General features: G+C 47.8%; 2 protein-coding genes and 1 long non-coding RNA gene across 3 annotated transcripts; 2 read left to right on the top strand and 1 right to left on the bottom strand.

Annotated features, from left to right (window-relative positions):
- Nucleotides 1-11,638: 11,638 nt before the first annotated feature.
- On the bottom strand, nt 11,639-27,425 carry LOC133356759 (dynein regulatory complex subunit 2-like). Its single transcript, XM_061574421.1, has 11 exons — nt 27,351-27,425; nt 26,313-26,374; nt 25,331-25,453; nt 24,687-24,854; nt 23,164-23,240; nt 19,004-19,096; nt 18,179-18,317; nt 17,326-17,523; nt 16,269-16,487; nt 15,444-15,596; nt 11,639-12,948 (listed from the first exon to the last, which is right to left on the bottom strand). The coding sequence occupies exons 3-11, from the start codon at nt 25,451-25,453 to the stop codon at nt 12,661-12,663; spliced, it is 1,458 nt and encodes a 485-aa protein (XP_061430405.1). The 5' UTR covers nt 26,313-26,374; nt 27,351-27,425; the 3' UTR covers nt 11,639-12,660.
- Nucleotides 27,426-29,775: 2,350 nt separating this feature from the next.
- LOC133356777 (uncharacterized) lies at nt 29,776-46,858 on the top strand. Its single transcript, XR_009756892.1, has 8 exons — nt 29,776-30,067; nt 34,610-34,689; nt 35,412-35,625; nt 37,734-37,834; nt 39,518-39,677; nt 41,783-41,833; nt 42,576-42,695; nt 44,948-46,858. It is a non-coding gene; the product is annotated as an uncharacterized LOC133356777 (long non-coding RNA).
- Nucleotides 46,859-49,379: 2,521 nt separating this feature from the next.
- LOC133356761 (tektin-4-like) lies at nt 49,380-64,815 on the top strand. Its single transcript, XM_061574423.1, has 8 exons — nt 49,380-49,661; nt 52,544-52,724; nt 54,110-54,274; nt 57,368-57,438; nt 58,757-58,900; nt 60,303-60,525; nt 60,919-61,073; nt 63,949-64,815. Exons 1-8 carry the CDS (start codon nt 49,483-49,485, stop codon nt 64,160-64,162), a joined length of 1,332 nt encoding a protein of 443 aa, XP_061430407.1. The 5' UTR covers nt 49,380-49,482; the 3' UTR covers nt 64,163-64,815.
- The last annotated feature ends 7,274 nt before the right edge of the window (nt 64,816-72,089 follow it).

Raw genomic sequence — 72,089 nt, 5'->3', positions numbered from 1 at the left:
AAATCTTAACGAAAGTAATATTTCAGTGGACTGGGAGAAATTGTATTAACACATTAGTGAAAAAAATTCATTTACTACATTAATATACAATATTCCATTCTATAATCTGTGCCTATAATTTGCAGCCATATATTTCAATAATGCCTAGACTTGGCAGCCTAGCAAACTATACTGTCATTATTTGCAAATAATTCTGAAAATTAGAATACAAATCCCTGAAAAACTCCAAATGTGCCTCTTTTAAAATAACCACAATTCCAGAAGTTTGCCAAATAAATGTACAGAAACGTGTTTGTCCATTAAGGCGAGTGCAGGGCCACAGAATTATGAGATGCGCCTTATGGTGTGGTCACTCAAATTATTGTAAAGGGGGCATATATTCCTCCTACTACCATTCCTTCTTGGCCAACGGATGCTTCCTGGCCTTTATATATAGAGTACGTAAAAAAAATAGCAACTGCACAAATTCCATGGCTCAGAGGAAGAGTGTCTAGAATACAGACAATAGGAAATTAAGCAATAAGACATTGACTGGGACAAGAGGTAACAGAAAATATCTGAGACGACTCTGGTGGTCTGGACATGTTTCTAGAATGGATCCGGAAAGAATCCCATGAATGGTATTCCAAACTAGAGTACACGATACAAGAAATAGAGGAAGAGTAAAGATGTGCTGGATTGAGTCGGTGAAGAATGACCTTGAACAAAAAGGGTGACAAGTTTTGGAAGCCCTGAGGCCGGTGCAAGACAGAAACATGGGAAGAGTCCTCATTTGGCCCCATCTCTGCTACTTGAAGATTAAGGGAAAAAAAGCAGAAGATATCTATTTATGGCCTCTTAGTTTGAACATTTTCTTAAGTTAATGTTTCAACAATTTTAAATCCCCTATTTAGTGTTATTGGTGCTGAATCTGATCATTTTAAAAAGGTTATTTTTAAAGAGCTGCAGACCTCCAATGATAATAATCTAAAAATGCTGTCACGATAAAAATGTTAAACCTCCATATGTCAAAGTGTCCTTTTTTGACATATGCACGTCCTCTATTTTTAGTGAAATCATTATTGTCAGAGTTTAATTTAAAATCCATGATAAAGCCTATGTGTTAAACTTAATTTAAATGTCCATCTTATAACGTTTATAATATCATATGGAGGTTTTTTTTCTTTGCACGTTCACAAAATTACCCCCGCTTACCAGCGCTCACGTCGTTGAGCTCCTTGGAGATTCCATGGGGCTCACTTTTGAATGTGACATTGACGAGCGTCTCATTGCCAGGCCCAGGTAGGAGTGAGAAGCCCATGTTGAGGTCCGATTCCATCCATTGGGAAGAAGGGTAAGTGAGAAGGTAGGTGGTGCTGGTGTGTGAGAACATCAAAAATTGTTACTCTGTGGTACAGCACATTTCATTAATAAAAACCTTGTTGTGTGTTACTGTTTGCTTTTGATGGAAATTCATGACGAAGTTGGTATGAAAACTGTAACATAATTTGAAATTTTTCAGAAGCAACCTGGCCACCAAATGACAGATCAACAAAGTGGTTTATAGTGTGGACATTTATAGCTGCCCGAATAATGTGAATGCTGGGGGGGGGGGGGGCTGAGGTAGATGCAAGGTTAGTTGGTGTGAGTATTAGTTGGTAGATTGTTGAGAACGGGTCGTATAGATGTTTAGCTTGGCGGGAGCTAGGTGAGGCTATTTGAGGTTAATTCTAGATTTGGTAAAGTCTAGATTCGGTAAAGTCACGTAGGTAAAACATGAAAATTAATTAAAATAAAATAAAAATCACGACGTTTCGGAGGCAACACAAGCTTCCGTCTTCAGGTGGAACCGTCACAGCACGATAGCTGTATCACGATAGCTGTATCACTTGATACAGCTATCGTGCTGTGACGGTTCCACCTGAAGACGGAAGCTTGTGTTGCCTCCGAAACGTCGTGATTTTTATTAATTTTAATGTTTTACCTACGTGACTTTACCGAAAAAACCTAAGAATATTTGAGGTTAGTTGAGTGACTGGATTAGTTGGATAGGGTCGAGTTAGTCTGGGTTCACTCTATTTGATGATTCGTGTGTGTGTGTGTGATTACAGTACTTCAATAGAGTGTTTGTGCATGACCCCATGTCGTCCCTGCGTGTTAAGAGGCGAGATCTCGGCCCGGCCCGATCGCGAAACGTCGCGACCTCGCCACAGCAGACGCGGGGGAGCGAATGCCCGCGAAATCGGAATCGAATTTAAGAACAAATCGGAATCGATCCGGAATCTACAGTTTAACGAGCGGCTATCAACATAGATTCGATCCGCTCAGGTTCAAAGCCATGGGAGTCGATCCGAATCGATCCAAAGCCACAGCAGCCTGGAGGGCCGAGAGGTTACGGCAGTTTCTCGATAATGTTCAGAAGGGGGCCCAACTTTCGTCGACAAGACATCAACTCACATAATCTGTCAACCCACACGGTTTACCCCGTATTATTGTGCAGGGACATTGAGTTTGCAGGTCCATACGGCGTTACAGACGTTTCAATACGGGCACAACTTTGTTGTGTGTCTTTGTGTTTCTCCCTCGTGATGGGACTTTGTAGGATGAACGTTGAGATTTATAAGGGGCACCACGGGGTGACCAATAAAGTCTGAATTTGTAACAAGTTGGGGCACTGATCAGGGGTTCAAGTTTCATTTATTAGGTGTAGCCCTGTGAGCCATGCGGCTCTTGAGTCGGGTGCAACCGCAACAAACAAAATATGAACAACAGCTGCCATAATCAGCATGAGGGGGCCGCCACACGTTTGACACCATTGGGGGTTGACAGCACGACGATGATGATGATAATAATGGGGTGGTGTTCACCTTCGTGTATTGTCGGGCATGGGGGTGGGAGGTCAGATCGCGAGTCAGGGGCCGCACTAAAGGGCCACCAGGGGCTGCGTTAGGGGTCGCTCCGGGCCACTCACCATGGCCTCGATTAATGGGATCAGCAGGTTCCAGTAGCCGGCTGGGGGTTAGAGGGGTGGTCCTAAGGGAGGGGATCTCATTATTTAAGATTTCGTTGCTATCAATTACAACTTGTTATTTTATTTTACCAAGTAAGGCCCACTGAGAAATATCGCTCTTTTAAATTTTCACACGATAGGCCGCTTTGTTGAGCGATCATTTGTGGCCAGGTCGTTTCTTAAAAAGAAGTTAATAGCTCGGTGGGTTTTGCCTGGTGAGATAAAAAAAATAGTTCAGATTTTATTTTATGTTTACCTTTCCTATACTTTGCACTCCTATTGTGTTTCTGTAATGTGTGTTGTAACGTTCTGACCCACCCCTACTGGACATCTATGAAAAAGAGCTTCATAGCTCATCGGATTACTTCAGGATAAATATTCTGATCAGCGGAGCCTCAGGGTGTGACACGGCATAAGTAGCAGCATACTGTATGAAGGAGAGGAAAACTCCTGGACCAGATGTTGTAACTGTCCACATCAAAGAAGCGGGACCATTTGCTGGAACGATTAAATGCGGTGAAAATACAACATTTCCACCATCGAAAATATTTACAACACCAGCCATGGTCTATGGCCACTCAAATTCTGCGGGGGCAAAAATAAACACATTCCTGCGGAGGGAGTTGGTAGGAACGTTGGGTTGCTCGGTCAATGGCCAGGGTCAACGGTGTAATATTTAATAATTCAATATTTACAACACATTTGTCAATTCACTTTGAAATGAAGGCCTCAAATCGCATGCTATTCAAAGGGGTTGACTATACTTCACCACCCTGGTCTATGAGGTTGATTAAAGTGGGCCCAAGACCAGTTCAGATATGACTCATCACATGTTAACTGACTACGAATTTAACTCAGGTGAGCGTGTTAATTGTGCAGTAAGATAACCACCGCACCACTGCTTCCCCACCAATCATGTACTGTGTTGCGCAGTTAATAAATCTAAAAACTTTGCTTATTTAAAAAAATTAAGTTACGAGTGTTATATTTAAGCTCATATTTTGGTATTTCATGTTTTTAATTGGATTCGTTGTTAGGGTTACACTGAACACAAACTTTAAAAAAAGTGTTTCCTTTTTTATAACGTGTCAATTAATCTGCTCAGCGTACATGCATTCACAAGACTTCTTACCTTTGAGCAACCGTGGCCGTTATGAGGAGGATAAACAGTCGCATCTTGAGTGAGATGCTGAAAATATTAACAACAAACGTAACTAGACCATTTGCTCGATGTAAATCATGTGCAAGGTAATACATATCTCAAAAACAAACAATTCAAAAATTCTTAGTTCATTGCAGCAGGGTCCAGATTGGGATTATGTAGTTTTATTTTTATGTACAGCGCTTTGAGATACTTCAATATGAAAGGCGCTTTATAAAATACAGGTTATAATTCTAGGCTGCAGATTCCACCGCTGAATACATCTCTTGTGTTTAATGATAAACAGCTTCAGCGGCAAATGAACGTGGACACTAAAAAGGAAAATGAAACAAAAGCTAAAAAGGGGGCGAAACAGTTTGGAGAGGTGCATGTTTAAAATGACACTTGACATGTGAATAGAAACACATGGATTAGCGAACATCACATTGAGACATCATATTGTCCGTGAAGAAACGTGGGTTTGGAAAGAACAGGTCACTTCGAGGGGACGATGCCCATTGGTCGAGACTAACGATGAATTGGAAGTCAAAGGAGGGAATTCATCAGTCAGAGCGTCCACCGTGGAGATGTGGAGTCGCTGGTAGATGAATATATCTCAAGGTTGTGAGAGACTCCGATGGCTTGAGGAGGCCTTCATCAAGCAGTATTTACATTATGGCTACTGATGAGCTTAAAGCGGCAATACCTTCATATACGACTGCTATGTCCGGAACTGTTGCCCATTCGTAACAATAGATGCATGGTATGGCTTTTTTGTGTATTGCTCCTGGTGTACTACTTTTTGTTCTCAGTTGCAAGCAGAATGGCAACGTATTTATAGAATACTGTACTTTCAGTGATAATAGCACTGTGTTAATGAGAAGGGTGGACAAATATTTCCATTGCGTCGTAACAAAAGCATCAGAATTTAGCATTGTCCTCGTAGCACGTACGATAAGCTGCATTTCAATGGTGAATATTACAATCTTTCGACTGTTAGAATTGGAACACAGCTGGCCATTCCAAATGGTAACTTTGGACACCGACACCTCAGATTCCACTCACCTGAGCACCGCCGCTTTGCTTCGTGGACCCACTTCACTGCTGACGAGGAAGATTCAATATCTCACCGCCTGTAGTGTTGCTAGGTGTCTGTGCGGCAATATATAGTGGATGTGAAAACAAGTAGCACACGGGTTAACCATCCCCCAGAGTGTTTGTTAAAATTTATAAGTGCTCATATATTTTACAACTAGGCCTCGTAAAGTACTTTTCACAGAACATATGACCAAATACATTCAATGTAACATGTTGTCACGTCTCAAAGCTAAGCAGAATGAGCTTGGATAATGCTTGATTGGGCAACCATCATGCTTAAAACGGCATCTTAGGCTGCTATCGCAAATAAACTCCAGCTTGGATCGTTACCAACAAGACGATCACTCAAAAATGCTCTAGAGGAGTCGTACAACCATAGCTGCCACTGCTATCCTCTGGCCTGAAATAAAAACTATAGCTATAGATGACCGACGTATGAACTTATTATGTATTTTGATTATAGTGCGCTGCTACTGCTATTGTTAATCCGGCTGTTATAGATTGACTTATGCAGCTCGCGAAGGACGCTAGGTTTAGTGATGTGTGTTGTGTGTGTCGCTATTGTAAACTTTTAATCACATTTGTTGGGAAAACTGTTACGTTGTTTATAATAGCATTGTTTTAGTAAGTTTTAGAGGGGCTTGGTTTGGCCCGATTTGTTGATTTAGTATAGATTTATACTTATTTTTTTTTAATCTGTATTGTATTATGATTGTTATTGCGATCAACCATCGAAATTTATTTTTTTGCACTATCTGTACGCAGCATGGACGGGTTGTGCTTTTTCTGTAGGATTTTATTGTTTACGTATGTGATGTTCAGATTTGTGTACAATTAATTTAGGTGTATCTTGAAATTGTATTGTTTGTTGCGGTTGAACCCCAATCAAGAGCCGAATGGCTCACAGGTTAATTCCTAATAAATAAAACTCAAACTGAAACAGTGAGTAGTGCAGCAGGTAAATCGTGGGCGACTGCCCCGGGCCCCGTGCTTTCGGGGGCCCCACGCTTCGACATTAAGGTGTCAGATGTAATACTTTCGGTTTAGTTCAAAGGCTTCGTGGGGCCCAAATTTGGATTTTCCCTCGGCCTCGCACCCCTCTGTGGAGAGCTCTGGCCATGCGGTCACATTTATACCCTTAAAAAAACATGTGTTCTATGTACATGCAAGCAACCCCTAACGATTGGCAGCTAGTCGTGATATTTTAAACATTCAGATTACATTTTAAAATTAACCACACTTAAGATTTACAGCATCGGTGATAAACTAGAACACAACCGTTTACTGTCATTCGCATCCTAGCAACTGCCCCTTTGGCTGTTTGTTATACAATGATCATATAATATAGCACATCGTAAATGTATTTTTAGCCCTATATATGTTTATCATTGTACGTACCAAAGTAACATTTTACGTTTACTGTCATTGGCATTCTCACAACCGGCTGTTTGGCTGTTTAATTTACAACAATTATACCATACGTCACATTGTAAATGTATTTTTTTCCCCTAAAATAGTTAATTATCATACGTAACAAAGTATGATTTTACGTTTCTATGCAAATTCAGAGTCTGACCGTCAGAACTTCTTTCCGCTATATCTGTAAGCTATTTCCAGAGTCGCATGCGGCTCTTTGAGGACTGCTGCTTCGTGACATTATTTATTAACGACCACTGTCTCTACTCTTTGGTTTTTTCGGTAAAGTCACGTAGGTGAAAACAAAACAAAATAAAACGACTAAATACAAATTTGATTTAAAGCTTTCGTGACTGCAGGGATTCATATTCTTGGTTCTTTCGGTAAAGTCACGTAGAAGGGAAATAATAAAATTAAATATATATAAAACAATACAAATTCTCACGACGTTTCGACTGCAACACAAGCAATCATCATCAGGTGTGAAAACCACAGCAACGCGAGCATCCGTCATTAGACGGATGCTTGTGTCATCAGACGGATGCTTGTTTTGCTTCTGAAACGTCGTGATTTAATTTAGTTGTTTTATTTTTTTTTCACCTACGTGACTTTGATTTAAAAAAAAGGCTTTTCTGTTATATTGGTTGCCATGGTTTAGCCATACAGTATCCCACTCTGCTGGCTTGAAGTCTTCCCTTTGGGCTGTGACCTCTGGGTGCCACTCCGATGTCCACCTCAGCAGCCTGCCCTCCTGCTGATCCCATATTTGTGGAGGCGATTATCGCTGGTGCCACTGGAAGAATGTCCTCATTCCTCCAACAGTTGCTGGTATCTGCTTACGGTGGGATGCAAACGTTGAAATCCCACCAGGTGGTGCCTCACAGGTGGTACCCATTTCATCAACCATGGAACGACCGAGTTCTATTGACTGCGGCCAAGATTGACCTCATAGGGGCCTAATCTATTGTTGTAGAAACATTAATTTGAAGGAAAAAAAAAACATTGAATTTTCATTCAAAACACTAAAACATAATGCCCTGGACTGCACAATAAAAGGTTTGTGGTATTTTAACTTGGTACTTTCTTCAAATCTCCAAATGGCAGATTGGATTTTTTAAATTTCTACCTAGAATAGCATTCTGAGTTTTTATCTGGGTGTAGAAGCATACGCTATACATTAACAATCTGGACAAGGATGAAGAGACATTACTGGTCACAAATAGCAGATTACAGTGGAGGCATCAGTTATTTTTGACATTAAATTAATATACTTCCAACTTGCAGTTGTCACTGGCACTGGTTTAAAATGAAAAATATATAATAGGGTACATTTCTGACAATGGCCCTTCACCATAGCAGATGTAATAGATAAATAAACTAAGATCTTTGGGGGGAAATGGTTTTCATTTGTTTATAAGACTTGTACTTTTTAACGCAAATTGTATTGTTCTAGACGTGACTGTTTTTTTGACATATTTGTAATTTTACCCAATTTCATAATTCTCATCTGACTATGTTATCTCCTCGTTTGTTAGCCTAAAAATGGAAATATATTCGTGGCATAATACCATATATATGTAAAAATGATGATTACAATCATGCTTCGCAGGTATTTTCAAAACAATTATGAGGTTTCTATCATACCTGATATCAATGGGTACTATTCAACAACAAGTGTTGAAGGAACGGATGAGATGAGAAGGATGAAAATGTGGTCTGAATAAGAAATCTACAGGCACGGTAATACGCGTTTATATAGCGTCATTCATGCAAACTGCATCTCACGACGCTACACAACTTGCAACATATTGAGGTGCACATGTATTATGGTGTTTTCAACCAATTAATGATGTGCGTGTATACATGTTGGAGGAAATCGGAGCATGTGAAGTTCTCAATAAGTCTGCTAAAAGGCTATTTTAGGGATATTTTTCTTTGTATATGTGTGGGGAGAGTTTAAGTGAGTGTGCATGTGTGCATTTATCTTTTGATGTGTTTGCCAGGCCTTACCATCAGCACAACCAAAAACTAAGCACCTGCCTGGGTATTTTGTGTTATCAAAACTCCACTCCCCAACTACCCATGAGTGACGGGGCAGTTGTTGAGTGGAGAAATTTCCATCCCTGGGTAGTGTGCTTATGACCAGCTTTGATTTTGCAGCAGAAGTCTCACCCTGAATCAGTCGAGCAGAATTATCTTTTCATCAGCTGCATAATGCTCTTTGGAAGCTACCTGGTCTGGCGCTCCACACAAATCTGCAGGTCTTCTCGGCCAGTTATGCCCTCCCTTCTCTATGCTTGCTAAACGTGGACCCCTCTAAAGGAAGCTCTTCGGCAGTTTGAAACATTCAGGCTGGCCTGCCTACAATCCATACTGGGTTTAACCAGGCTGGATCGTGTAAGAAGCTCACAAATTCTTGAAAGATCTGGACACATTCCCATTGGAGAACTCCTGCAACAAGGCTGTGTTGTACAAGCAACTTCTGTTTGGCCAGTTGGAGGGGGCTAAATAGGCGCGGCATGGGTTAGATAAGAGATGGGCTAATGCGGTATAGAAGGGTGTGGAGCTGAGTAGACTTGCCAAAGACTGGTACCAGCAGTGTCAAGATCGGCCTCGCTAGAGAAGGCTTGTGAAGGACACTACTGGGCAGATGGTGTATTTCTCTTTGTATGTGATCGTGTGTCTGAGTGTGTGTTTGTGATAGTGTGTTTCTGCGTGTTTATTTGTGATAATGTATATTTCTGCTTCCTTGACACCAGGACCTACTGTGGAGCTCATCTGTCCACTGATCATTGGCTTGTCATCTGTGAGATAAGCCTGCCATTCTTTCACTGCGGTGGTGGACATCCATATAGGACCTCATTCCAACCCACAGCAGCCTGGCCTCGGCTAGCTGTTGAAAGTTGCAAGCGAGAATGTCATCATCGCTTGCAACTGGTGTTGGCATCGTCCTCCTGATCCCGAGGGGAAATGGTTGATGTTCAGGACTGTGACTCATGCGCTACAATAGCTGCATTGGATACGCAGTCCAGACCTTCCCAGCGATCCTCGCTGACGGAGGTGTTGCGGTCAACGGAGAGAAAGCGACAGGCTCATTGCCACCGTCCACAACATCCCACGTTGTAGAATTAGAGCGGCTGCGCCTCAAATATTGGAAGTAGCCTCCCCCTGAGAGTGGCTGGCTAATGTGCCATCTGTTGAGGAAGTACAAGGATTGATACAGAGTCTGAGACGAGGAATAATGCCGGGCAGAGGTGATCTCCCTAGCGAACTACTGAGGGAGGGTGGCGTTTGTGTGCAGACTGCCCTCCTCTAAGCAAGGCTGTTTGTGGGGTCATGTAAATTCCGTAAGGACTCGGAAATAGTGTATATTTTGGCCTGCGCAATTTGCATACTCGGGCTCAAGGTCCTGCCCATCAATCATTATGAAACATAAACTTTATTCTTTTAAAAGTTTGCTAATTATTGTGGGGACTGGAGAGGGCCTAAATGTTGCCACGTATGTATGTGTTGAACTTATTTCGCACCGTACTAGCCAACCGTGCTTATCGGAGGTGCGGGGGAAGGACACAAAAAGCAGCTATAAATAAATTAGTTTTCACTCTAGATGATAATTTATAAGTGCATAGCCCCAGTGGCGTCTTAATATCGGACGGAAGAGCATTCCAGACTGCCGCAGAAGCGCATCTGAAAACGCGCGATGCATTGACCGTCTTTGTTCGAGATAAAAAAAAGCATAATCAACGTTTTTGGGTTTAAAAAAAAAAGCGGCTGTCTTTCAAAACAAGCCCAACCGAAATGTATTTGTGTGCACTTACATGGTGAAAAAAAAAATCCTCGCTCTTCTCCATTCTCTGTGGTGCCTGTTGCCTCAATGAGGTGCATCTCAGTGTTGAAATGTTGAAGTATATCCCAGCTTGGGACAAAACGCCTTGTGGCCAATCTTATTAAACCATGGCAAAGAAGGCCAAATAAAAAACGCAACCCGCGACTCTCAAAACATGAAAAATACTTTTTAAACAAGCCCAATTCTACTTTTTTTAATAAGCAGACTTGGCGATAATCTAGGGCCTATCAAGTAGGGGTATGGCGCAGTGTGGAGACAGAATAACTCATGCGCAATTTTTAAAGGACCAATGCCATTTATGGCAATTTTCTGCCAGCAACAGTCGCTAGCAATGAATTAACCATGAGCGACTGTGGCAACTTGGCAGGCAATAGATTTCACTGGCAAGAGTTCTCTCTAGCCACTCGTTTACATTATACTTCATGCATTTACTTATTTATCCAGGAACACCACACTGAGACACAGGACTCATTTGTTTATTTTATGTTTTCAGCCAATCAGTATTTATACGTCTGGGAGGAAACCGGAGCACCTTGAAAAACCCACGTGAGAGGGGTAACATTCTATCCCCGTACAGATAGAAACAGATGGCGATTAGTCCACTTTCTGTCCTGCCTTCACCTGGCGAGCCAGAGTATGGCACCTCGACACCCAAGGGAAGGGATTTCGCAACATTTGTGTGATTCACCAAACCTCGCCTCCACAGTGCTGGATTAGATGCATGTGATCGAAAAGCAAGCATTTGTGTACCAAATAAAGACTCTCAACTATATTTAACGAAGGTCCTGCCAAGTTGTTTGCAGTAAGGGCCAACGACTCCTATGTATAATCATAATTGAGTGATTTTCATTTGGAAAATTTGGAACATGACGCCGGCGCACAATTGGCCATTTTTGTGAATAACACGAGGGGGCCTTCGCTGGCCACTGTGAATCAGATGGCACGATTTTAAAAGTTAATACACCCACAGTCCTTTAACCAGGGCAGACGCTGGATTCGAACCGCAAACTTCAGCAACAAGCTGCGAACGCACTGCCACTAGGCCAAGTTCAGAACTTTGGAAACATGCACGCTTACCAATGAAATGGAACGATAGCTAAAAAGTGTGCAAAGAAGCAAGACGAATCGAATTACACTGACAGTCAGGAAGCAGAACATATGGGTTTATTGATGATAATAGATTGTTATGCTTGCAATGTAAGTATTGAAATTATTTGCGTGAGATAGTATGTACAATTTACTCAAATTTTATACAAATGTCCTTCAAGGGAAGGGAATTTACTGACGCACTCAACTATGCTCTCAATTAACTGCATTCTCAACCCCTAGCCCACTCAGCTGCACTGTCAGCTCCGAGCCCAAGCGTCGAGAACCTTTTGTTTCCTGAGGGCCGAATGGGACTTTCAAATATCCTTGGTGGGCCACGAATTATTTAACACAACATTTTTACTTCATGCATCGATTGTGTGCTCAGATCCACTAGACAACAGGTGACTGAGCATGGTCAAATTAGAAATACAGTGTTGACAGGGTTGAAGATATTCCTCTCTAATACCCGATTAGTCTGGCAGAGATGCCTGCAGTGATGGATAAATATTGTTTGCAGACCGATTCGAAGCAGGAGGCCTCATGTAACCATGAGCCATATGAATCTATTTCACAGGTTGTATCCAGACCGTGGGCCTTAGATTCCCCATCCCTGCCTTTAGGACCACATATGTATGTTGAACTTGTTTTGCACCATACGTAGCCAACCGTGCTAATCGGAGGTGCGGTTTAAAGTGCACATTATGTGACGGAGATTTACAATGTTGGGCCGTGAGGTGACCATCGGATTGCAGCTTAACGAATTGGTCACTCACCAGTCTGTAAAGTTTTGTAGTGTCAACTGCTTGTATGCTTGGATTGCCTCTGGCTACTCCATTTTTCTCCAACATATAAACAAGGAATTGGCTACCCATTCCAATGCAGGAACATCCTAAAAATTATACTCAATGAGACGTATGGATAAAGAACTATCATTTGTATAGTTATTATTTAAAGGTTAATATTATAAATGCACTTTAAAATGGTATTTGTCTTGCCGATCTCAGTGTGGCAAAGTCACGCTCCACCCACACTCCTTCCTACCGCGCAAGAACTCCCATCGCGCGCCAGCGCGCCCATAGCTCAAGACGGCACGAGGTGCTTCACGACGTGCGCCGCTTCGATGACGACCATGTGGCTGGGCCGTCGCACACGCGCGTCACCGACGGGCACAGTCGGGGTGGTGGCGGTGGCGAGGGCTGGCGCATCTCCTCCGAGCGACAGTCCCTCCAGGTAGAGCTGCAGCGCACGGCGCAGGCGCCCGTTCTCCCGCTGCAGGGCATCGCGCTCGTGCTCGAGCGCCAGCTGCTCCAGCAGTACCTTGTTGTAGCGACGCCAGAAGCGCTCCATCGAGCTGTACTGCGCTGCGACCTGCGGCAGCGAGACCACCCCATGCGTTGCTTGAATAAAAAGGTCCGGTCAAAACGTACGCAGAATTTTATACACCCATAATAGTTTAGCAATAAGTTTGTAATCTGCTTTCATGACACCAAAATGTTTCTTATTTAATCAAAACAACACTGCTTTGCTCTCATGTGCACAAGAAGGCTGTTGAGTGAAGCACAACACAATTTTGCACGGAGCATATTTATCGCTGGAATCCAGAGCCAGGCCTCGGACTACTGTGAATTATTTAATCTTCGGCTGCTCTTATTGTGTGCTCTGTGCCAGGTTGTGATGCACGCACAGACCGTGCCTCAACACATTGGCATGGAGCATTCGCCTGCAGCGCCCAGGATAACATTCTCAATACAGTAGTTGTAGGCCTCCTCTGCCTACTACATTGGACGCGCACTATACTATTTTAGAGTACGGCGCTCTTTGATGCATTCTTTTTAAATCATTATTTGCTGTATGGTAAAGCTGTAGCAGAATGCCACCCCTGTGTTCACACCGACTGTGCTCCACCTCCTGTTTTAATTGCACTCACCTGCTGGGCTGTAAAGTGTTTTATAGGGCCACGAGCGGCAAGTAACCGGCGTTGCCCGGGCAAAAAAGGCAGACACACACATGCAGTTACACACACAAATCGACTGACACACACACATACACATATCGACTCACACATACATACATAGACTGAACAACAACAACCGCCATTCGCCAGTAAGTGGCGGTGACGTCACGACAACACTTGTGGCAGGCCATGTGCACCTTGTGGCCACGTGAAGTGTCGAACGCCCGCTGGCAGGAGGTCACGGGGCAGACCCAGATGGCACAGGTCGACTGACTGAGATGACTGGCTGATGCACCGCCTGTGCCCCCTACTGTGACAACTTGCTGTGCTTTAGCCACCCGGCGCTCCGCTCATTGTTGTGAGCTTGTTAGCGTAAGAAGCAAGGAAATAAGTACTTACTATAGCCGTGTTGAGGCCTTGTGCCATGCATAACCCCCGTCCTGGCCTACATTGGCGAGGCGGCGAAGTTGGCACGTTGCCAGGCTAGGGGCTGGGCCGCTACCCCCACACCCCCAGCATTCCCCGCCCGTGCAAGAATAATGGTATGTAAGCACTAAAATGATTATGTAGGGAGTTTGTAGTATAAACTGGACGCATTGTGTTGGGGGGGGTTAAGAGGACATGACACTGTGAAGAAATATCCGCAGCGTTATGTGTGTATGTGTTGCCTGTAAAACGCGTATAAGGAAATATCCCCCGGTGAGCTCGAACGAATGCGCAGCACTTGGTAGGGTTCGCGCCCCCCCACGCAATTGGCGTCAGTTGGTACGGTGGACGGCGCACAATAAGTAAATAATAATTTTTAAAAATGGCACAAATGTGTTAATTAAACTACATTAAAGTATACGGATGGGAAAACGGAATAGCCTATTCCCACTGCGGGGCTTATGGCGTGCTGCCTGCCAATTTTTTTTCGATGAAAAGCCCACCGTTTGAGAGGCAAATCCCCCGCAAGCGCGAGCACGCGGAGACTTTTATATATAAGAAGAAGAAAAAGAAAGAAAAAGAAAGAAGATACATAACTTCCTTCTATTTATCTGTAAGACAGTCAGGTTCCCACTGTACAACCATTCTACAAACGTGTTAATTGGACCTGATATATAGTATTCATAATCAACGTTTTTGGGTTAGATCGCGTTATTTATAAATGTGTCGTAACCCTCCACCACCCGACACGGCTAATCAGTAAAAAAGTGTCACGTTGACAAAAGACAAATAGTTCACTACCTTAGCCCACCGGTTTGTTGAAGAGTGAATCCACAACATTTACAATTTTTTAGTACGAATTTCGCTCAACGTGACACATTTTTTACTGATTGGCCGTGTCGGGTGGTGGAGGGTTGTGACACATTTATAAATAACGCGATCTAACCCAAAACCTTTTATTATGAATATTTTTTTCTCATGAAGAAATTTACAACTTGTGCCATTCTGGGACACACAGCTTTGGTAGATTTATGTAAGAAGGCAGAAATTCGCTTTTTGGATTGTGTTTCCTTTGGGGCCAAATGAACATCTTGACGAAAGTGTTGAAATGCTTTGCGTTGGTAAAATGTTGCTAAATAACTGGATGAAAATACATTTTTTCTAAAGCCTGAATGATCCGGTCAGGAAGACCAGCACTCGGCAGACGAAGGCACCCAGGTATTCTCTCCGTAGAGGCAAGTGTTCCATCATCAGTGTGAGGGCCGCCACACATTTGAAACCTTTGGGGTTTGACAGCACGATGATGATGGGGTAATGTCACATTTTGTGTATTGTCGGGGGCCGCCAGTGGCCCCCGCGGGCCTTGCAATGAATAACACGGTTTCATTTATTTTCATTTATTAGGTATAGCCCTGTGAGCCATGCGGCTCTTGAACACCGGCATGGAGGGATGCTCGATGGCACGTGGCTGGCTGTGCAGTACCTGCGAGAGCTGCTGGGTGGGCGTCTGGGCCAGCTGGGTGTCCACGTCGCGCTGCTCCTCGGGGGTCAGGGCGCCGGGCGGGAAGGGCAGCACCTTCTCTTGCTCGGTCTCCATACGACGGCAAATCTCCCCCATCTTCAGTACCTGCTCAGCCTGCATCGAGATATCATGAATCGGCCACCTGCACGAGCCTCCTCAAGCTCGGAAACCTGACACTGGACTTGGAGACGCATCGACAAAGACGATCTTGAGTTTGATTCTCGAATATGACCAACATCGGTGACAAATAACTAAACTCGTCATGAACACCCGAGTTTTGCACTTAGCCTTAAATGAGTACCTGGTGCAGTGTGTAAACATCATCACTGGGTAGTCAAAGGCGGATGGAAGTGATGTTGGCCACAAAACCCTCTCAGCTTTAGTAGATGCTTACTAATGGCACCTGCCCCGACAGCCTATTAGGCTACACGAGAGAGTTTTTGTCCGAGTGCATGTGCGTTGCTGTACATGTGTATTTGAATGAGCATTTGGAGGCAGTCGCCCTCCAACACCAGCAGAGGGCAGAGGACCGACGCTCACAGCAACGAGCGGAGCACCGGGCGGCCAAACCACAGCGAAATGGCACAGGTGGTGCCAGTCATCTCAGTCAGTCAACCCATGCATTTGGGTCTGTCCTGTGACCTCCTGCCAACGAGCATTCGACACTTCACGTGGCCTCAAACTGCGTACAGCCTGGCGCAAGCGCCGTGGTGACATCACTGCCACTCAGTGGTGAACGGCAGTCGTCGTTGTGTTTGTTGTTGTGCATGAGTGTGCAGGGCCTGCCTTCCGCAGCACCGTGTCGAGGACGGCGTTGGTGCGGTGGCTGTGCTCGGCCAGGACCGCGAGGCGCTTGCGCTCCCGCGAGCGCTGCTCCCCCAGCGCCCCCTTGCCCTGCAGGGCGTGCAGCCGCGCCGCCGCTCGCTCCTCGCGCAGACGCTGGTTCCGCTCCTCGCACTCGCGCGCCAGCGCCGACGTGCGTGTGCGCACGGACGCCATCGAGTCCTAGGCCAGCATGCGCGGCGCGAGCAAAGGAACGGACGCATGAACCCAGTGAAAACAGCCGCAGGGTTCGAAAGGAGTGCAGCGCATGAGGAATATCAAGGGAATGCGTACACCAGGTCAGTGAAATCACTGTGACGGAATTACTAATTACGTGGATGTTCGAAGAGGATTAAAAGTGGAAATTTAGTACAACAAACTTACATTTCTTTGCATTTAGACCCCTAGAAATTACAGCTCATAGTCTCATTGTTTTAATCTACAGATGGGGGCCAGCCTAAAGTCCTGTATTGCTTTAGGTTAAGTGATGGACACATAAAATATACACAATCGACATTATCAGTGAACCAAGTCATTATCCTCCAAATGAGTTTGACATGAAAGCCAGCAAGTTAAGCCCACTACTGGTTATTTGTGCAACATACCTTTGTAGAATATCAGAAAGTGTAAAATCTAAACACTATATTAAGGTAGTTGGCTAAGACGGTTTACACAAATTCACTGGATGCCAAAGACTACCTGTAGCGTTATTTTATCGCGAGTATAATCGTCTACTGTAACGTGTTTTGCTAAAGCCTTGTGACTGAGCCTTGGCACGCGCAGCGCCAAGACCACGGAATGCCCCCCCACCAGTGGTTCGATAGGTGAGCTCGCACAACCAGTTTAAGTCTTCTCTAAAGACTCACCTTTTTCACCTGCAGACCTACACTTCCCATGTATTACCAGAGGACTTTGGACTTTGTAGTATTTATATTTTTTTACTTCGATCATGGCACACTGAGATCCTTGGATGAATTGCGCCTGATAAATGTAAATTAATATGAGTATTATTCATGTGCACCTGTAGACGCTGCAACCTGCGCGCCTGAGCTTCAATCTCACGAGCACTCTTCTCGTCGCGCGTCTTCAGGGCATCGAAGGCGATGCGCCGCTCCTCCGTGGCATCCGTGTACTGCTGCAGCGCCACCTGGAACTGGCGCCACAGTGCCTCCACAGCACCTTCCAGCTGCATGCGCAGCGCCTGCTTCTCCTCGAGAACCTGCACCAGATCGACAACGGACCGTGATACGTCCGCCAGCACGCAATCAACACAGCACCCAGTGAACAATGAACCCAGCAATCAACTCATCAACACAAGACATTGGTACTATGACCAGCACACAATCTAAAACTCGGTGGATAATCAATAAAATATAAGCACCCAGTGGTTCAACACAGTAGCAAATTAACCCATTCAACCCAAAACCCAAACCAACCCAGGAACTGATACATTATCAATCGGAACACCCAATTAACCAAGCACTCAATAACATCATAAATCAAGTCATTACCCAAACAACTCAATACGAAGTCAACCAAATACCCAATAAACTCACCGCCCAATTCAATTAACTCAGCACTCAAGTTTTAGAGCCAAATACCCAATAAACCCAGGTGCATATGTACAACCATTCTGTCTATCCACTGTTGGATGAGGACTTTTCCATGCCTCATACTTAGCACCAAATCATCCCAGCACCCAGATACAGCCGATTCATATTTTTGAAAAACGATTATCCTTTTACGTGAAAAGGGTGAACTTCGGGGCTGATTTAGCCACTGGTTTGGATTTAAAGTATGGCTCAGTTTCCACCGCAGCTGTTTCTGCACCTCCGGCTGTAACTGCACTGCGTGTGTGAGTGAATCAAACCCACGTCGTTCTTGATCTCATCCATTGAGTTGTGGAACTCTTGCAGTGCCTCCTTCTCCTTCTCTGCAAAATTCTCCTCCATTGCGAACAGGATGTCCCCGATGTCCGATATCTCGTGGGCGTGCTGCTGAACAATGAGCTCCCTGCAGCACACGGCGCGCACACACACGCTCACCACCGCGCATGCTGACACCACGTGCCGCTGCTGCCACTCACACAGCCAACCACTGACACCTCACTCACGAACACCACATGCTGACATAGACAACCACTAACACCTCACTCACTAACACCACATGCTGACACAGCCAACCACTGACACCTCACTCACTAACACCACATGCTGAAACAGACAACCACTAACACCTCACTCACTAACACCACATGCTAACACAGCCAACCACTGACACCTCACTCACGAACGCCACATGCTGACACAGGCACCCACTGATACCCAAGTCATTGAAAATGCATTCACTGGCACCCGTATCTGAAATTGAACTCAATGAGACTATAATTACTGACAGCACTCTCTGATATTGCTACTAATGACACCACCACCACTGTCATTATCACTCACTGGAATACCGACACTTTTATTTTTAAATCCTATCCCACTCCACTTGTGGCCCTGTCCGCTACAGGAGGTGTCAACAAGCCTCCTGTATGACAAATCCCAGACAATATTAGACCTCTGAATGTTCAGACCAAATGTTTGTCACCATCACACCATCAGTATCGTCGCCATATCAATAATAAGAGGTGGAGGTTAGCTCTTGTCTCAGAGCTCCCTGTGTGGGTTTAGTTTGTTTCCCCATAGCCCACTCACCTCTCAGTGTCAAACTCCTCCTTGAGGGCAGACACCTCCAGCTGGTATTCTTCCCTGAGACGTTTCACACGCGCTGCTTGCAAACCCAGCAACCTGTATTCCGAGCGAGAGCAGACAGCACAGCATCCACTTTACCCTGCTGCATGCACCTAATCCACTAAACCATCAATCATCCGACTAACTCAATGAGTAAGATAGCATCCACTTACCCCACTGCACCACACAGCATCCATCTACCCCAATAAACCATGCAGCATTTACCTACCCCAATGATCCACACAGTACCTAATGCGAATGGGACAAATACAAATTGATTCCATTTGGTTTCGGAACTTTCATCAGATTGACAAATGTGAATCTGTGGAACCAAATTCACCCCATGATTTGTGCAGCCTTTGTCTGCGGGTGCATGTGGTGCGCATGTGACAGCACTTCCCATCAAAGCGAGGTGCAATGCCTGCATATTGGTGAGCCAAGTTTGATCTTTTTCAGTCGGAAAGGTTAGCGAGAGAGGGCAGTGAGTTAGGTGAGAGAGGGTCGTGAATTGACATTCTATACGTTACGCAACATTAAATAATACATATTATTTGGTTCTTTCGGAAAGTCACGTAGATAGAAAAATAAAAGTAAGTAATATAATAATAAAGTTATATAATAAAGTAATATAGTTTTTATATTATTTTATTAACTTTTATTTGTCTATCTACGTGACTTTACCGAATGAACCAAATAATATGAATTCCTGCAGTCACGAAAGTTTTAAGTAAAAATTATATGATACAGTCACTCCACATTTTACTAGACCACCACAGAACATTAAACAATGCAATCAATCGTCATCAAAACATTAACTAAAATAACCACACCACGCATTAATCTATGTCAATATACCACATCACACTAACCTACCTAATGAACCACACAGCCCGTACAACTTGCAGGGTGCTGATATAGTCCAGCAGCCTGTACACTTCAAATAGCTAAAGCGCCAGCTCAAAGGAAACACAGCTCACCACCTTCACTACAGCACAACACAGCACCACCTCAACCACAGCACCACCACAACCACAACACAGCACCACCACAACCACAACACAGCACCACTACAACAACACAACACAGCACCACTACAACAACACAACACAGCACCACCACTACAACACCACCTCAACCACAGCACCACTACAACCACAGCACCACCTCAACCACAGCACCACTACAACTACACAGCACCACCACAACCACAACACAGCACCACCTCAACCACAGCACCACTACAACTACACAGCACCACCAAAACCACGACACAGCACCACCACAACCACAACACAGCACCACCACAACCACAACACAGCACCACTACAACATCACAGCACCACAACACAGCACCACCACAACCACAACACAGCACCACTACAACATCACAGCACCACAACACAGCACCACCACAACAACAACACAGCACCACCTCAACAACAACACAACACCACCACTACAACAACACAGCACCACCACTACAACAACACAGCACAACCACTACAACAACACAGCACCACCACTACAACAACACAGCACCACCACTACAACAACACAGCACCACCACTACAACAACACAGCACCACCACTACAACAACACAGCACCACCACAACAACAACACAGCACCACCACAACAACAACACAGCACAACCACTACAACTACACAGCACCACCAAAACCACGACACAGCACCACCACAACCACAACACAGCACCACCACAACCACAACACAGCACCACCACAACCACAACACAGCACCACCACTACAACAACACAGCACCACTACAACTACACAGCACCACCAAAACCACGACACAGCACCACCACAACCACAACACAGCACCACCACAACCACAACACAGCACCACCACAACCACAACACAGCACCACCACTACAACAACACAGCACAACCACTACAACAACACAGCACAACCACAACACAGCACCACCTCAACCACAACACAGCACAACCACAACACAGCACCACCACAACAACACAGCACCACCTCAACCACAACACAGCACCACCACAACACAGCACCACCACAACAACAACACAGCACCACCTCAACCACAACACAGCACAACCACAACACAGCACCACCACAACCACGACACAGCACCACCAAAACCACGACACAGCACCACCACAACCACAACACAGCACCACCACAACCACAACACAGCACCACCACAACAACAACACAGCACCACTACAACATCACAGCACCACCACAACCACAACACAGCACCACCTCAACCACAACACAGCACCACCACAACCACAACACAACACCACCACAACAACAACACAGCACCACCACAACCACAACACAGCACCACCTCAACCACAACACAGCACCACTACAACATCACAGCACCACCACAACCACAACACAGCACCACCACTACAACAACACAGCACCACCACTACAACAACACAGCACCACCGCAACAACAACACAGCACCACCTCAACCACAACACAGCACCACCATAACAACAACACAGCACCACCACAACCACAACACAGCACCACAACCACAACAGCACCACCTCAACAACACAAACTCAACCACAACAACACCACCTCAACCAAAATACAGAACTACCTCAACCACCACACAATACAGCATCACCATAACAACAGCAACAACCCGACCACAGCACAACGTAGCAACAGCTTAACCACAACAAAGAATCAGATGAAACGCAGCACAAGAATACACCTCAATCACAACACCACAATGCAACACTTCAAACACAGGGCCGCATATTAACACTTTATAGAAAACAGCAACAACAACCACAGTTTACCACTACGTGGCGGTGACATCACCACGGCGCTTGTGCCAAGCTAGGTGCACCCACAGCACCACCACCACAGCAGAGTACAAGTGTAGTGATGGCACAACAGCATTACCTCAACCACAATACAGCACAACATTGTAACGGTAGCACAAATATACTCATTCTAACCACACGATACAGCAACACCACCTCAAACACAAAGGGCACAAACCTCAACCAACACAAAGCAGCACCTCAACCAGCGCACAAGACCGCCACAATCACAACACAACACTGCTTTGAAACAGCAACACAACGGCATCTCAAGCATGGCACCAACACGAGTTTAACCACACCACCTCAATCTCAACAACGTTCTAAACGACATCAACAACACAGCATTACCTCAACCACAGCACAGCACACATCGACGAGTGTTTACATTTTGGTTGTTCAGAGATGCTGCATAAGTGGTTCTGGTTATTGCATTTTGTTTCCATATCCATATTAATAATAATACGACAGCAATAACGGCATGTAGCTTGCGTGGTGGAAGATTTTTCCAAATGAGTGATTCATAAAGGCTTTAAACAGTTCTGTAGACAGTACTGTATATGTGTATATATACTAGCACTGCCCGGGATATAACTTGCAAGCACTCATTAATCATTACATCGATTTGTATGTATGTTAAACTTCTTTCGTACGGTACATAGCCAACCGTGCTAATCGGAGGTACAAGAGATGGACAACAAAGCCAAGTTTGAGCAATGAAGCGCACGGCGCGTTCCGTTAACATCGTCGTTTTCAAACGGCGGGCTATTGGATATTCCAAGGTGTTTAATCGAATTTCCGGGGAGAATTTTTTTTCGTAAATTCGTAAAGGTGACAATTTTGCAGTAATGTCATCGGCAAGAGGAACATTTTTGATTGTATTCAAGTTTCCCCTCGACGTGCCATTTGGGAGATAGAGCGTGACAAGCAGACAGACACTTGTGAATTATATATCTTCATGTTTAAAATATAAACCACAGACTAACAATGTACATTTGTAAGGCGCATTTCATCTGTACATCCCAATGCACTTGCCATGCATTCTCTTTTTTGTTCACCTATTTCAACCCACCCACTGAAAATGTTGACAAATTACCCCCTGCGCAGGACCACAAGGCATGGGGAGGCCTTCATCGAGCAATAGACAATGGTCACAGTTGATGATGATGAGTCTACCTAAGGCTTAGACATGGCCACTGAAATGAACGGTCTATGCGACACCTCATGACATCGAGATGCCTGTAACCGGAGCGGCCGCGCGATGCAATGTCTCACTCGCCTCTGCACATTCTCCATGTGGCTGCGAAACGCCATGCAGTGCTGCTCTTCCGCCTCCTCCAGGTCCTTGGTGAGGCACTGCGTGGACCGAGAGGGGACGGAGACACTCTCTAGCGACGGCACGCGACAATCTCATCTCAAAGCGCTCTCACACACACAGCGGCGGGATTGGCCACACAACCCCTACTTCAGAACAGGGACACATTTTCAAGGAAAATATTATAATACTATTACAACTTGAGTACTTTAAAATCTACGTAGCTGTTGTGTAGAGTTTATGTACATCACTGTGTTGAAAACTCATTTATTTAGAACTGCTTTTTGTGTGTAGTTTGTTGTCCATTCCCCACACCTCCTGTTAACAAAATTGGCTACATTTCGATTCAAAGCTTTCGTGACTACAGGGATTCATATTCTTGGTTCTTTCGGTAAAGTCACGTAGAAGGGAAATAATAAAATAATACAAATAAAACTATAACATTCTCACGACGTTTCGATTGCAACACAAGCAATCATCATCAGGTGTGAAAACCACAGCAAGAAATTTTGAAAGGTTGGCTCCATAAGGTGAAAAAGTTCAACATACGTACATACAAAATAAACCCAAAATCAAACGACCCATAGCTTGTCATTATGTACTGTTCGATTTATGTCACGTGTTGTTATTATATAGAAACTTCACGAGTAACAGAATAAATACATTTACTACCAAGCCCATTATAGCACTCTAACAAAGTAAATGAAAAGTCACTACCATATATTTGTTTGCCTTTATCTGCAATTTTATCCTAATTCAGCTGTCGGCATCATGTTCTTTCGCAGAGCAGTTCAAACCTTTCGTGTTTGGGTGAATGGCCCACAAAAGCAAAGACCACAGAGCTACCTCTGAATTCCCTTCATGTGACCTCTGTGTCACACAGTAAGGAGGAAGCAATTACCCACCCACTCTGCCACCACTGAGGGTAATGTTTGTTTCGTCGACAGTCAAGTAATATATTTTGAATTCTCAGAGCTGAAAATTAGCCAAATTAAGTCCAAGTGCAGAGCCGAACTAAAGTAACTTTTTTCAAATTTTCTTGCTGTGGAATTCACACCTGATGATGATTGTTTGTGTTGCAGTCGAAACGTTGTGAGAATTTAATTGTTTAATATTTTTTTAGCATTTGTTTAGTATTTTTTTACTTCCCTTCTACGTGACTTTACCGAAAGAACCAAGAATATAAAGTAATTTTGTGTGTGTGCAGTTATTGATGACCGCATTGTTACCAATAACTTACTCCACTTGAGAACCAAGTTTAATCAAAGGTAGTGGCTTGTATTTGAAACAAGGATCTCACTTAAGCTTAATATAACGGTGTGGTTGACCATAGCTTTAAAGCATTTTTTCCTCTCGTTAAAGCATTTTCAAGCTTGCGTCAGACAGGACAGGGCACGCAGGCCAATGTAGATGTATACTGGGTGAGCAATGCTGGTTCCTATAACACAGACCCTCAGAGGCCAGCCCGCGTTGATAAGAACCCTTGCCTTGATAACACTGTCCTTGCGATCAACTACACGCTCAAACGTCTGGCTCAGGATCTCGAGGTCACGGCAAAGCTCCTGGCTCTTGGCCTGGCGCATCATGGCGCGCCATTGCTGAGTCAGCTTGGTAGAGTTGAGCCGCGTGTTGTTCTCCTCCTTGGCCAGCTTCTCCTGCACGGGCGAGCAAGCGACAAAACACTCGGAGCATTCGGTCGGCCGTTAAATGCATTTAAACGGGACATTTTTATTCAACTGCAGAATCTGAGTTTCTTAACAAGGTCCACAATAATTTAGGGCATAGTCCACTTAGGGAACAGTGCACATTCGACTACCAGTTTGGTCACATTACTAGCATGAATCTTTATTGACATTTGCTTTCAAATATTAATTTAAAGCCTTGATAAGTCTCAAATGGAAGGTTTAGCCAATTTCTTTGTACAGCCACTGGACGAGAAAGTGGCCAGAAAATGGATTATTAAATCTAATATAGAGCTGTGTTATCTCCTTGTATGCGTGGGTTTTCTCTGGATAATACAGTTTCCTCCCGCGTGTCAAGCACTGGTTAGTGATACTCATTAATGACCAACGTCCTTTACTGGCTAAATCATCTCAGGGGGCTCCATGCAGACAAACACGCTTCTGCACACCTTAAGGTACTGCATTAGCATGTCCTCCTTTTTCCGACGGGAATCTTCCTCCGCCAGAAGCTTCTGTTGAGCTTGCAGCAGCTGCTCCTCCTCCGTCAAAAACTTTTTCCGCTTAGCCGGCATCTGTTCAAGATTCGCACAAGACACGTGGAAGTCGCGTAAACGTGCAGCGCTTGCGAAAGACAGTGACGCACGCGATGCAGGAGCGATGCGTCTGTCACACGCTCAAGTGACTTCACCTAGACACAGACTCTCGCGCACATTATCCCTCCTATAAGCCTCCGCGGGAAAGACAAAAACTCCATGAGGGTCCACATCATTGTAGAACAGAGAAAGACAGGCTTTTTGGTGGCAGCATGCATCACGAATGCAATGTCAAATATGACATTCAGAAGCACACAATGTCACGTAAAGTCGGAAGACTTAAAAAAAGAATTATCCTATTATATTTCAACTGTGCTGTTTGCATTATACCATGAGACAAATACATTTCCATTTGAACCTCTCACAGTGAACAGGGCACCACCATCTTGTATCAGAAGAGCCCTGAGAGTTGATGTAAGTTAAAATATATTTTTGGAGTAAATTCAGTGGGCATCTTGATCAACACTGAGCACACCTTGTATTTGTATCAAGGCTGAGGCCATCTGTTTGAGAGCCCAGCTATGAAAACATATTGATCAGAAACATGGACACTGGCGAGAAAAATGTAATAAAATATGAACAGTGCATGCTTCGGTGGACTTGCACAGACCCATAATAGGAACACACGATTCGACACATACAGTACTACTATTAAACAGCGGGCTTGAGCAGAACATAACGCAAGTAGGGATGATGGTAGATATATGGAAATGGTGACAAAATAGCAGGCAAAAGGGAGAACACACCACCACCATGGATTGGTCACCCTCTTAGTCACTACCACCAACGATAACGATGTTAACCTCGTGGCAACTGAAACACACCAATCGCCCATTACCTTGGAGTCTTTGGATGTGTGACCGAGCAGTTGCGGGTAGCGCGGGTAATGCCCGGGTAACGCTGGTGAAGAGAGGAATTAGTACAGGGGGTTAACACGTGTAAGCGGCAATGCAGGTAAATAGGTTAACAAGAGTAACCATGCAACTCAAGGTGAAATGTAAAGAGGTTGATAATAGTTGGAGGTTATAGGGGTAACGAGGGCACGCCGGTGAGTGGGCTAACGCGGGTAGGGGGCCGAGGCGACACGGGGTAAGGGGGTAACGTTGGTAGAGGAGGTCGCGCGGGTAACGCAAGCGAGGATGTTAACGCGGGGGTAACGAGAGTAACGCAGGTTAACATGGGTAACGAGAGTAACGCAGGTTAACAGGGGTAACGAGAGTAACGCAGGTTACATGGGGTAACGAGAGTAACGCAGGTTAACATGGGGTAACGAGGGTAACGCAGGTTACATGGGGTAACGAGAGTAACGCAGGTTAACATGGGGTAACGAGGGTAACGCAGGTTACATGGGGTAACGAGGGTAACGTAAGTTACCAGGGGTAACGAGAGTAACGTAGGTTACCAGGGGTAACGAGGGTAACGTAGGTTACCAGGGGTAACGAGAGTAACGTAGATTACCAGGGGCAACGAGAGTAACAGGAGTAACGCGAGTAACGCAGGTTACCAGGGGTAACGAGGGTAACACAGGTTACCAGGGGTAACGAGAGTAACGTAATCACCAGGGGTAACGAGAGTAACAGGAGTAACGTGAGTAACGCAGGTTACCAGGGGTAACTAGGGTAACGCAGGTTACCAGGGGTAACGAGGGTAACACAGGTTACCAGGGGTAACGAGGGTAACGCAGGTTACCAGGGGTAACGAGAGTAACGTAGATTACCAGGGGTAACGAGAGTAACAGGAGTAACGCGAGTAACGCGGGTTACCAGGGGTAACTAGGGTAACGCAGGTTACCAGGGGTAACGCGAGTAACGCAGGTTGCCAGGGGTAACGAGGGTAACGCGGGTTACCAGGGGTAACGAGGGTAACGAGGCCTCACCTTTGTATCCGCCTGCGGCCGCCTGGCGCTCAGGGCGTCCTGCGTCTCCTAGCAACGCGAACTCTCGCGAGATCTCAGCGATCGCGTGGGGAGGGGTCGGAGGGAGCCCCGCCCCTCCCCACGCAATCCCTGAGAGGGGGGCGGGGCCAGGGTGGCGGGGAGGGGTAATCGGAAATCAAATCGTTGTCGAGCGCCTCAACGTGAACGTGGCAACAAGGGGTCAACATCCTCTTGGTTCTTTCGGTAAAGTCACGTCTTTCCGACAGACCTGAGGACGGCTGCTTGCGTTGTGGCCAAAACGTCGGAAGAATTATTTTATTATGTTTTATTTTTATTATTTTATTATATCCCTTCTACGTGACTTTACCGAAAGAACCAAGAAGATGAATCCCTGCAGTCACGAAAGCTTTAATTCGAAATTTAAGGGGTCAACACTCACCCTCAAGACAACTGGGGTTCATCTGAACGCAGCTTCACCCTCTTGGCATCTCCGTTGCCTTCCCAGCCGCTATCTCCCAATAAGGCCAACGAGAGGGCATTGCCTCTCTCCCATGTGCAGATCATCGGCCACGGTGGCGAGATGCGATAAGCATCGCCAGAAACCCAGGTGCACGTGGGTCCGACCCCAATTCCCGACCCTGGCGCCTGTATATATTTGTAAGTGTGCACGTCTCTCTCCCAGTTGTGGCCTGGCTTTTCCCCTCCACATCTAGAGACGTGCCTGCAGACTGTTTGGCTGCTCTGCATTTCCACGCCACAAGTCACTTTGTTGAGCTATCATTTGTGGCCAGGTTGCTACTGAAAAAGAGCTATTTTATATGTTTCTCAGTGGGCCTTAACTGGTAAAATAAAACATTGTTTTAGTTGCTGTCAAACCTACTCCCTGTCCTTTGCCAATATCAGGAGTAAGACCACGAGACCATCAAATATAAAACCGTAACCCATTCACGACTTTCATGATCGCTTTGGAACACTGACAGCATTTCTGAAACTTGGTAGCTTTGATCGTGTCATCGTTTCAGATACGTTTATTCCTGAATATAGCAAAAGTGCGTTTTATTGATTATAAACCTCACTGCGTATTGTATAATCCCATATTTTGGGTGAATTACCCTTGTCTTATGCAGCCGCGTGGTGTCAAATATATTCTGTCTCAAGCGTCGAAAAGCTGCCCGATGGCCAGTGGCCCATACCGCATGCATTTTTAATGAGTGGTTTGTAATTGCAGCTGAGCGCCTGTAACTCTTACTCTGAAGACCCATGCACTAATTGTAAAAGCCTCCGTGTCGCCTGCTACGGCTGCTAAAACGCAGACGAGGTAGAACAATGACAACAGTACAATCAATATATTTGGGGTATCTAGACCTGTGAATTATTTGCCGGTCTAGATTCTATGCATTGTCTAGATTCAAGGATTTATGATTATTTTTTATATCCTGTTTTGCTAAGTACGGTGGGGTTAAACCTTTCAGGCATGGCAGCTTTTCAATTACGCGGTGTTGGCAAGGCATGTTTCATGTTGTGTATTCGTGTGCTTTGTGTTGGCAAGGCATTTTTCATGTTGTGTATTCGTGTGGTTTGTGTTGGCAAGGCATGTATTTCATGTTGTGTATTCGTGTGCTTTGTGTTGGCAAGGCATGTGTTTCATGTTGTGTATTCGTGTGGTTTGTGTTGGCAAGGCATGTGTTTCATGTTGTATATTCGTGTGGTTTGTGTTGGCAAGGCATGTATTTATGTTGTGTATTCGTGTGGTTTGTGTTGGCAAGGCATGTGTTTCATGTTGTGTATTCGTGTGGTTTGTGTTGTGGATTGCTAAGTTTGCAATGAAAAAAAATCTAGATAAGTTCAGCTCCGGTGTTCAGTTTTCTCTAAACTTATGAAATAAACAATTGACATGAGTCCGTCTCTTTATTTATACACTGTGCCTATCCTTGTTAAAATTTTCTTCAAGAAACAACGACAGAAACATCGTGAAAATTGAGTTTCCGTAGGCCCTAGGCACAGTGCCGACTGTGCCTAATTGGACAATAAGGCCCTCTTGCCAACTCCGCGAATACAATAGAGAGATCCTTGAGTCGAATCCCACGCCTCGCGAAAGCCACAATCCCAAAGCACCTCGCTTTTAAAAATCACCCTCCCCCGGGGTCGGAGATTTAAAAAAGAAAATCTGCCCCAAAAAAAATTTCTCCCCAAAAAAATTCCCTCTAAAAAATTTCCTTCCCAAAAAATTTCCCTCTAAAAAATTCCCCACCCCCCCCCCAAAAAAAAACAATATCCACCTCCTGTTCGTGGGACTTCACTTCTAGGAAGGAGCGTGACGACATATGGGAAGCTTCGTGAGCATGCAAAACATTCTCAACGCACGGGGGCGGTAAGGATGAACGCATTGAGTCCCAGTTCACAGCTGTGATTTGCTGCATTTTTCCTCTCGGTTTCTCAGTTGTCCTCCACACGAAGTTGCGGTGCCAGTTCTTCAGAACTGAAAACTAATTTCTTTAGAACAGTTTCTGTGTGTGTGTTTAGTTTGTTGTCCTTCCCCCCGGCACCTCCCGATTAGCACGATTGGTTACGCACGGTGCGAACGAGGTTCAGCGTCCACGCGCACTTCACTCTCCAAACTTTGCTGAAAGCCATGTCGAGCCTTGCGAACACGGCGCTCTGCAGCAACACCCCGTGGCTGCCGCTGCTTCTGCTGCTGTTGCCTGCAATTGCTCCAGGTGAGTGAGGACCGCGTTCGCACACGGGGAGATGAACACCAGCCCGGGGAGAGAGGTAGAGTCTGCGTTCAACTCTAGAGACTTCCCCAGGGGCTACCAACCACCACAATCCTGTCCGGGCGCTCCTTGCCCTGGAAATACTTTTATGCAAGAGGTGGCCATAGCGCGAGGCTTATTTGCTTACAAGAATCACGTAGAAGGGAAGTAATAAAATAATAAAAATAAAACATAATAAAATACGTGACTTTACCGAAAGAACCAAGAAGATGAATCCCTGCAGTCACGAAAGCTTTAAATCGAAATTTGCTTACAAGAAGTTTGCATTGATGAGTAATTTTATTTCTCGATTATTGTTTTTTTTTATTTCTTCACAAGTTGTACGCATTCTTAGTAAGCTCGCTAATTAGTACATTGCTACGTCGGTGTTGTTTTAATTAAACTTGTTTCGTCGTGAAGAAGTGAAGTTGATTTTGTTTGATTTGTTGCTTTGCTTTTTGAATGCCTCTCGCCCCCTGTTGTCTCCACAATCCTCCAATGCGTCCGAGAATCTCGCTGACATCCCCCTACCTCATCCTCCTCCTCATCCTCCTCTAGCCGTTGACTACACAGTTGATCATCATCGATTCATTATCCGGCGGTTTCCAACATTATCTGGCGGTCACGGGCCGATCCGTCAAAAGCAGCAGAAACAAAGGCTCTTAAATCAGTCCGGCGATCGGCACGCACACAACACATGTGTTCGTGCCGATAAATAAAGTAGCTACGCTTTGCCGTTTGAATGCCTCTCGCCCCCCTTGTCCTCAAAACCCTCTAATCGAGTGGATCTTACCCTGGGGTACGAGATGCCCTTTGTGGGGGTGCGAGACATGGGCAGATTTTTTTGTAGAAGGTAAATCATCTAAACACAAATAAAAATACGGGCACGCAAGTTACAACTTACTTTGTTTCATCAAACCTCATGTATTTACCGTATAAACATTATTTAAAAACATGTTTGCGATTGAGAACCAAATGGGTGCAAGGCTGCAGTCAAGGTTAAGAACGACTGCTCGAATGCGTCAGAGACTTTAGGGCCTGCCTCACTTTCTCTCCCTTTCATCCTCCTCAGCCGAGGGACCACACACGTCCTGCGAAACACGTTCGCTCATCCCAAAGACAAATTCGCTGCCCGTGTCGGGGTCACGATGCCCCCCCCCCCCCCCCCATCGGCCGAGACTCGATCCGCCAAAACGGGGTGGCTTCGCGTGGCTTTATTGCAAGGTCCCGCGGGGCCAATTTCCGGCCTCTGGTGGCCTCCAGTGCGGCCCCTCACGTGCCCCCCCCCCCTCCATGATAATTCACAAACAGTGAAAACAATCCCCCGCATCATAATCATCACCATCGTCGTCTTCGTGGTGCTGTCACAAACCCAACAATGGTTTCAAATGTGTGGCGGCCTCTGATATCTTATCGGTCGTAGGTCAACCGAGTCGCCTTGGAAAAAATTATTCGATTCTTAGCTTCTCCCATCGTGCTGGGATTTTGTAGGATGCACGTTGAGATGTATAAGGGGCACGGGGTGACCACTACGGTCTGGACTGGTATGTAACAAGGTAGGGGGCACTGGGAAGGGTTGACAGCTTTGTGAATCTCACCCAGGGGTCGGCCAACGTCGCGGCTCTGGAGCTGCATGCTGCTTTTTGGCGTCCCTCTTGCGGATAGCCGTTACACACAAAAAAACGTGAATCTTAAACATCATTAAACGTAAAGATGATGTATTAAATGTGGCATGGAATAGGTGTCTTGGTGACGACTAAATGTACAACAGTCGAACTGTATTGTTGAAGAATAACTAAAGGGGGGAAATAACCTAAATAAACGCAGTTTTATTCTATCACATATTTTGTTCAAGTCAGATTGTGTGTTGTGTTGTCGTCTGCCGTATACCCGCTGCTGTGTTTGTGTACAAGTAGCTGGGCGTGTGGTACGGCTGTCCGAACTTGTTTGGTCAAAGACGAAAACAAACTACAATGGCTCCTACTCTTCTTCTTTGAAATGCTGCCCAACCACGTGATGGACCCACCTCTCCAATGCTGTTCTAGATTTGAAGCTTTCGTGACTGCAAGGATTAATACTCTTAGTTTTTTCCAGTAAAGTCACGTAGGTAAAAATAAATAATAAAATAAAAATTATTGAAATTAAATAATAAATCACGACGTTTCGGAGACAACACAAGTCTCCGTCATCAGGTGGGACCGTCACAGCTAGATTTACTGTATCAAGCGAGGCAAAAATTATTACCTTGTTATCGCGGCATCTCTTGAGGAAGGCCAGCGTCTCGAGAAGCTGACTTCTTGTCTCGTTGTCTGTTAAAAACTCTAACAGATAGGTGCAATTCCTCCCCGTAGATGGTATTATGCTGCCCAACCACGTGATGGAACCCAACTCCCCCATGCTGCCAAATCAGCTGATGGAACCCAACTCCCCCATGCTGCCTAACCAGCTGATGGAACCCAACTCCCCAATGCTGCCCAACCATCTGATGGAACCCAACTCCCCCATGCTGCCCAACCATCTGATGGAACCCAACTCCCCCATGCTGCCCAACCATCTGATGGAACCCAACTCCCCCATGCTGCCCAACCACGTGATGGAACCCAACTGCCCCATGCTGCCCAACCATCTGATGGAACCCAACTCCCCCATGCTGCCCAACCACGTGATGGAACCCAACTCCCCCATGCTGCCCAACCATCTGATGGAACCCAACTCCCCCATGCTGCCCAACCATCTGATGGAACCCAACTCCCCCATGCTGCCCAACCATCTGATGGAACCCAACTCCCCCATGCTGCCCAACCATCTGATGGAACCCAACTCCCCCATGCTGCCCAACCACGTGATGGAACCCAACTCCCCCATGCTGCCCAACCATCTGATGGAACCCAACTCCCCCATGCTGCCCAACCACGTGATGGAACCCAACTCCCCCATGCTGCCCAACCATCTGATGGAACCCAACTCCCCCATGCTGCCCAACCACGTGATGGAACCCAACTCCCCCATGCTGCCCAACCATCTGATGGAACCCAACTGCCCCATGCTGCCCAACCACGTGATGGAACCCAACTCCCCCATGCTGCCCAACCACGTGAGGGAACCCAACTCCCCATGCTGCCCAACCACGTGATGGAACCCAACTCCCCCATGCTGCCCAACCATCTGATGGAACCCAACTCCCCCATGCTGCCCAACCACGTGATGGAACCCAACTCCCCCATGCTGCCCAACCATCTGATGGAACCCAACTGCCCCATGCTGCCCAACCACGTGATGGAACCCAACTCCCCCATGCTGCCCAACCACGTGAGGGAACCCAACTCCCCATGCTGCCCAACCACGTGATGGAACCCAACTCCCCCATGCTGCCCAACCATCTGATGGAACCCAACTCCCTCATGCTGCCCAACCATCTGATGGAACCCAACTCCCCCATCTTGCCCAACCACGTGATGGAACCCAACTCCCCCATGCTGCCCAACCAGCTGATGGAACCCAACTTCCCCATGCTGCCCAACCACGTGATGGAACCCAACTCCCCCATCCTGCCCAACCACGTGATGGAACCCAACTCCCCCATGCTGCCCAACCAGCTGATGGAACCCAACTTCCCCATGCTGCCCAACCACGTGATGGAACCCAACTCCCCCATCTTGCCCAACCACGTGATGGAACCCAACTCCCCCATGCTGCCCAACCAGCTGATGGAACCCAACTTCCCCATGCTGCCCAACCACGTGATGGAACCCAACTCCCCCATCCTGCCCAACCATCTGATGGAACCCAACTCCCCCATGCTGCCAAATCAGCTGATGGGACCCAACTCTCCAATGCTGCCCAACCAGCTGATGGAACCCAACTCCCCCATGCTGCCAAATCAGCTGATGGGACCCAACTCTCCAATGCTGCCCAACCATCTGATGGAACCCAACTCCCCCATGCTGCCCAACCACGTGATGGAACCCAACTCCCCATGCTGCCCAACCATCTGATTGACCCAACTCTCCCATGCTGCCCAACCAGCTGATGGAACCCAACTCCCCCATGCTGCCCAACCACGTGATGGAACCCAACTCCTCATGCTGCCCAACCATCTGATGGACCCAACTCCCCCATGCTGCCCAACCATCTGATGGACCCAACTCCCCATGCTGCCCAACCATCTGATGGACCCAACTCCCCCATGCTGCCCAACCACGTGATGGAACCCAACTCCCCCATGCTGCCAAATCAGCTGATGGAACCCAATTCACCCATTCTGCCCAACCATCTGATGGGATTGCTAACTCGCTCCAAAGTCCCCTCTGCCGTCGCTTCTCGTGCAAGCGGCCACTGCTGCGATACCTCTCCTCACTCAGAGAGACCTCCGCGTGTTCTTGCCGCCCCGTCACCAAACGTCAAGAGGCCTGACAGTTTATTTAACAAAGGAGAAACACGTGTTTTTTGTTGTTGTTCCCTTCGCTTGATACCAACGGAAAACGTGTGCGGTGTTTTGTTTCACAGCGTTTGCTCAAGTTCCCAGCAGTAAGTATGCATGCGCCTTGGACATATGGTTCGGCGAACAAGAAGTTTTCAAGGCAACGGTAAGCATCGATCGATGTTTATTTCACGTGTCAGTATCGTCCCTCAATAAAGTGGGCATCGGTGCACATCACAACGGAACGGGAGCGGTACGGGGCTGGAGGGGGGACCAGAGCGACAGGGATGATAGCAGAGCGCCGCCACGAACCTCGGCCACTAACACCGACTGAGCACCACTTCACTGTCTCATGCGATGAACAGCACGAGACGGTGTGACAAAAATAAGAACAGGTTTTGCCCTTTTCTGGCAATAAAACAGGAGTTGTGTTGAGATTTTCAAACACCAAATAGAAACCTTTTGCAAGGAACCAAGTTCGTACTAAGCACACGCAGTGCTTGTGGTGAACATGTAAACAAACACGCTCTGATTATAATTATAATATTTATATAATTATAATCTGTGCATTGTCTTTGAACAGAGACAGCAGCAGCCTTCTTTATGGCCTCGTCTCACCACCAGTGGCACACCAGATAACATCAAATGGCAATGCATGTAACATTATAGTTACATTATTGTTTGAGACAATGAATATATTATCAGATCATGTTTTGTTTGCATGCTCACCACGAGTGCAGAGAGCAAGTAAGATATCTCGATCAACTCTCCACAACGGAGAACTTTACATTTAAAATTAAATGTGATCTCAGTAGTGCACTCTCAAAATGCACAAATGCGCATCTGTAAAAGTAGTAAACTGTGTGTCTGTATGTCTCCTTCTTTCAGATTGGCATCCCTGTGAATCCATCAATCCTTTGTCGTGGAAGTCAAATCACACAAATTATCAAGGATGTTCAGATGACATGCAACCCTGGTGCTGCACATGGAAACTCACTTATTAAAATGGAACAAAATCCAGAGAGCCTGGACTATTTAAAATATAAATTGGATTGTGGCAAACGATTAGAAGATTCTGAACTGAATTATGCAGATATGTTTGGTAAGTCAATTTAAATGGCATTTTAAGTTCACAAGATTGTCGCTTGTCACTGGCACCTTTTATCATTGCCATCAAATCACAACCCATCACGTTAAAAGTACAGACCTTTAAAAGGGGTGGATTCTATGCATTATTTTACGTATGTATATGTATATTGAACTTCCTTCGCACCGTACGTAGACAACCGAGCTAATCGGAGGTGCGGGGGAAGGACAACAAACTAAACACAAAAAGCAGTTCTCAAGAAAATATTTTTTATTTAGATTTAAAGTGCATAGCTCCAGTGGCTTCGTAATATCGGAAAGAAGAGCGTTCCAGACGGCCGCAGAAGTGCATCTGAAAGTGCGCGATTCAATAGTCATCTTTGTTTGATGTTTAGCCAAAAGCTGCTGCAAGGATGACCTGAGTTTGCGTGATGGTTAATGAGACCAGCAAGGTATTGCGGTTCATTCATGGCAAGCACTTTGTGTGTAATGAGTGTAACCTTAAAATGTTATTCGTTCGGCAATCGGAAACCAATGCAGCCCTCGGTGAGCACATGGTCGGATATTGCAGTAACTGTCACGACGCGTACAATTGCAGTGGTGGCTGTACAAGCAGAACTACAAATGTAGCAGATAAACCTCGTTTCAGCACCTCACCAGCACTGATGCAAGTGATTACACCGTGTGTATGAAGTGTAGTTTAGTTGAAGGTTTCGGCCCAGTCAAAAGCTTCACGGTGGTGAGATGTTAACTGCCTCGCCTGGTATGCAGGAGGTCGTTTGTTCGATTCCGACCCTGATGCCTGTTTATTTGGAGTTTGCGTGTTCTCACCGCGGTCGCGTGGATTTTTCTCCGAGTCCTCCGGGTTTTCCTTCCACATTTAGAAACAATCTTTCAGAGTATTTAGCTGATATACATTTTCAAGCGATAAGCCACTTCGTTGAGCTATCATTTATGGCCAGGTCGCTCATGAAAAATAGCTGTGGAGCTCAGTGAGCCTTACCACTGCATTGGCAGTGGTGCACAAGCAAAACTCAACACATTCATCAATGACACCGTGGCCTTAACTAAAAGGAAAACATAGATAACGGCGATGTTTCAAGAAATGTACCATGAGGAAGGGCCATTGCTTGAAACAGTGACTATTCTACGTTTTCCTTTTAAGGCCACACAGTGGCATTGGCGAATGTGTTGCGGGTTTGTTGTTGTTGTGAAATGTAAGGATGTTCTGCAGATTAAAAAAATTGCAACTTAATATGGATTGGATACAATATGCGGGGTAGTGACACACCATTAATTCTAGATTTTAAGCTTTCGTGACTGCAAGGATTCATACTCTTAGGTTTTTTCGGCAAAGTCACGTAGGTAAAAAATAAAATTAAAAATGAATAAAAGTAATAATATATATTTTATTATTTATTTCTATTATTACTTTTATTAATTTTATTTTTTACCTACGTGACTTTACCGAAAAAACCTCAGAGTATGACACACCATCAGCCTAGCGAAGGTCTAACTGAGCCCTTCAATCATTATGTCTGCTGCATGGTACAAATTATTAAGAAAAAATATTATATTTTCTTACCAGGTAAGGTCCACTGAGTTACACAGCTATTTTCCATGAGCGACCTGGCCACAAATGAGAGCTGAACTAAGTGGATTAATCACGTGGACATTCTATAGCAGCCAAATTCTCTAAACGCACGTTTCTAAATGTGGAAGGAAAAACAGGAGGACTCGGAGAAAAATCCACGTGCTCACGGAGAGAGAGACATGCAAGCTCCAAATATACAGCAGGCATCAGGGTCGAGATTGAACCCACGACCTCCTGTATAGCAGGGGAGGTAGTTAACATCACGTCACCTTACCGCCCTTAACCAGGGTGGGAATCATGCATGCCGCAGCCTTCGTTGGGCAACTGACGAGTCGAGTTGGGCTCGTCTCGCTGGGACCTCTAACGTGGCAAGTTCTGCTCGATTTGGTACTGGTCATCGGGTGCTGCAGTGCAAACATGTACTGCTATAAAAAAAACAATTGAAGGAACTTGTCAAAAATAATTTGAAGGCAAAAAAACACGGAAGTTGCATTCAATGTGGTACTTTGCAATTTTTTTAAAATCTCCAGTGCTCTCCACAACACCGCTGATGAGTAATCCACGCGATGTGCACTGTGACTACCACTTGCACGTGTGCCACGGTGAAGAAGAAATGTCGTGGGATTTTTACGTGAGTACCGAACTGTATGGATGGCAATACATTTTCAATCAATGCTTCTCAATATCAAATGCCTCTCATCCTTCTTCAATCCACAACCACACCAAGACAAGAGTCTAAACTATTACAACTGCAGCACTCGTTTTTTCAAGCTGATCAAAAAAACGACACCGTTTAATCGTTCCTCCGTGGGCCATATGAGCGGTAGAAAGCTGTAATTGAATTTGAGACGGGAGAAGCGACGATTAAGCTGACAAGTGGCTGCTGGGTTTGTGAAAATATCAGTGGATTAGTTCTCCCAATTCATCCAAAACCCGGAGAAGGCAACATTCCCTCCACTCGGTTGAATTCCCCACAGCAGAATAAGCTGCGATGTCTGCTGCACGAGAAAAGCGGACATTGCTTGGAAATCCATGTTCTGCATTTCTGCATGAAAAATCCATGTTCTGCATTTCTGCATGAAAAATCCATGTTCTGCATTTCTGCATGCAAAGGCACGGAAGAACACCCACACAATTCGGCATGGGGGGAGGGGAGGTGAGGTCATTCCACACGATTCGCGGTGCAACCCCACACACCAAGACCATCTAAGATAAATCTGTTTCCTGCTTTGAGCTCGTAAAATATGGTCTGCTCCGGCAGAAATGCGCGGACAGATTGTTCCCCGCTTGAACCCCATTGACGCAGCTTCTGCATTGTGAATGCAGCTGTACAGACACATGCACAGTCGCAGTATAACTACACAGGGCGCTTTGGTGGCTTCGCTGCACCGCCACTTCTGCTTTAGGACTGGGTGCCATCCGTGGAGCGAAGAGTAAATTATTATCATCATGAAATGGGCAAATATATGCCCCTGTGGAAGTTCCCACAGTCTGAACGTTTTATAGTGGAATCCATGAATTCAAGGCCTCTGTTAACATGGAATGTGTTTTTGTATTTTGGCCAGAACTTACATTTAGGGGAGAACCCCTACAATGGCATTACGCAGCCTGGCAGTTAATGGCAGCCCCGGGGGATCTATGTAAGAAGTGGCTGGTGGGTGTTTACCCCACTGTGACCCCAACCGGGAGGCAGGGCTCTGTAATTAGACAATCGATATCAGTGTACAAATTGCGACCTCAAATTGGTGCCGCTATGCTCATCACTGAATTTTTGCACCTTTGCATTTCACTTCACAAACGGAGTCTTTGACTGGAATTCATGAATGTTTGTGTTGGATGCTGAGTGTGTGGACAAGCATTATAGTCCAGGCTGTTTAAAAACATTTACGTTTCATTGTTGCAGTGCTACAGCAGCATACTGTGTGATCTCAGTCGTGCTCACTCAAAAGGGTTCTGCACCTCCGATTAGCACGGTTGGCTATGTACGGTGCGAAAGAAGTTCAGTATACATGCATACTTGTTCATGGGTTGTGCACACTTGCTTTGATTTTGCTATTTAAGTTAAATATAAAAGTTAAATATAAAAGTTAAATATAATTGTAATCTATTCATTTGTGTTCCCGAAATGTTAATTTTAATCAGGAAAATTACTACTCAATGTTTACTTTGTCGCGCAGTGTTTATTTATTATTAATCTTACCCCAATTGATTTTGTTTTATTATCAATGCATGAGGTTATCCGCATTCACAAAGTGCCAACGCTTTTTCATCATTGCACAATTGTGAGTAACGTTCCTAACATTTTATTTTGCAGGTTGCATTGTCACGTTTGAAACTACAATTATTGTGCAATGTTATGTTACAACCATCCGTGACCAGATATTGTGACAATGAAGAAAATCCAACCAAGCTAAACATGACTTACAAGAATCCAGATATGTATATTTGCGGATGGAATTTGGTGTGCCCAACAGGTATGGTATTAAAGCACATCTCCACCATTCCCACGATATCACACATCACCAAACACATCCCTTTATCGGCTCCATAGTCTTGAGCAGCGAGCACCGTTAGCAAACAACTGCAGTAGTGAAACCACGATGGAGTCAGCATTACGTCCCAGCAGCCATCTGTGTCTCCCCCATTCACAACGTGGGTGCAGTCAAGAAGTCTGTCTCCAAGCCAGACGAAACAGGGCGGAGGGGAGAGCATTTTCAGTATTGCAGGTGTCCAGCATTCGATGAATAATGAAGCCACACATGTAAAGTCACGTGCACGTGTACGTACGCTCCGTGTTGTCGCCTAATGGGGCCACAAAAGAGAGGGAGCGAAGGGAGTGAACCAAACTGTAGCAGAGTGGCGAAGGTTTATCTAGAAACGCCATCAATTCATGTAATGTAATTTAGCTGCACGATATTGTGCTTAATATTCTGGCGTGGTGCTAAGCTAGACCTGAAGGCGGATTGAGCATCACGCAAACCAATGGCAGCCAAAACAGGGCAGCAGGACCCTGGGTAATTATCTGAATACCGCAGGCAGATAGGCACCTCGAAGACTAATGGTACCCACAGCATCATCGTGAGATGCATTGTTCAAGGCAGATGAGCCTCAAGTAGACCAATTGCGTCTATAAACACTGGGCTCGCAGCTCTGTGTGTGGGGGCACGGATACCTACTGGCAGTCATCGAATTACGAACGTCTGACTTAAGAACATCCGCACTTACGAACGAGCTTCGGTTAGTTAATTTTTTTACTATCAACTTGCGAACGAAAACTCACTCACACTTGTGAACCGAACAGCGGAACTATTTTGTTCAGCAGAATGATTATCCGTGAGATGTAATGTGTGTGTGCGCACGTACACTTGTGTGTGTGTGAAAGTGAGTGTGTGTGTAAAAGTGTGTGTGTGAAAGTGAGTGTGTGTGTGAAAATGTGTGTAAGTGTGTGTGTGAAAGTGAGTGTGTGTGTGTATGTGTGAAAGTGTGTGTGTGTGAAAGTGTGTGTGACATCTTCGCCGGTTGGAAACATTTAGGCTGGCCTGCCTACGATCCATCCTGGGTTTAACCAGGCTGGAATGTGTGAGGAGCTCACAAGTCCTTGAAAGATCTGGGCAAAGTCCCATCAGTGAGCTCCTCCGGCAGGCAAGGCTGCGTTGGCTGGGTCATGTAGCCCGCATGCCCAGCCACCGCATGCCTAAACAGCTTTTGTTCGGCCGGATCGAGGGGGCTAAACGGGCGCGGCACGGGCTAGAGAAGAGATTGATTGATGTGGTACAGGAGGACGTGGAGCTGAGTGGACTTGCCGATGACTGGTACTAGCGGTGTCAAGATCGGCCTCAGTGGAGGAAGCTCGTGAAGGACGCTACTGGGCAGTTGGAGGCAGTCGCCCTCCAACAACAACGGAGGGCGGAGGAGCGACGCTCACAACAACGAGCGGAGCGCCGGGTGGCTAAAGCACAGCAAGTTGGTACAGTAGGGGGCACAGGTGGTGCATCAGCCAGTCATCTCGGTCATCTCGGTCAGTCGACCCGTGGCACCTGGGTCTGCCCCGTGACCTCCTGCCAGCGGGCGTTCGACACTTCACGTGGCCTCAAGGTGCACTTGGCCTGGCACAAGCGTCGTGGTGACGTCACCGCCACTTAGTGGCGAATGGCGGTTGTTGTGACAGTGAATGTGTGCATGTGCGCGCGTGTTTGTGTGCGTGCACACGTGTCCCCGTGTGTGCGTGTGTGGAGCGGTAGTGCAACGATTAGCGCGCTGCATTACCAAACCAGTGACTCGAGTTCAATGCCCACTCACAACCAACCACAGTGACTATTATTTGAATGGGTCCTGGGCCTCCCCTAGGTCGACTCAGCCTCAAATGAGTACTATCTGGTGCGGTGTGTAAACATCGCGTTTGGTGAGGCAAAGGCGGCCGGGCGTGATTTTGGCCACCCACCCCCTCGTGTGCCGTGCCGGCCTTCATAGGTGCTCGATAACAGCACTTGCCCCGACAGTCTGTTAAGGCTACACAGGGGATCTTTGTCGTTGGTGTGTGTGTGCGTGCGTGTGTGCTTCTGTGTGTGTGTGTGTGCAGATGTGGCGGCACCTGATCCCACCACTTCTAACAAAAAAAACAGCGGTTGCGGTAAGAGAAAATAAAACCGATTCGTAGTCGAGGTATTTTTGGGTTAGATCGCATAAATATAAGTGTGTCGTTAAACCTGCCACCACCCGACACAGCCAATGAGTATGGTTTGTCATGTAAACCGAACATGCCAATTCGTTACGGGTACAGCACACCGGTGTGTTGGAGAGCAAATCCACAACATTTACAATTTGAGTAACGTGACGTTACGCCAGTAATGACAACTGGCATCATCAGGCGACAGCCAGATTTGTGAAGGATCCTCCTCCTGTTTCGTTCTCAGGGTCGAACGTTACCTTGCAGTCAAAAACCTCCAGGAAGTGCCCTGGAGGTTCTTGAGACATACTTACAGATTCAGGTCTCTATATAGATTACATATTTATCACAGTATTCTATGCAAATGTGCACTATTTTTTATTCATGACTTTAGCAATGCTTCCATATGAACATTTAAATACAGTGCATTGTTGTGTTCCGAATTTCGAACCGTTTCACTGATGAATGAGTCTCAGGAACGGAACCCCTTCGTAAGGCAGGGACTGCCAGTACCATTCTCCTGATGCTGTAAAGGGCCAAGGACGATATTTTTGGGCTGTCAAGCCAACTTAGCAATTGTCATTAAAGTATCAACTCTTGGCCAAGGTAGGCCTCCGCAGGAATCATTCGATAGCAGTATTTGCACTCTCAATGTACTATGCAAACCATATATATATGTTTCTGAATTATGGTTGTGTAATCACAGGCCCTGAAGTGGCATGCAGTGCTCTTAAGCTCCACCCTGGCTGCATTACTCCCTTCATCATCTTCCTCTACATTCTAGTCCAGTCGGGTTAGTTGGCTGCAGCAACTCCTGCATTGCAAGGTCAGCAAAGATTACCGACTGTGCTGCTCGGTATGTGTGTCCATAAATGTGTCTTGATATGCATTTCCAAGTGTCCAGATTACATTTTTATATACTCTGAGAAGACGAAACAACATTTCAATATACAATTGTGATCCTACGTCACAGAGATACAATAACAGAATGTTCCAAATGAATACATTCTTTTACTCTTTTGACCCACCACCATTAATTTGAAAAGTTAACAAACTCACGATCACACAAACCATTTCGCAATATAATTATGCATTCCGTGTGCATAAAGGCACAGTGTGGATGTCAATAATTGATGGCAGTGTGAAATGTAAAGTTCAGATGACGTCCTGGGTGGGATGACAGCTAAGCCTGGTGCACGTACTGATACATCCACGGTGGCAGCTCAAACATAACGGGTACGGAGGATTAAAACAGGTGCCTCAATTTGAGACCGACAATTCATGAGCTTAGGGCGGTGTTTGTCAAACCTCATCGGCCCGTGGACCACTCGACACCACCCAGCGCCACCACACGTGGTGACGAAACGCATTCACTTCTCTCTCTAAATACCAGTCATACAAAATCATTCACATTACTGGAACATGAAAAAAAATGTAACGCAGTTATAATTTGTTTTTTTAGGGTAGTTTAATCAGGGTAGTTTACGTAACTTCATTATTGGGGGTATAACGGTGATCTGAAACAAATCGACTTGGCTCCTCCTGAAGCAGTCGAATGAATATAAATCTTTAATGAATATAAAATCTCGACACCAATTTGTAATCTGTTGCCATCTCCAACAATGACATACGAAAGAAGAATGGAGTATAACACAACAGCTGTCCACCCCACCCTTTACCGTGTAGCTCATGCCTGAGCACAATCTGTTACGAGTTTTAGGATGCTTTCAGCTCAGGTCATGTGTAGCGTTATACCTCCACCACGCAGCTCAATGTGCCTGTGGTCAAGGGCCAGCGACCCTTGAACCCAACTCAATTACGATAAGAAACAAAGCCAGGCCTCGAAGGGACGGATCAAAATAGAAATGACTACGAGACAAGGAACTGCGAATCATAGAGGTCAACATCCGTAGCCTGAGATCCAACATCAGAGAACTCGCTTACTTGTGCAAGGAGAAGGAGCCCACAATTGCCATCGTGGTGTAAATATTCCTGGACCCAACTGTTCAAGACGGAGTGGACTGCATTGCAATAACCAGTTACACCACGTGCTGTTGAAGAGATAGAGCTGCTTCATCTGGAGGGGGCACTGCAGTGTACTTCCTACAAGGAATTGCCATCCATCATGACTACCAATGAGATCCAACAGACATGGAATTTATGTGACTCACAGAGTGCCCTTACGTTCCCAGAAGCTACTCATCGGAGCTGTGTACAGACCACCCAGTGCAAACAATGACATATTTGACGACCTGAACACTGAAACTCTGTCAAAAATGACAGAGTTTGATGCATATTCCATCATGCTGGTGGGAGACCTCAATGTCCATCATGAAGACTAGCCAGGTAGCCAAACAACAGACTCAGCTGGCCACCAAGCTCTCTGGCTTGCGAGCTGTAGGCAGGACCGGATTAAGATGTTGTAGACCCCTGGGCTATAGGTCCTGTGAGGCCCCCAGTAATATTTTCAAAAGGAAGCAGGCAAACGGGACGATAGTTGGAGATGCGGTTGGCATCGAGGGATGGTCTATTAACGAGAGGGGTGATGATGGCCGAATTTCAAAGCACCGGAGGATAGAGAAGAATTGAAAAGGGAGAGTAAGGAGGGAAGGACAGAAGTAAGAAGGGAAGCAGGGATAGGGTCAAGGGGTGAGGTGGAGAGATGGACTTTGTAGATGGTAACAGAGAGAAGTTCCTCCACACTCACGGGGGGGGGGGGGGGAGTCGCTGAGGGCAGGCGGAGTGGGGAGCTGGTCGGGGGCTGAGGACAGACGGGGCTGAGTGGGGGACGGGGAAACTGGGGAAGAGGAACGAATCGCATTCGTTTTGGAAGTGAAGAAGAGGGCAAAGTGAGCATGGGATGAAACAGAAGTATTCTGTGAGACTTTCGCACAGAAAGGCCGTCTCCAAGATGCAAAAGGTCCGGCCCCAAACATCTAGCCAAGCAATCTCTGCTCAATTGAGAACATCACCTTCAAGCCCAAAGACAACAATAGGCTGCTGAAGCGACTTTGAAGAGAGATATAACGTTGAGCTGTGAGGTATTGAATGTAACGGGATGCGTGTTCTATTTTGCAGGGAATGATGGAACGCACGCACGAGTTGAAAATGGCACTGGTTTATACAGCATTGAAGTAAACACACACACACACCATAGTTATGCAGCACACAGGTCACGTATGCAGTCACCACGTGACCACCACACACATATTAGTATTTTGCTATCGAAAATTTGTGTATTTTTATACCTCCGTTGTACCGCAGTGTGTCGCAGCGTGAAAGTTGCTTCACGGGCCAATGCACCATGAACACCCTACACACTACACCATGAACACCCTATACGCTGCACCATGAACACCCTACACACTGCACCATGAACACCCTACACACTACACCATGAACACCCTACACACTGCACCATGAACACCCTACACACTACACCATGAACACCCTACACGCTGCACCATGAACACCCTACACGCTGCACCATGATCACCTTGCACCACAAACAGCCTACAACATGCAGGAACCGGACTGAGAATCCTGATACTCGGACTACAACCCCACACACCTAGGCTCTCTGGAGAGACGCAGTCTCGACGTCGTCCTATCATTGCATGCTGCTTCCTCTATGTATTCCCGCATTGGTTCTTCCACTGGCTCTCACGCCGCTTGCTATAATCTTGTAGCAATAGTGCAGCTAGAGTGACATCGCTATTGAATAAATGCGGGGTTTCATTGAGACGCAAAACAATGTTGCGGCACCTGCATCTTGAAAATGCCGACTTTGCTTAAACTTCGAAGTAGATCACCTCTCTCTGCCTCAACGCTTGAGGAGGAAGTCACTGTCACGTGTTGACTACGGTGTACACGTGACGTTAAAAGATCTCTGCATTTTCACGATGACTTCATAATTCTTAGGTCTTTTGCTGCCATGTTATTTTTTACACTGCAATGGTTTTGTAACGGACACTGCTGCCGAATTTTTGGGACCCCATTGAACCATCGTATGTACCTACCACAATCTCTTTTATGGCTTTAATACTATCTAAAGTTGCCAACCGACACGAATGCAAATGTATATCCACATCATCGGTACCAAAGTTACATGAATCCGTCTGAATTATATGCTTGCGACAATGGAACCTAACTACAGAAACGAATCCCTATAAAGCTTAACATTTTGTATCTTTTGTTATTGAATTAATTTGAGGGTTGTGTTCACCTATGCTTATCACTGAAATTCGCTTTTGTTTGTAATAAAAACCAACGTATCCAATATCTTACAGGAGTTGCTTAAAGTCTGTGTGTTGATGAGTGAGGTCGTCTGAACGACGTTGTCGATTTACGTGTAAACGTCGATCTCGTTCCACGCTGCACGAGCCCGACGATTGTTTAACACGTCCCACGTGACGCGCCAAACAAACGACGCTGTCCACGTCACGTGGGACCACGTGCACACCCACGCGCGGACCACGTGCTCACCCACGCGCGGACCACGTGCTCACCCACGCGCGGACCACGTGCTCACCCACGCGCGGACCACGTGCACACCCACGCGCGGACCACGTGCTCACCCACGCGCGGACCACGTGTAGACACCAGAGGTCGCAACCCGGTTTTGATTCCTTACCCGTACCAGGCCGCACCAGGATCGCAAACGGGTACCCGTACCCGGCCGTACCTGTACCCTACCCGTACCCGGCTGGGTACGGGTAGGGTACGGGTATCGGGTACCTGATTGCGACCTCTGGGTTGAAGCCATTTTGCAGGCGCGGGTGGGTTGATTCTAGGAATTTGAATTGTGAGAAGAGACAAGAGGTTGGGAAATGAGTGACAAACAGTTACTCACCAGTGACTCACGGTTTACCCGTACCCATACCCGGCCGCACCAGGGTCGCAAACGGGTACCCGTACCCGGCCGGGTACGGGTAGCCGGGTATCGGGTAGGGTACGGGTATCGGGTACCCGGTTGCGACCTCTGGTAGACACACGCACACACCGAGACCTCGTTCTTTATTTTAATCGGCGCTGTTCGCACAAACGGCGCATCACGTTAGACTGATTAACAATCATCGGACGCGTGCAGCGTGGAACGAGTTGATTTGAATGAGAGGAGAACATCGGTTAACGTGGAGTTTGGGAAACTCTGCACTCGATGCTGCAAACCCCGAACTCGAATATCGGTGGAGTTGTCCAACAAAGAGTCGCTCCACCCGAGTCGGCCACGTCTTCACGGCCTCTCGCCACGACGACTTAGGGGCCGTCCATAAATGACGTCACGCGATTTTGGACGATTTTTGACCCCCCTCAAATATGACGTCACAAAGCTCTGCCCCTCTCCCCCCCAAAAAAAATATAAAACGTGCTTCAAATCGCTTTAAACTATTCTCATTGTAGTGCGTATTTAATGTGGCACTGCACTCTGATGTTGTAGGAGAAAACATTTATTAAAAAGTCTATTTAATTAAGTAGAACGTGTTGTCTATATTTATTTAAAATTGCGCATTTTGATGTGACGTCACATTTCTCAACCCCCCCCCCCCCTCGTCACACATCGTCACAAATGTCTGACCACCCCTTCCCCCAGGTGCGTGACGTCATTTATGGACGGCCCCTTAACACAACTTCGCAGGCACTCCCGCCTGCCTCTTGACACGCGCACCTGAATTCAAGGACCGTGCACTCAAGAAAGCGTTGTTCCAGTGACTCGCGATTAGCACGGTTGGCCTACGTACGGTGTGAAAGAGGTTCAACGTAAATACGAATGTGCCATTGCAGAATCGAGATGAGAACGAGTCGGGGAGAATCGGCGCGCCAGCGTATCCGGCGTCGATAGTTACATTGACTCGGATTATTCAATTCAATCTCTCGAATTTTCTAACTCGCCTGGTACAATTTAAACGTCGTGACGTGGGTGACACCAGCCAGGAGCTTCCGTGCCACCCGTAGAGTTTGCTGCGATGTGATTTTTTTTATGACACAATACGATTAAAATGTGTCCGATGCGTGTCCCCGTGTCTCTGTGTGTGCGTGTCCCCGTGTGTCTGTGTGTCCCAGTGTCTTTACGTGCCTCTGTGTGTCCCCGTGTCTCCACGTGTCTCTGTGTCCCCGTGTTTCTGCGTGTCCCCGTGTCTCTGTGTGTTTGCGTGTCCCCGTGTCTTCATGTGTCTCTGTGTGTCCCCGTGTCTCCACGTGTCTCTGTGCGTGTCCCCGTGTCTCCACGCGTCTCTGTGTCTCTGTGTGTCCCCGTGTCTCCACATGTCTCTGCGTGTCCCCGTGTCTCCACGCGTCTCTGTGTGTGTGCGTGTCCCCGTGTCTCCATGTGTCTCTGTGTGTCCCCGTGTCTCCACGTGTCTCTGCGTGTCCCCGTGTCTCCACGTGTCTCTGCGTGTCCCCGTGTCTCCACATGTCTCTGTCCCCGTGTCTCCACATGTCTCTGTGTGTCCCCGTGTCTCCACGTGTCTCTGTGTGTCCCCGTGTCTCCACGTGTCTCTGCGTGTCCCCGTGTCTCCACGTGTCTCTGTCCCCGTGTCTCCACATGTCTCTGTCCCCGTGTCTCCACATGTCTCTGTGTGTCCCCGTGTCTCCAGGTGTCTCTGTGTGTCCCCGTGTCTCCACGTGTCTCTGTGCGTCTTTACGTGTCCCTATGTCTTAGCACTTCTCCCGTGTCTTCTTCATGCTGCCCATTGTCTCTGTGTGTCCCCGAGTCTATCTCTGTGTATCTGCGTGTCGCTATGTGTCTCCCCGTGTCTCCACGTGTCTCTACGTGTCTCACTGTGTCTCGGCGTGTCTTTGTGTCTCCCCGTGTCTCCCCATGTATCTGTGTGTCTCCGCGTCTCTATGTGTGTCTCTGTGTGTCTCCGCGTGTCTCCCCATGTCTCTGTGTGTCTCCCCGTGTCTCTGTCTCCCCGTGTCTCTGTGTCTCTGTGTGTCTCCGCGTGTTTCCCCATGTCTGTGTCTCTGTGTGTCTCTCTGTGTCTCCCCATGTCTCTGTGCGTCTCCCCATGTATCTCTGTGTCTCCCCATGTCTCTGTGTGTCTCTCTGTGTCTCTGTGTGTATCTGTGTCTCCCCATGTCCCTCTGTGTCTCCCCATGTTTCTCTGTGTGTCTCCCTATGCATCTGTGTGTCTCTCTGTGTCTCTGTGTGTCTCCGTGTGTCTCCCCATGTCTCTGTGTCTCTGTGTGTCTCTCTGTGTCTCCCCATGTCTCTGTGTGTCTCTCTGTGTGTCTCTGTGTGTATCTGTGTCTCCCCATGTCCCTCTGTGTCTCCCCATGTCTCTGTGTATCTGTGTGTCTCTCTGTGTCTCCCCATGTCTATGTGTGTCTCCCCATGTCTCTGTGTCCCTCTGTGTCTCCCCCCATGTGTCTCTGTGTCTCCCCATGTGTCTCTGTGTGTCTCTCTGTGTCTCTGTGTCTCCCCCCATGTGTCTCTGTGTGTCTCCGCGTGTCTCCCTGCACCCCGACCCGTGTCTCTGGGCGGGGTCTGTGGCTCCTGGCAACGGCGTCGCGTCCCCAGTGACCTCGGCAGCCGGCACCCCCACGACAACCTCCTCGCTCTCTCTCCTCTCTCTCTCCTCGCCTGTCTCCGTCTCTCTGTGTCTGCCCGTGCCATGGAGTCCCTCCACGCGGACGAGTCGGCCCCACGGGAGGAGGCGGCCTTGCCCCGCACCTGGTTCCATCCCGGCACCGCGAGCGACGACGCGGGCCCCGGCTGGGCTGCGCAGACTGCCGCGGGGCTGCGAGACGCGGCGGTCGCCATGGAGGAGTGGAGCCTCCACAACCAGACGAGGTGGGACACGGGGGTGGGACACGGGTGGGACAGGGGAGACAGGTGGGACACAGGTGGGACAGGTGAGACACGGTGGTGGGGCAGGTGGGACACGGGTGGGACAGGGGAGACACGGGTGGGACAGGTGAGACACGGGTGGGACACAGGTGGGACACTGGTGGGGCAGGTGGGACACGGGAGGGACAGGTGAGCCACGGGTGGGACAGGTGGGACACGGGTGGAACAGGTGGGACACGGGTGGGACAGGTGGGACAGGTGGGACACGGGTGGGACAGGGGAGACACGGGTGGGACAGGTGGGACAGGTGGGACACGGGTGGGACAGGTGGGATAGGTGGGACACTGGTGGGGCAGGTGGGACACGGGTGGGACAGGGGAGACACGGGTGGGACAGGTGGGGCACGGGTGGGACACAGGTGGGACACTGGTGGGGCAGGGGAGACACGGGTGGGGCAGGTGGGACACGGGTGGGACAGGTGAGACACGGGTGGAACAGGTGAGACACGGGTGGGACACAGGTGGGACACTGGTGGGGCAGGTGGGACACGGGTGGGACAGGTGAGACACGGGTGGGACAGGTGGGACACGGGTGGAACAGGTGGGACACGGGTGGGACAGGTGGGACAGGTGGGACACGGGTGGGACAGGGGAGACACGGGTGGGACAGGTGGGACAGGTGGGACACGGGTGGGACAGGTGGGATAGGTGGGACACTGGTGGGGCAGGTGGGACACGGGTGGGACAGGGGAGACACGGGTGGGACAGGTGGGACACAGGTGGGACAGGGGAGACACGGGTGGGACAGGTGGGACACGGGTGGGACAGGTGGGACACGGGTGGGGCAGCTGAGACACGGGTGGGAGAGGTGAGACCCCGGTGGGGCAGGCGATCTAATCCAAAAATATTGTATGATAGTCTTTTGAATCTATACGGGGAGTCTTCGTCTTTGAGTAACACCACCACCACTGGCAGAGTGTATCCAAAACCCGGCCCTCTAACTCGGTCCCCAATAGCACGGATTTTGTGCAGCGTGTTTAGTTTGTTGTCCTTCCACCCCCCCCCCCCCACCTCTCGGATGAGCCCAGGTGGGTATCGTGACGGTGCGAGGAGGGAAGTGGAGCGCACGGCACGTTGTGTGCATCGCTCCGTTCGGCCATCGTGCTGTCAGCTGACTGAAGGCGCTCGACAAATATAAATTCAGAATCGATTTGCACCATAAGTAAACAAAAAGTTAGTCGTGAATTTCATCGTGACCTTAATAGAGGATGAATCATTAACGCGTGCAGGGTGGACAATCATTCCACGATGCTTAATGATTAACCAGCATCTCGCTGCTCCTGTATTGATTGTGCAGGTACCCGTATCCCTGTGAATTCATGTGTGGCTCATGTGCGCTGCCACACGTCCTTGCATGCGCTCACGTCTCTACACGCTCGTGTGTGTGTATGGACATGTGCTGACATGAGTGTACAACAATGGGGTGTCTGTGTGTCTTTGTGTGCGTGCATTGTGCTTCATAGGTGCTCGCTAACAGCACTCGCCGCCAACAATATGTTGAAGCAAGGCCGTAGCCATGGAGTCAACATTGGGGGGGGGGGGGGGGCAAATCTTCCCGGGGGTCTGGGGGTCTAAATTTTAAAACGAATTTCCTGCCATTTCCTGCCTAAAATATTAAAAATTCACTAACACATGGGATGGACTTTTTATTTATCTTTTAAAGATAATCTCTTAGTGTATTGTGCTTTTTCTTTTTTCCCTTTTCTTGTTCCATTGTATGTAATGGCAAAGATTAGGGATTAATAAAGTACAACCATAACCACAATCATATAAACAGAAATCTATTTTACAGAAATATATTGGGGGGGGACATTTTGAGCATATTTGAATATTGGGGGGGGGGGGGGATGTGTTGTGTGTGATGTGTCCCCCCCCCCCAATATACATTATGATTACGGCTTTGTGTCAAAGGCTTTCCGGGAGAGTTTATTTTTATCTCTGTGCACGTCTTGACACTTGTCGGGGGAGCGGTGGCGCAATGGTTGACGTACTCTATCACAAACCCGGCCACGCGAGTTCGATTCCCACTCGCGACCGACAACAGCAGCGGATATCTCAACTCGGCCACGGCCCTCCCCTAGGTTGACTCAGCCTCAAACGAGTACCTGGTTGCGGTGGGCAACCATCAGCACTGGGGGGGTACGAACGGCGGGCCGGCCGTCCGCACTGCCCGTCGTGTGCCGTGCTGGCCTTCAAAGTGCGAACGGCACTTGCTCCAACAGCCCGTTAGAGGCTACACGGGGGACCTTTGTCTGTGTACGTGCGTGCCAACGCGCGCGTGAATTCCCGTTCCGTGTTGAACGCCAAGGCAGCAGTGCTGCCACGTGCGTCGTCAAACGCGGCTCTGGCCGAAGCTTTCGTTGAGGATGGAGACGCGACGTGCACACACACACGTGTCGTCGGTCTGTACAGGGCGCTTCAAAAAAATGTGAACATTTCTGAGAATTTGCAACAATATCACGATAAATGTGCCGCCTCCGGGCACTCGAGACCACCTGGAGAAGATTCCAGGCACGTGTTGACAATGACGGCGAGCACGTGGCGACTATTTGAAGCTGTTAACATTAATTTGTCATCATGTTACAGTGCTTATTATCCGTTCTTTTTCCATTGAAAACGATTGTCCCATTTAAGTGTTCACGTTTTTTTGAAGCACTCTGTGTATACACCACACACGTGTACAAGTGCCGTGGCACACACGTAGATCACACGCGTGTCCTACACCTCACGCGTGTACACGTGCCGTGGCACACACGTAGATCACACACGTGCCCTACATCACACGTGTACTACACGAGCCGTCCTACTTGCTGTGCTGGCGCCCAGGCACGCCGAGACGCGCACCGCCGTGGAGCTGCCTGCGTGCGCGCGCACGGCCGCGAGCGCGCGAGTGGCGGAGGAGCGCGCGGGCGCGCACGCGCGCTACGCGCAGAGCACACGGCGCATCGGGGAGCGCCTGGCGCACGTGCACGCGTGGAGGAGCGAACTGGAGCGCGAGATCCATGAGGTGAGGAGGCGTCCGGGGGGGGGGGTCTGCGTGCACACCGCTACCCGCCCCCCCCCCAACGCGCGCAACCCCCCCCCCCCACGCATGCACCTCTCCCCCCCCCACGTGCGCACCCTCTAACCCCCACGCACCGCTCCATCCGCCCCCACGGGCGCACCCCCCAACCCATGCGCACCCCCCCCACGCGCATGTACCTCCACCCCCATCCCACGTGCGCACCCCCCAATTTCCACGCACCCCTCCATCCGCCGCCACGTGCGTACCCCCCAACTCCCATGCGCACCTCCATCCGCCCCCACGTGCGCACCGCCCCCCCCCACGCATGCACCTCTCCCCTCCATCCCACGTGCGCATCACGAGCCTAGTTTAGGAAAAAAAAATATTCGTACTGCAGGAGGAATCCGATGAGCTATGAAGCTCTTTTTCATAGATGGCCCAGTAGGGGCACGGGGTCAGAACGTCACGACAACGAACACAATACACACGCAAGATCAGAGTGCAAAGTACTGGAATGACTTAAGCGCTGCTGCTGCTACTGCGGGCCCGTTGTGAGCAGTCGGTAGTTGTAGATGTGGATTCTATTCTACTCTTGCGTACGATGGCAGCAGCAATGTTGTTGTCAATGAGCTCAAGGCACAATGTCGAGGTTTCCTGCCTGCTGCTTCTGGCCACGATGAGGGGATTTCAGTGATGAGGGGACAAAGCTTCACAGCGATGATGTATCTCACGACTGTCAGCCCGATAGCCTTCTGGGAGGGCATAATCTCACCAGCATAGATTCAAAATAAGCAAAATCTGGACAGGTTTTAATATAGCATCTCATCAGGAGTCGGATTTTTGCTTGAATCAACGCTGACGAACGACCAGATGTTATAGGTAAAGATTCCTCTCTTCACGGCATGGGTGCGAGTTCGATGAAACATTTATATATTACAGTCTGGTCTCCTATAACGTGTAATTTGATAACGCAAATTGGATATAACACGATGCATGTGTTTGGGAATGAATTTTTATAACGCGGATGCGAATTGGATATAACGCAATTGAGCAAACAGAACTACGTCGCGGGAGCAGGGATAAGCGGTCTCTGCGTAGCGTCATCACACAAGGCGGGATGCTGCTGGATGCTTCGAGATGCTACCCACGCGCCTCCGTGTTTGTTCCGCCTGCGTTACGCGTCTCACGTGTTATCGCGGACTGTGCCTCACCCTATATATATTCTTTTTGTAACGCGATAATTCCATAACGTGGAGACAGGAACGCAACTACCACCGCGTTGTAGGCGAAACAGACTGCGCAGGCGCACAAGACGTTCGCGAGCGTCTGCGCGCCAGCGAAGCGGGCGCTCAAGAGGGCTGCGTGCGTTGTGGGTGGACGCCTCGCAGGTGACGTCGGAGACGGAGCTGCTGGTGGAACAGAAGCGGCGCCTGGAACGAGCTCTGGACGCCACGGAGATGCCCCTCGCGCTCTGCACGGACAACCTCCGCGCCCGCGAGCGCCGCCCGGGCCCCGAGCTCGTCCACGACGGGCCGCACGAGCAGCTCCTGCAGGCCCGCGATTTATTTACTATTTCAGCCACACGCAGTAGCCCAGGCGGTGACAAATACAATCTGTGGGCTGTCGTGAACTGCGGTGGTTCTCTTACAGGGCGACGGAAGAAGCAGTCTAGTCGCACCTCCGGTTAGCACCGTTGGCTACGTACGGTGCGAGATCCGAAAGAAGTTAAAACTAAACGACCTTTTATTTGACCAGGTAAGGCCCACTGAGCTCTATGGTTCTTGTTCAGAAGCAACCCGGCCACAAATGATAGCTCAACGAAGTGGCTTATTGGGTGGAAATTTATAGCAGCCAAATGCTTAAACGAGAGAAAATCCGGAGGGACCCGGAGAAAAATCCATGCGACCGTGGGAAGAACATGCAAACTCCAAAAATACAGCAGGCATCAGTGTCGGGATGGAACCCACGACCTCCTGCATACCAGGCGAGGTAGTTCACATCTAGCCACCGTTGCGCCCCAACATACATACCATACAGTCAAGAATTTAGTCACAGACACTGTTTTCCTATTCCACGTTGGTTGTGAAGGATTCATAATTCCCAGTCACCGAAAAATAATCCAAGTTGTCAAGTATAATACTGCAAATCCAAGTTTCCTTTGACCAAATCAGCCAGAGTTCACCCGATTCCCTCGTACCTAAAAGTAGCACTGAGCCTGGACAGCGCTTCGATGAGTGACATCCACGCACAGCAGGCGTTAGACACTGTGTAGCTACCTTTGTACAATCCATTGTCTCATACTATGCTCTAATGCACATGATTCCTGTTCTCCACCAAACCCACGCTGACCACGTGATGAGGTATGGGCAAATGACCCCTTCGACCCACACAGCACAGGGGGGGGGGGGGGGGGGGCCTCGTCTACAAGTGACGAGACACGGAGTGGGCTCTCTACGTGGACACGCCAGGCGCAGTGAGTTGACGATCTGGACCTGGTCACAATTGGCTGCACCCAAAAAAAATCACAAAAATCACATCAAAGTCACAGCAGGGCCTGCGTGATGGGCATAGCCCCCCCCCTTCAGTGGCAACTGAAAGGGGTTTCTGTAATGAGCTGTCGTGCTGTCACTCACCCTCACGAGGCCACCCTCCAACACGGGACACGACACGTGATGTTTCCGTGAGCTCTGAATGGAGAACTTCCTTGGCCTCGTTAGCACGATCATTGCCTTGTGCAATTGGTGATGTCATTTGAAACGTTTTGCCGAACCGGGAAAACGAGGCCCTGCTAAAGCACGGACTGGCAGTGGGGTTACATGGGGAGTTTGTTATTGTGGGGGGTGAGCGGAAGGCCGGCGAAGTGTTGGAGAAAGTGCCCCCTCATCCTGAGATGTGAAACTAAAGCAACTCTGAATATTCGTCAGCAGCTGGTTAGGGATTCGTGGTTGTCTGGCTCGCTCAAGGGGTCGGCAATTCTGCGGCTCTGGAGCTCCGAGCGGCTCTTTCAGGAGGATTGCTCCGTGATGTTATTTGTTGAGGGCCACCATCTCGTAATCACCACGAGCATTGCGGCGTTTGAAATATTGATTTTATTTTTGGTTATAGAATTTTTAAAAAATGTCTCTTCTTGTTATTTTGGTTTGCTGATCCCTGGTCTCGCTCAATGCTTGCACTCAAACTGATTTCCTCTTCACCGTATGTGGTGGCCTTTACAGGTTTTGTCAATAATAATGGAATACCAGGGTAGGGTGATTACCTCTTCTGTCAAGTCAAAGAACACGTAATTCATCAGCCCCGTGACCTCCTAGATTAATGTTTGCCAGTTATATTTGTCTCCACAAGGGGAATGTCAAGCAAGCTGGAGGTAACCATTGATGAGGCCACAGCTTTGGATGAGATTTAAAGTTCAGTCGTTTAAACTGATCGGAGGTGACCCAGATTCAATGGTTTTCAGAAAGTTAATTAGGGAAATGGCAGGCAACTGATATAATTTAGTTGTAGAAAGTCACTGTGAGGAAAATACAAATAACACATTCAACTTATTTCCAGATTGATAAGTAGATTATTATATTATTATATTGTCGACAATATTTTTAATTTTATTTTATTCCTAACTACGTGACTTTACCGAAAGAACCAAAGAGTATATATTGTAGACACTCTAAGACAAATTACGAAAACGGTATTTTAAAAAATACACGACTATTGATTCATAATTGTTTTTTGTTGGTTCAGATCGCGTAATAAAAATGTGTCGTAAATCCTCCTCCACCCGAGAGGGCCAATTACTAAAGTTGCCACGTGGTGCGGCATGAGCAATCTCGCACGACATTTAAAGCGGTGCGGACATTTGTCCTGACGAGTTACTCCCAGCATCATCAGGCAGGAACAAGGATTGATGGCTGGTTTAGGACACATTCTGTTTACGCGATCTAACCCTAAAATAATCATAATTTGATGACCCCAGCTGATTCACTCGCCCCAGTCAGTGATTGTGGGAAGACAGCAGCAGTGACAACATGCAGTTGCCAGAACATTGCTCCCTGCACAGAAGTTCCCCTTCTTCACTCCGCTGTCCGGATATGGAACTGCCTCCCTGATGAAGACATTGTCAACGACATCACCGACTCTGGTGTTCAGGCCTTCGAATGGCGAGCACTCACGTGGTGCATCTCCTGACTTCACCGGCACGCCTTGCAGGGATTGAGTCTTTGAGCTGCAGTGAACCCAATGATCTTGGCCGATTAGATGTACTAATGTCTGATATAGCTATTCACAATATCACCCAATTAAACAAATACATTAATACAAATATTAATAAAAATATTAATTAAAATAGTAATAAAAATATTAATTAATGGCCTAAATAAAAGTGAAAAGCGTTGTCATTCGTTCCGGTGCAATCTGCGTTTGCATCACAGCCCCGCGGATTACTTGGAGGACTGTCGCGAACCACTGCTGAGCTGCATTAAACCCAATGATCGTGGCCTATGAGATGTACTCGTGGCTGATGTGGCTACTGTTCACCCTTCCTTTGCCCCACACTTCCCCGTAGCAACACGATGACGACGCACCGTGACGGTCCCGTACTCATGTTCATTTACCCCCTCACCGCCCCTCCCCCCATTCTCTCATTCCTCTAACAGGAGGTGGAACTCATCTCCAGCGTGCAGGCACTGCTTAGGCGAACCCTGGACAAAGCCATAGAGCAGATACGGTGAGGAATGCTTTGGGAAAGAAACGACCACCTGCCTATTTCATGGTGATGCGTGTTGCTGCTCGTTGAGGGAGATCGAATAGAATCGATCTCGTCGAACTGGCGGCCTACGTCTGGACTTGCAAGGCAGATATCGCCAGTTAGATTTAGAATCTCCCAGCGCGAAAGTTGAATGAATGATCTTAATGCAACAACAATAACAACACCCCCCCCCCCCCCCGCTTCTATCCAGTCCAGCAGTATACAGCGCACGGGTACCCCACGGGTGATTGGCAAGGTTGCGTCTCGTTCGGTACCCCCATGACATCTGCCCAGCGTGGAAGAGTAGGCCAAGTAGAGCAGACACGCGTAACCTCGTGGGCCGGGCACGGCACGTGACTTCACGTCACGCGGCCCTTGGCCACATGAGGGCCTGCCACTTCGAACGGTGCCACGAAACGATGTTCATTCGTTAACCGCAAGCAGCTTGGCAGCAGCTAATTGTGGACCAGAAGAGAACATTTCTGTGGCCTCGCAACGCTGCGTGTCTCATGTCGGCACGCTCGGCCACGTCAAGGATTCAGTGCAGTGACCGCAGCGACCTGAGGTCAGTGCCGGATCCGAGTAGCAAAAGTACATGCTACGGAACCCGCACTTTCAAGGGCCCCGCGCTGAAATGCTTTCAAGCTATCAACTCTGGTTCAGTGATTCTGCACTTGCTCTATTACTATAGTACTATATCGCCTTCGACTTTTACGAACGACTGGGTGTTCAAGGTTAGCGATTTGTCGTATTATCCGGCTGTATCTCAAGTGAAAAAATATAATGACTTTACTATGCAAGTAAAAAATGTGTGTTTTAATATTAACATTTATTTATTTTAGGGCCCCTTAGGTGCGTGGGTCGATGCGTTGCGTCGCCCGCCAAACGCTGCGTGAGAGTCCCCATTTGACCCCCGGTCTGCAAAAGGTTCCTCGAAACCCCCTCGAGTGACCCTGGCGGGCAGGCGAGGGAGTCGATGTTGGCGCGAGCGTTGTGGGTGCGCTGAACGCCGCCCCCGCCAGCCCCCCCCCCCCTCAGCCCTCTTCACCTCCCCAGCCCTCCTCACCTCCCCAGCACTCCTCACCACCCCCCCGACGCTCCTCACCCCCCCGGCCCTCACCACCCCCCCAGCCCTCCTCACCCCCCAGCCCTCCTTACCACCCCCCCAGCGCTCCTCCTCCCCCCCAGCCCTCCTCACCCCCCAGCCCTCCTCACCACCCCCCCAGCCCTCCTCCCCCCCAGCCCTCCTCACCCCCAAGCCCTCCTCACCACCCCCACCCCTCCTCACCCCCCGCAGCTTGAACCGCGACGCGAAGCAGGAGCTGGAGGCGGATTGGTCGGACAAGCACGAGGCTTACGCGGCGGACGTCACGTGCGGGCACCTCAACAACCAATCGGCAGGCGCCGCGCGGCACGCGCACGCTGCCAGCGCGCACGAGAAGTGAGGCCCCCCCCCCCCCACTGGGACGTCGGCATCGTGGGGGGTGGGGCGGCTGGGGGGGGGGTAAAGGTCGGCGTCTGTCGCATATTGCGTCCTGAGAACGATTGTTTTAAAGGTGCTTTATACATTTGAAAAAAATATAATTGTTATGATTATAATTATATAGGCCACAGTGTATTTGAGTTTGCTGTTCACAGGTTATGCGGGGCTCTGTACTGTCACTCCGCTGCTGGCTCAGGGCCTCGCCACGCGCCATGCGGGGCGCGGCGAGCCGCTTGACCATACTTCACCTCGCTCCTCAGTCGGGGGGTTTGACGGTGCGGAGGTTCGATGTGGGGTCGTATAAACTGCAGTCGGACAATGGATTTCGCTGCACCCTCGGTCCACCCTCTCGTGCAGTGCTCCTTAACCTGGGGGTGCACGCTGCACCCCCTGGAGGTGCGAGATGCCCTTTCTGGGGGTGTGAGACGTGGCCAGATTTTTTTTTTTAGTAGGTAACTCATCTAATACACAAATTAAGCACGGGCATGTTAAGTACAACTACTTTACTCTTTGGTTATTTCGGTAAAGTCACGTAGTTGTTTCATCAAACGCTACGTGTTTATTAACATGATAGACATTGTTTTAGGATTGAGAACCAAAGGGGTGCATGGCTGATATTCTTAGGTTTTTTCGGTAAAGTCACGTAGGTAAAAACATTAAAAAGTAAAATAAAATAAAAATCACGACGTTTCGGAGGCAACACAAGCTTCCGTCTTCAGGTGGTACCGTCACAGCCACGACAGCTGTATCAAGTAAATGAGAGATTGCAGGAGCTACCACTCCGTTTATATAATGGTTGACAGAGCCACCGTTTTGCCCACATCATGGGTCAGCGTGGCGCTTGGCATCGTGAGACTGAGACAAATGTCCCCCTAATAGTCGCAGAAGCTTTCGGGGGAGACGCGGGGACAGCCTCTATGCGGCCTAGACCACCCCTGTCCCAAAGCAGGGATGTGTGGTAGTTAAGGTGTTTTGGGTTTAGATCGCGTTAATAATGTATCATTGTGTCGTTAAACCCAATACCAACACCCTGCCATTCGCCCCTAAGTGACGGTGACGTCACCACGGCGCCTGTGCCAGGCCAGGTGCACTTTGAGGCCACGTGAAGTGTCGAAGGCTCACTGGCAGGAGGTCACGGGACAGACTAAGGTGCCATGGGTTGGCTGACTGAGATGACTGGCAGATGCACCAACTGTACCCTCTACCAACTTGCTGTATTTCATCCGCCCGGTGCTCCGCTCGTTGTTGTGAGCGTCGATCCTCTACCCTCCGATGTTGTTTGAGGGTGTTAACCCACCACCACCCTCCACCCCCCCTCCACCCCACCCTCCACCCCCCTCTCCGCCCCCCCTCCGCACAGGACATTGACGGTGAGCGGCTGGGAGCAGCGTGCGCGCGCCAACGTGGAGCGTGCGCAGCGCGAGCGCTCCGTGTCGGCGCGGCTGCGCGAGGTCGCGGGCCTCCTGCTGAGCGACGCGGCGCGCGACCTGCGCGACCGCAACGAGGGCGTGGGGCGGGCGCTCGAGCAGCGCGCCCGGGAGGTCAACGAGGTCAAGGTGGACCTCGAGCACCAGCTGAGCAAGGTGGGGAGACGCCTTCGCCGCCGTCGTCCTCCGCCGACGCTTTGCGTTCGGTCGGTGGGCGCTGTTTTTGTTGTTGTCGTTGCTTGCCCGTCTGTGGGCTGTTCGTCCCCTTGAGTCGCCCACGTGTGCGTGCCCCACGCGCGCGTTCCAAATATACAGCAGCAGGCGTCAGGGTCGGGATCAAACCCACGACCTCCTGTATATCGGGCGAGGTCGTTAACATCTCCCAGCCACCGTGGCATCCCCTTGGCGGGGGGGGGGGGGGTCTCTCTAGAGCTCCCTCTAGTGGAGGCCCCTTCCACCAGCAGTGGCATTAGAAAGCGCATGTCACAACGGCACCGTCACGGATTTGCACCCCCCCACCCCCCGGCTGTCCGGCCGCCACTTGCCCAGGTCCTGGAGGAGACGTCGGCCCAGGAGAAGAATGCGAAGGAGCTGGCGTCGGCCCTGCGTGACCTGGAGGCCCCACGCAGGGTGACCGAGACGCGTCTGCGCCTGCGTGGGACGCGGCCCTCCTCCGAGCTCTGCCACGACCCTGCGCACGAGAGGTGCGTGCGGCCACGTGGGGCCGCGGTTATAAAAGTTGTTCTCTCTCGATACTTTCACGTGGTCCAGCGTTTACACGTACCCTTTCTCTCCTGCTTAACAATGTTGTCTTGAGTCTCAGTGAGGCATTCATGGATTTATTTATTTATTTTAAAACACGCGTGATTGGTGTTAGCATTGTTGCTATTACTGCTGGAGGGAGGATAATACAATGTCCTGCTGTACCCTTGCCAAGACGCGTTCAGCAAATCAGTCCCATACAAGACACACGTGTTGCACAGATCATGAATATATTTATTAATTAATTGCATGACAAGCTTGAGCAAGTAGCAGCAGATATATTTCTAAATAGCCAAAACAAGCCATTTTATGTTGACGCTTTCATTGATAATGAAACTATTGAAGTCATACTCAAAACCCGATGTAAGCCTGCAACACTGAATTTTTTATATCAGGTGTAAATTAAACTACAAGGAGAGAGTCGTAGATAAAAAAGAAGAGAGAGATGGCGTGGGGTTTAAAATGAGAAGATTTGGAGGGGCACAATGGACGGAGGTGGCAATAAGTCGTGAAGAGTGGAGAGGCTGCTGGAGGCATTGGCCCATCAGTGGGACGTTAACGGCAGATTATGAGCTAAATCAGCTTATGGGATAATATGATCTCGCACATCTCGATGGACTTTTTGTTGATAATTAGTTTTTTACCCTTCCATGTGGCAACAAAACTGACACCTTTTTTACAAGGAGTCATGTTTACATAGACCACAATACCTGCAGTCAAACAAAAAACATAACTCTGATAATGTGCACTGTCCTTGAAGTTGATTGGTCCACACCCGAGACAGCTTTCTTTAGAGCCTAGTCTCACATGGGTTGGACCAACCCATGTGAGACCAACCCATGTGAGACTAGGCTCTAAGGAAAGCTGTCTCGGGTGTGGACCAATCAACTTCAAGGACAGTGCATACATTATCAGAGTTATGTTTTTTGTTTGCATTATGACTGCAGGTATTGTGGTCTATGTAAATATTACTCCTTGTAAAAAAGGTGTCAGTTTTGTTGCCAGATAGAAGGGTAAAAAAACAATGATCATATTTTTACTGGCAAATGAGGTTCCAATGGACTTTTTGTTGTTGCTGTTTGGTTGTGACAAGCTTTGCCATGAAGGCAGATGGAACCCAATCGATTAATGTTAGCGCCCGCATTTCAAAGATAATGCGATTTTTGGCCAGGCGCCATAATCGAGGCAGCCACATTGAGGCAGACAAATGGCTTCTTGTTTCTTTGCTCGGCGGGGTAATGGAGCCCACTACATTTTTAAACACTGCAATTTAAGGCCTCGTCCATTGACATTACAAATGTCCACAAACTTCACAACAAAAGCACGTACGAGAGTTGTGTTGTTTGATGTATTGACGCTGACGTGATGTGGACTGCATTATGGAGGTGGAGGTGGGGTGTTATGCCAGTGTGTGTGTCTTTGATGTGCGTGGGTGTGCTGTGTGTGTGTGGATGTGCGTGTGGATGTGTGTATCTTTGATGTGTGTGGGTGTGTTGTGTGTGTGTGGATGTGTGTGTGGATGTGTGTGTGGATGTGTTGTGTGTGTGTGGATGTGTTGTGTGTGTGGATGTGTGTGTGTGTGTGGATGTTTGTGGACATGTTGTGTGTGTGTGGATGTGTGTGGATGTGTTGTGTGTGTGGATGTGGATGTGTGTGGATATGTTGTGTGTGTGGATGTGTGTGAAAAAAAAATGAAATATGTGTGTGTTGTGTGTGTGCGGATGTGTTGTGTGGATGTGTGTGGATGTGTTGTGTGTGTGGTTGTGGTGAGCGGTGGGGTAGCGGTTAGCGCGCTGCGCTACGAACCCGGCGACCCGGGCTCGATTCCTGCTCACGGCCGACACCAGTGACGATTATCTGAACCGGTCCTGGGCCTTCCCCAGGTTGACTCAGCCTCAAATGAGTACCTGGTGCGGTGTGTAAACATCGCCACTGGGGAGATTAAGGCGGCCGGGCGTGGTGCTGGCCACCCACCCCCTCGTGTGCCTTGCTGGCCTTCATGGGCGCTCGCTCACAGCACTCACCCCAACAGCTTGTTCAGCCTCTACAGGGGATCGTCGTCTTTGTATTGTGTGGGGAGCGGTAGTGCAGCGGTTAGCTACGAATCAGGCGACCCGAGTTCCATCCCCGCTCACGGCCACCAACACACCAGTGACGGCGATGATGTGATCGTCTCCTGGGTCTCCCCTAGGTCGACTCAGCCTCGTGCCGGCCTTCATGGGTGCTCGCTGACAGCACTTGCCCCAAAAGTTTGTTAGGACTACACGGGGGATCTTTGACTTGTTTATTGTGTGTGCATTCGGTGTTTGTGTGCCGACAAAACATGACGGAGAGCTCTCAAGATGTTCTTCGTGAACAGGGGTTGCCAACGAAAATAAAAAGAAGAGCCATCGTTTTTTAATTCGGTAAAACAAATCTATATTTCAAGAGCCAAAATGCACTTGAATACGATGCCCATCGTAAACTGGACTCCCATGCTAAACTGGACTTACATGGTGAACTGGGCTCCCATGGTAAACTGGACTTACATGGTGAACTGGGCTCCCATGGTAAACTGGACTTACATGGTGAACCGGACTCAGGGTTCGGCAACTCAAGTAACAAGCAGGGCCATCTTTTTCGAATTCGATCAAAACAAACCCTTCAATATCTGAAGAGCCGCAATGCAGTCCTTAAAGAGGTGCAAGTTGCCGACCCCAATTCATGACAAATGCCAAAATATACCCCACTGCCTTTGGGCCCTGCATGGAGCCCCCCTCCCCCCGCTTCAACACGGCTCTGCGTGCCCCCCCCCCCACCCCCCACACGCGCGAGCAGCCTCCTGGAGGAGCTGGGGGAGCAGCACGCGCGCGCGGAGTCACTGCGGGGCGCGCTCGGGGAAGCGGAGGCGGCGCTGGACGCCCTGGGGGCGGCGAGGGCGCAGCTGCAGCACGAGCTGGCCAACAAGGCGGCCAGCATCGCCACGGAGCGCCAGCGCTGCATCCCGCCCCGGGCCGGCTTCCCTAGCGCCGTGCGCCTCTCCGGCTACTGAGGAGCCCCGTCCTGCTCCTCCTCGTGTCAGGGTCGCGCGAGGTCAGTCGCTGGTGGAAGCGAATTGGGAGCGGTGGGTGGGTGAGTGGTGCAAGGCCGTAATTATAAGAAATATCACGGGGGGTACACATCCCTAATCTCTGCGATTACATACAATGAAACAGGAAAAGGTAAAAAAGAAAACAACAGAGCAATGTAATACAATACACTATTAGATATTATTGTTAAAAATAAATAAAAAGTCAATCCCATGTGTTTGTGAATTTTAAAATGTTTTAGGCAGGAAATGGCAGGAGATTCATTTTCAAATTTAGATTTTTTTTTCTGGGGGGGGGGACCCCCAGACCCCCTGGAATATTTGGTCTCCCCCTATGTTGACTCCATGGCTACGGCCTTGGAGTGGTGAATGGGTCCTTTGACATGCATATGGAACTTCTTTCGCAACCGTGTGTTAGACAGCCGTGGTCATTGGAGGTGCGGGGGAAGGACAACAAACCAAAAACAAAACGGCGAGGCAATAATCATCAACTGAAGTAGGATTCTCTACGCTCGTGATGCAAGCATACGCCATGGATGTCAGCATCATTGGCTGTATTCACGAGGCGGATTGAGACGATATGAATGAGATTAAAAAGAATACATGTGCTTATCAAATCCTGCCCCTTGCTCTTTGTGTTTGCCGGGGGGCTGGCGGAGTCAACGGATCGGGCCGTGAATTCGACACCGCGGTGCACCGCACGCCCCTCCTCCGCTGCCCCCCTTCACTTTTTCACCCTTCATGCCGTGCCCTCTCGTCACTTCATCCCAACCCTGCACGTCACCGCTCGCTTGATCGGTCGCTGGTGACTGATCGTCGACGGTCCTCTCGTGGAGAGACGAAGCGACGCCGCATTTAGGAATATGCGTCAGCCGTGGTCTGAGTGGGGTTTCCAGTTCGAACGCGGTGCCGTTAATTCGAATGCACTTTCGTGTAAAAGCAACGCGATGGATGCAATACGTGCACCGTATAGCATCGTCACTCGTGCGCCGTCTTAAAACCATCGAATGTTGAAATCAATGCAATTTATAACGCGGTGAATGAGAAATAACGGTGAACAACAACCCCCGCACGTGAGGCTTTCACAGACGGCTGCAATAATAAGAAGGAAGCTGACTGAGGAAACACCAAGGCCACTCACGAGCGACAACGGAACAGATTTCCCGTTTTTTTGTAAAACGGGAAATCACTCAAAATACAGACGGAACATCTGGCAACATTTAATTTGAATCGTGTGTCAACAGGGAGTTACTCGAATATCGAAATAACAATGAGGGTGATTTTGACCAATTCTTTCATCCTAATTCTTAATGTAAATGCAGTAATTAGTCTGATCTGTGGCGTCACCTTATTGCTTGCAAACACTGTAGGACTTGAGATTAAAGTTGTCTCTTAGACAGAGTAGCAGCAACGCACGCGGCCCTGATGCAGCGATGGCACTTTTCACATTTTCCCCAACATGTACTCAACATCGATAACCATTAGCCACTCATTAGCGATGCGTGATTTCTCAGAAATAGACTTGGGATGGAATCAATTTGACGCAAGCCCTCTCCGCTAACCGCGCGTTGAACGCACCACAGGGCCCGAGAGAGCGAGCGAGAGATCTTTGCTGCCCGCTGACGTGACGGAGCACGCGAGAATGAATACGTTGAGGCGTGTGTGCGCTCAGCGTATTGTCGGACACTCTTCTTCTCCCGTGCGTTTGTCACACTCGCGCGGAGCTGTTGCGATGTCATCGACGACCTTCTCCACGCTGCCCCGTCCTGCGCCATCTCTCGTTCCGCTCCTCGGGCCACCGTGTCCGACCGCACCACATCGCCCCTCCACCTCTCCTTCTGCCTTCCTCTTCATCGCTTTCCTTCCACTTGCTTCGCTTGCCACCTTCTGACTCACATCATTTTCCTGCTGTCTCTCCACATGATCGAACCACAGCGGCCTTTTCTCTAACTTCTTCATTTCTCACCCCCCTGTCCTCCCTTGTTAAACCCAACATCCACCGCGACATTCCTCATCCTCCTCTCTGTGACGGCCACAGATTGGTCCTCCCTCTTTCTCGTGCCCTGGCATTCGGGCCCCATACAACAGCGCAGGCCTAGAAGGGTCGTAGGCGCTCAGAATGTTCGGTCACTCGCGTGCGCGCCTCTGGTTTGTCGCTTGGGACAAGAGCGAGGGGATGGTGTTTGTGTGTGTGCGTATATATACAGGGTGGTGCACACAAATACGGACGCTGACATATCAAAACTAGTCAAAGGAGAATCAATCTACAGGGTGGTCCAGCTGTCTTGTGTCCCCCCCCCACCCCCATTTAATGATCTAAAACGTCATGTTTTTTTTATTAAAAGCATGGCTTATTTTAAAACACAAATGAATGTGCAAAGAGACAAAAAAATGTTGGTGATCAATTAATTGGGGGATCACCAGACATCTGGACCACCCTGCATATTGCAGCGCTGCATACAGCCGTCTGTGCCGTGCTTCGGTTGACCTCGAGTGTTTCACCAACTTTGTTATCATGCAGCTTTTAGTAGGACAATGTCGTTACGGGAATAGTTTTTTTGGTTTGGGTTTTCACAGCGGAGGTCATCAATGATTGTGTTTTTTTCCCCGCTTTCGGATACATTTTGTAATGATTTGCACTGTGGTGTTGAACGTCTGCGTGTGTGTTTACACGAATTCGATACACCGCTATATTTAAGTTGATCTCCCCACAACTCTGACTGGCAGGCCACTGAGATTCACACAGTTGAGACCATCATCATACAATGGTTCGTCACACAGCGGCGAGATGAGCTTCTTCATCGCTCGCCTGCAGGCCTAATATTCCCAAGAACTCCTCCTCTGCCTCGTAACTTCCCCCTCGTGCGTGGACGACTTCTCCTTCTTACTCCTTTGCCGCATGGCGGTGCAAGTCCGCCGGTGGAAACTGCAGCAGCCTCCGTCCTGTCGACTCGTCCCATCCAGACAAGGCCTGTGTCCATACTCTTTGGTTCTTTCGGTAAAGTCACGTAGGTATAAAATAAAATAAATTAAAACCCGACGTTTCGATTGCAACACAAGCAATCGTCATCAGGTGGGAAAACCACAGCGATATTTTTTTTTGCTGAAGTGGGAGAGTGATGCCGTGGTAAGAGGTTATATAGGTAAGAGAGGGGGGAGGTCGCCCCCCACCCCCCCTTCCTGTTTGCCTAACCACGTCTCAGTTAAATTTTGACTTGAAGCTTTCGTGACTGCAGGAATTCATCTTCTTTGGGTCTTTCGGTAAAGTCACGTAGATAGGTTCAAAGAAAATAACAAAAAAAACTACGACGTTTCGATCGCAACACAAGTGGTCGTCATCAGGATAGGGAAGAAAGATGATGACCACTTGTGCTGCGATCGAAACATCGTAGTTTTTTTCTTCTTGGTTCTTTCGGTAAAGTCACGTAGAAGGGAAGTAATAAAATAATAAAAATATAAAACATAAGTTGTTTTATTATGTTTTATTTTTATTATTTTATTACTTCCCTTCTACGTGACTTTACCGAAAGAACCAAGAAGATGAATCCCTGCAGTCACGAAAGCTTTAAATCGAAATTTAAATCGTAGTTTTTTGTTATTTTCTTTGAACCGCTCTACGTGACTTGACTGAAAGACCCAAAGAACACGTCTCAGTTGTAGTTTTGCGACTTCCCAGGAGCCTTCTCGGCCGGTTAATTTTTCGCTGCCAGTATCTTTCATTTTTTTTTTCATAGTTGCGTCTACCCAACTGAAAGAAATGATCGATATTAAAGCGTACACGGCTTTTAGCCCGCAACGCTGCGGTCTGGATCCCATAGTTGTCAACCCATACGGTTTACCCCGGATTCTTTCCATGGAAATTGAGTTTTCACATCCATATGGCGTACAGCCGTTTCAATCCGGGCAAAAAAAATCAAATGGCAAAATAAAAAAAAATCGTGGAACAGCATCAGCATGCAAGATCACAGACAGTACAGCACGATATGTAGCATCATTGACACCAATTATCAAAATTAATATGTTAAACAGTTTTTATTTCGTAACATAATAATGTCTATTTGTTTGTGTGTTCTCCCTTGTGATGGGACTTTGTGGGATGAGCGTTGATATTTATAAGGGGCACGGGGTGACCAATACGGTCTGAATTGGTCTGTAATAAGGTAGGGCACTGATTAGGAGTTGACAGGTATGGGATGAAAATGCTGGCAATGTTGATGGTCTAATGTGGGTCATCAAATGACTACACGAAGCTCAACGCAAATTCGATTTTTAATTTCGGCACTCCGCAGCTCAATAGTACTGTTTTCTTCGTCTTTTAAAAAGTTTTTAAAGTTTACACGTCTGGCATGCGATGGAACGCTCTTTGCGGAGCGTGTGGCACTTTCAGCGGTTGAACAAAATTGAGACTTGTTGAAGTGACAATTCGCACGACTCCACTGCTCGTTGTCCAACGTCAAATATAATAATTTCAACGTAGGGTATAACGCGACCGCGCAGCATTCACAAAGTCGATGACAGAGAATGCCTCGGAGGTGCGAGGAACCGCAGACGAGCACGAAGGCAGCCACGCAGTGAGCTGGCACCAAATTCCACCCCTCAAGCTCTGCAGTCCTCTATATGTGAAGGTGTTAACGGCACATTGATGAGTGTTTATGCACGTGGGGGAGGACGGCGGAACAATTGGATTAGGTCATCATGGAGCTTTTCAACTCTTTAATGTAACGCCAATTACAAAATGTGGATACGGTCAGTCAAAAAAAAAGCATGCCCTGCTGCTTTACCGAAAATGTTAATGTCTTTTAATCGTTTTCATTCACAATTATCGCATCACTGCAGATGGGAGGAACGTCACTTTGCGCGTGTCATCACCCAATGCTTCACTGTGTGTACTTGACAAGATGCCTGCTGTAACAATAAACGTGTCACGTGACACTAACCTATGTGTACACCTTTCTTTATAAACAAGTTGCCACGCAGGCGTATTAATATATATCTTGTAATGCGTGCGTAACATCGCGCAAGACAATCGATGCACGTATGTTGTATATAATTAGTGTGTCTGACCTCTGTAGCCACTGGAGCAGGGAGCGGTTCTCAATCTGTTGGTCACGTGAACCCCCGCACCCCGCCAAAGCCTTTTAGGGTGTAGTGGGGTGCATCCTGCGGCATGGACACCGTGTAGGATAAATGTCAAGTGCTTTCGTCTACGCAACGCTGCGGTGACACAACACGCGAATACACAACATGAAACACATGCCTTGCCAACACAAACCACACAAATACACAAAATGAAACACAGTGCCTTGCCAACACAAACCAGAAAGGGTAAACCCAATTCTTATAATTGGCACGTTTGTTCACGTGCGAACTTGATTAATTGGCCGTGTCGGGTGGAGGAGGATTTACGACACAATTTAATTACGCGATCTGAACAAACAAAAAAACAATTATGAATCAATAGTGTATTTTTTTAATACCGTTTTCGTCATTTATCTTAGCGTGTTTACAATACAATAATCTATGTATCAATCCGGAAATAAGTTGAATGTGTTATTTGTATTTTCCTCACAGTGACCGTCTTACAACTAAATTACATCAGATGCCTGCCATTTCCCTAATTTACTTTCTGAAAACCATTGAGTCTGGGTCACCTCCGATCAGTTTAAACGACTGGACATTAAATCTCATCCAAAGCTGTGGCCTCATCAATGGTTACCTCCAGTTTGTTTGACATTCCCCTTGTGGAGACAAATACAACTGGCAGACATTAATCTAGGAGGTCACGGGGCTGATGAATTACGTGTTCTTTGACTTGACAGACGAGGTAATCACCCTACCCTGGTATTCCATTATTATTGACAAAACCTGTAAAGGCCACCACATTCGGTGAAGAGGAAATCAGTTTGAGTGCAAGATATCAGCTAGACCAGGGATCGGCAAACCAAAATAACAAGAAGAGACATTTTTTAGAATTCGATAACAAAAATAAAATCAACATAAAAATAAAATATATGTGGGTGACTGGGAATTATGAATCCTTCACAACCAACGTGGAATAGGCAAACAGTGGCTGTGACTAAACACTTGACTGCTTTCGTCGACTGTATGGTATGAATGTTGGGGCGCCACGGTGGCTAGATGTTAACTACCTCGCCTGGTAAGCAGGAGCTCGTGGGTTCAATCCCGACACTGATGCCTGCTGTATTTTTGGAGTTTGCATGTTATTCCCACGGTCGCATGGATTTGTCTCTGGGTTCTCTGGATTTTCTCTCCACATTTAGAATCAACATGCGTTTAAGCATTTGGCTGCTATAAATTTCCACGCAATAAGCCACTTTGTTGAGCTATCATATGCTTCTGAACAAGAGCCATAGAGCTCAGTGGGCCTTACCTGGTCAAATAAAAAGTAGTTTAGTTTTAACTTATTTCGCATCTCGCACCGTACGTAGCCAACGGTCCTAACCGGAGGTGCGACTAGACTGCTTCTTCCGTCGCCCTGTAAGAGAACCACCGCAGTTCACGACAGCCCACAGATTGTATTTGTCACCGCCTGGGCCACTGCGTGTGGCTGAAATAGTAAATAAATCGCGGGCCTGCAGGAGCTGCTCGTGCGGCCCGTCGTGGACGAGCCTCGGGGTGCTGCTGCAGAGCGCCGTGTTCGCACGGCTCGACATGGCTTTCAGCAAAGTTTGGAGAGTGAAGTGCGCGCGGACGCTGAACCTCGTTCGCACCGTGCGTAGCCAACCGCGCTAATTGGGAAATGCCGCGGGCGGGGGAGGCACAACAATCTAAACACGAGAAAAGCGATTTAAAAGAAAAATAATTTTCAGTTCGAATTGCCACCACAACTTCGCGTGGATGACAGCAAGTCGTTAATCTACATCGCCCCCGTGCGTTTTCGGGATATATTTTTCTGCTCACAACATTTCCGAGGCGATGTCACACGTATTCCCAAAAGTGAACCGACCGTTACCACTATTATCGGCAGATTTTTTTTATTATAAATCTCCGACTACCAGCGGTGTGCAGAGATTTTCAAATTAAGGTGGTCTAGGATTGTGGCTTTCACGAGGCATGGAATCCGACTCAAGGTTGTCTCGAATGTCTTAACGGAGGTGGTGGTGGTGGTGGTGGTAAAAAATGAACCCGTAAAAACAAAGTTTTTCACTATAAATCCTTTATATGCGTGGCATCGGTTTTATTTTATATTCATTTCTGTTTTTCTTGAGTAAGAGTTTCATTTTTATCACATTGGTATTTTAAATTAAATATGAATGTTTTTTTTCCTAAAAAGTGGAAAAGAAATTGTCACGCACAACGAGTCTGTGTGCAAAATGTCAGCTCGATTGGATCACGGGAAGTGGGTTAAAAAACGATCGAAATATTTGCACGGTCGTAAGCGCGCAAGCAAGCAAGCAAGTGAACTTAATATAAAGGATTTAAAAAGTTGTCCTCTCAAACAAGGCTTCTTCTTGATAATAGGGTTTTCCCTTTTTTGTAGCAACAAAACAGGTGTTAAGATGTTAAAACACCAAACTCAAACCTTTTACAAGGAATCATGTCTGCATTAACCACAATACTTGTGGTCAGAATGCAAACAAAAAACATATTCTGATAATAAATGCATTGTCGTTGAAACTGATTGGTCCACACCAGAGACAGCTTCCTTTTGAGCCTCGTCTCAAACGGTGTTAGACCAGAGGACGCCAAAAGACATACAGCCCAAAAAAAGGGGAAAACCTATTATCATATTTTGGTCCTGGCAGAAGAGATCCCATGATGTAGATCAGGGGTGGGGAACATTTTTTCTGCCAAGGGCCATTTGGATATGTATGACATCATTCGCGGGCCATACAAATTATCAACTTCAAAATTAGCTCGTTATATTTGG

This window comes from Lethenteron reissneri, chromosome 55, assembly GCF_015708825.2.
Source record: "Lethenteron reissneri isolate LAM-NWPU_2019-01 chromosome 55, ASM1570882v1, whole genome shotgun sequence".
In the NCBI taxonomy this organism is placed as follows: Eukaryota; Metazoa; Chordata; class Hyperoartia; order Petromyzontiformes; family Petromyzontidae; genus Lethenteron; species Lethenteron reissneri.
This window is presented reverse-complemented; position numbering and strand designations above follow the sequence as displayed.

Bases quoted from the DNA above. Each gene is read 5' to 3' on its own strand.
- LOC133356759 (XM_061574421.1), bottom strand. From the start codon at position 25,453: ATGCCGGCTAAGCGGAAAAAGTTTTTGACGGAGGAGGAGCAGCTGCTG. The intron at 19,097-23,163 runs GCGAGTGAGACA...CTCGGAATACAG, and splicing joins CACATGGAGAATGTGCAGAG to GTTGCTGGGTTTGCAAGCAG. The intron at 18,318-19,003 runs GTGAGTGGGCTA...CGTGTGCTGCAG, and splicing joins GAGGAGTTTGACACTGAGAG to GGAGCTCATTGTTCAGCAGC.
- LOC133356761 (XM_061574423.1), top strand. From the start codon at position 49,483: ATGGAGTCCCTCCACGCGGACGAGTCGGCCCCACGGGAGGAGGCGGCC. The intron at 57,439-58,756 runs GTGAGGAATGCT...CACCCCCCGCAG, and splicing joins AAAGCCATAGAGCAGATACG to CTTGAACCGCGACGCGAAGC. The intron at 61,074-63,948 runs GTGCGTGCGGCC...ACGCGCGAGCAG, and splicing joins CACGACCCTGCGCACGAGAG to CCTCCTGGAGGAGCTGGGGG.